The sequence below is a fragment of the Lissotriton helveticus genome, chromosome 7 (genome assembly GCF_964261635.1).
Source record: "Lissotriton helveticus chromosome 7, aLisHel1.1, whole genome shotgun sequence".
Classification (NCBI taxonomy): Eukaryota; Metazoa; Chordata; class Amphibia; order Caudata; family Salamandridae; genus Lissotriton; species Lissotriton helveticus.
Window position 1 is genome coordinate 1,933,402,009 of NC_136068.1, and position 71,348 is coordinate 1,933,473,356.

The following is a 71,348-nucleotide window of genomic DNA, read 5'->3' on the forward strand; positions in this document are numbered from 1 at the left end:
TTCATGTACAATGACCCATCTTACGGAAAGGGAACCAAGAGTACAATCTCACTCCAAGGGCCGCAGTTTGCAAAGAATTAAGATACCCATGCATCCTGTTGTGGACCCCAAGGCGCAGTGGGGCCCCCATGGGCAAAGTTTTCCAAAGGAGTTCTTGTAAGTGACCTCTGGTTCCTCTGCGGAGCATGCGCACTGAAAAGCATTTTGCTCACTTATCAATAGCCAAGTGGCTCTTGTTTAGAGCATGCGCAATAACTAGCTAGAGATGGACGTGTTCTGTTGTAGCTCGAGTCTATCTAGCGCACGCGCATTAGCGTGTTCGGATTGCACTGTCTAATACTACGCATGCTTCGGAGGGCAGTATGTCTAGTACAGCGCATGCGCATTAACCATCGAAGGGGCGTGTTACGGAGGGCAGTGTCTCCAGTTCTGAGCGTGTTCCGCGGAGCTATGTCTCCGGTACTGCGCATGGTTCGGAAGGCAGCGTTTCTAGTGCAGCGCATGCGCACGAGCTCTGCGAGACCCCACAAGGATCAACGCTGAGAGGGCGGAAGCTGCTGCAGCTCCTGGGGTCTCTGCCGGGCTTCTCTGCGCCTCTGGGGTCTGCACGGAGCTCACGAGGCCCCACAGGAGCTCCCAGGGAGGGGGCAGCACCGCCGAGAAATGTCCCAGCGGCCTTCAGACGAGGTGGGTCTGGAGCTGAGCCTGGCTCCTGGGGGCTGGCAGTGGAGACAGCTCTCCTGGTGTCTCTGCCCAGCTCTCCAGGTGTCTCTGCCCAGCTCTCCAGGTGTCTCTGCCCAGCCGTCCCCTGGTGTCTCTGCCCAGCTCTCCTGGTGTCTCTGCCCAGCTCTCCAGGTGTCTCTGCCCAGCCGTCCCCTGGTGTCTCTGCCCAGCTCTCCTGGTGTCTCTGCCCAGCCGTCCCCTGGTGTCACTGCCCAGCTCTCCTGGTGTCTCTGCCCAGCTCTCCTGGTGTCTCTGCCCAGCTCTCCTGGTGTCTCTGCCCAGCCGTCCCCTGGTGTCTCTGCCCAGCTCTCCTGGTGTCTCTGCCCAGCTCTCCTGGTGTCTCTGCCCAGCTCTCCTGGTGTCTCTGCCCAGCCGTCCCCTGGTGTCTCTGCCCAGCTGTCTCCTGGTGTCTCTGCCCAGCTCTCCTGGTGTCTCTGCCCAGCTCTCCTGGTGTCTCTGCCCAGCTCTCCAGGTGTCTCTGCCCAGCTCTCCAGGTGTCTCTGCCCAGCCGTCCCCTGGTGTCTCTGCCCAGCTCTCCTGGTGTCTCTGCCCAGCTCTCCAGGTGTCTCTGCCCAGCCGTCCCCTGGTGTCTCTGCCCAGCTCTCCTGGTGTCTCTGCCCAGCCGTCCCCTGGTGTCTCTGCCCAGCTCTCCTGGTGTCTCTGCCCAGCTCTCCTGGTGTCTCTGCCCAGCCGTCCCCTGGTGTCTCTGCCCAGCTCTCCTGGTGTCTCTGCCCAGCTCTCCTGGTGTCTCTGCCCAGCTCTCCTGGTGTCACTGCCCAGCTCTCCTGGTGTCTCTGCCCAGCTCTCCTGGTGTCTCTGCCCAGCTCTCCTGGTGTCTCTGCCCAGCTCTCCTGGTGTCTCTGCCCAGCCGTCCCCTGGTGTCTCTGCCCAGCTCTCCTGGTGTCTCTGCCCAGCTCTCCTGGTGTCTCTGCCCAGCTCTCCTGGTGTCTCTGCCCAGCTCTCCTGGTGTCTCTGCCCAGCTCTCCTGGTGTCTCTGCCCAGCTCTCCTGGTGTCTCTGCCCAGCCGTCCCCTGGTGTCTCTGCCCAGCTCTCCTGGTGTCTCTGCCCAGCCGTCCCCTGGTGTCTCTGCCCAGCTCTCCTGGTGTCTCTGCCCAGCTCTCCTGGTGTCTCTGCCCAGCCGTCCCCTGGTGTCTCTGCCCAGCTCTCCTGGTGTCTCTGCCCAGCTCTCCTGGTGTCTCTGCCCAGCTCTCCTGGTGTCTCTGCCCAGCTCTCCTGGTGTCACTGCCCAGCTCTCCTGGTGTCTCTGCCCAGCCGTCTCCTGGTGTCTCTGCCCAGCTCTCCTGGTGTCTCTGCCCAGCTCTCCTGGTGTCTCTGCCCAGCTCTCCAGGTGTCTCTGCCCAGCTCTCCTGGTGTCACTGCCCAGCTCTCCTGGTGTCACTGCCCAGCTCTCCTGGTGTCTCTGCCCAGCTCTCCTGGTGTCTCTGCCCAGCTCTCCAGGTGTCTCTGCCCAGCCGTCCCCTGGTGTCTCTGCCCAGCCGTCTCCTGGTGTCTCTGCCCAGCTCTCCTGGTGTCTCTGCCCAGCTCTCCTGGTGTCACTGCCCAGCTCTCCTGGTGTCACTGCCCAGCTCTCCTGGTGTCTCTGCCCAGCTCTCCTGGTGTCTCTGCCCAGCTCTCCAGGTGTCTCTGCCCAGCCGTCCCCTGGTGTCTCTGCCCAGCTCTCCTGGGGTCTCTGCCGGGCTTCTCTGCGCCTCTGGGGTCTGCACGGAGCTCACCAGGCCCCACAGGAGCTCCCAGGGAGGGGGCAGCACCGCCGAGAAATGTCCCAGCAGCCTTCAGACGAGGTGGGTCTGGAGCTGAGCCTGGCTCCTGGGGGCTGGCAGTGGAGACAGCTCTCCTGGTGTCTCTGCCCAGCTCTCCAGGTGTCTCTGCCCAGCTCTCCAGGTGTCTCTGCCAGCTCTCCTGGTGTCTCTGCCCAGCTCTCCAGGTGTCTCTGCCCAGCCGTCCCCTGGTGTCTCTGCCCAGCTCTCCTGGTGTCTCTGCCCAGCTCTCCTGGTGTCTCTGCCCAGCTCTCCAGGTGTCTCTGCCCAGCCGTCCCCTGGTGTCTCTGCCCAGCTCTCCTGGTGTCTCTGCCCAGCTCTCCTGGTGTCTCTGCCCAGCCGTCCCCTGGTGTCTCTGCCCAGCTCTCCTGGTGTCTCTGCCCAGCTCTCCTGGTGTCTCTGCCCAGCTCTCCTGGTGTCTCTGCCCAGCTCTCCTGGTGTCACTGCCCAGCTCTCCTGGTGTCTCTGCCCAGCCGTCTCCTGGTGTCTCTGCCCAGCTCTCCTGGTGTCTCTGCCCAGCTCTCCTGGTGTCTCTGCCCAGCTCTCCAGGTGTCTCTGCCCAGCCGTTCCCTGGTGTCTCTGCCCAGCTCTCCTGGTGTCTCTGCCCAGCTCTCCTGGTGTCTCTGCCCAGCCGTCCCCTGGTGTCTCTGCCCAGCTCTCCTGGTGTCTCTGCCCAGCTCTCCTGGTGTCTCTGCCCAGCTCTCCTGGTGTCTCTGCCCAGCTCTCCTGGTGTCACTGCCCAGCTCTCCTGGTGTCTCTGCCCAGCTGTCTCCTGGTGTCTCTGCCCAGCTCTCCTGGTGTCTCTGCCCAGCTCTCCTGGTGACTCTGCCCAGCGGCCCTGCTGTCACTGCCCAGCTCTCCTGGTGTCTCTGCCCAGCTGTCCCCTGGTGTCACTGCCCAGCTCTCCAGGTGTCTCTGCCCAGCTCTCCTGGTGTCTCTGCCCAGCTCTCCAGGTGTCTCTGCCCAGCCGTCCCCTGGTGTCTCTGCCCAGCTCTCCTGGTGTCTCTGCCCAGCTCTCCAGGTGTCTCTGCCCAGCCGTCCCCTGGTGTCTCTGCCCAGCTCTCCTGGTGTCTCTGCCCAGCCGTCCCCTGGTGTCTCTGCCCAGCTCTCCTGGTGTCTCTGCCCAGCTCTCCTGGTGTCTCTGCCCAGCCGTCCCCTGGTGTCTCTGCCCAGCTCTCCTGGTGTCTCTGCCCAGCTCTCCTGGTGTCTCTGCCCAGCTCTCCTGGTGTCTCTGCCCAGCTCTCCTGGTGTCACTGCCCAGCTCTCCTGGTGTCTCTGCCCAGCCGTCTCCTGGTGTCTCTGCCCAGCTCTCCTGGTGTCTCTGCCCAGCTCTCCTGGTGTCTCTGCCCAGCTCTCCAGGTGTCTCTGCCCAGCTCTCCTGGTGTCACTGCCCAGCTCTCCTGGTGTCTCTGCCCAGCTCTCCTGGTGTCTCTGCCCAGCTCTCCTGGTGTCTCTGCCCAGCTCTCCAGGTGTCTCTGCCCAGCCGTCCCCTGGTGTCTCTGCCCAGCCGTCTCCTGGTGTCTCTGCCCAGCTCTCCTGGTGTCTCTGCCCAGCTCTCCTGGTGTCACTGCCCAGCTCTCCTGGTGTCACTGCCCAGCTCTCCTGGTGTCTCTGCCCAGCTCTCCTGGTGTCTCTGCCCAGCTCTCCAGGTGTCTCTGCCCAGCCGTCCCCTGGTGTCTCTGCCCAGCTCTCCTGGGGTCTCTGCCGGGCTTCTCTGCGCCTCTGGGGTCTGCACGGAGCTCACCAGGCCCCACAGGAGCTCCCAGGGAGGGGGCAGCACCGCCGAGAAATGTCCCAGCAGCCTTCAGACGAGGTGGGTCTGGAGCTGAGCCTGGCTCCTGGGGGCTGGCAGTGGAGACAGCTCTCCTGGTGTCTCTGCCCAGCTCTCCAGGTGTCTCTGCCCAGCTCTCCAGGTGTCTCTGCCAGCTCTCCTGGTGTCTCTGCCCAGCTCTCCAGGTGTCTCTGCCCAGCCGTCCCCTGGTGTCTCTGCCCAGCTCTCCTGGTGTCTCTGCCCAGCTCTCCTGGTGTCTCTGCCCAGCTCTCCAGGTGTCTCTGCCCAGCCGTCCCCTGGTGTCTCTGCCCAGCTCTCCTGGTGTCTCTGCCCAGCTCTCCTGGTGTCTCTGCCCAGCCGTCCCCTGGTGTCTCTGCCCAGCTCTCCTGGTGTCTCTGCCCAGCTCTCCTGGTGTCTCTGCCCAGCTCTCCTGGTGTCTCTGCCCAGCTCTCCTGGTGTCACTGCCCAGCTCTCCTGGTGTCTCTGCCCAGCCGTCTCCTGGTGTCTCTGCCCAGCTCTCCTGGTGTCTCTGCCCAGCTCTCCTGGTGTCTCTGCCCAGCTCTCCAGGTGTCTCTGCCCAGCCGTTCCCTGGTGTCTCTGCCCAGCTCTCCTGGTGTCTCTGCCCAGCTCTCCTGGTGTCTCTGCCCAGCCGTCCCCTGGTGTCTCTGCCCAGCTCTCCTGGTGTCTCTGCCCAGCTCTCCTGGTGTCTCTGCCCAGCTCTCCTGGTGTCTCTGCCCAGCTCTCCTGGTGTCACTGCCCAGCTCTCCTGGTGTCTCTGCCCAGCTCTCCTGGTGTCTCTGCCCAGCTCTCCTGGTGTCACTGCCCAGCTCTCCTGGTGTCTCTGCCCAGCTCTCCAGGTGTCACTGCCCAGCTGTCTCCTGGTGTCTCTGCCCAGCTCTCCTGGTGTCACTGCCCAGCTCTCCAGGTGTCACTGCCCAGCTGTCTCCTGGTGTCTCTGCCCAGCTCTCCTGGTGTCTCTGCCCAGCTCTCCTGGTGTCTCTGCCCAGCTCTCCTGGTGTCTCTGCCCAGCTCTCCTGGTGTCTCTGCCCAGCTCTCCTGGTGTCACTGCCCAGCTCTCCTGGTGTCTCTGCCCAGCTCTCCTGGTGTCTCTGCCCAGCTCTCCAGGTGTCACTGCCCAGCTGTCTCCTGGTGTCACTGCCCAGCTCTCCTGGTGTCTCTGCCCAGCTCTCCTGGTGTCACTGCCCAGCTCTCCTGGTGTCTCTGCCCAGCTCTCCTGGTGTCTCTGCCCAGCTCTCCTGGTGTCTCTGCCCAGCTGTCTCCTGGTGTCACTGCCCAGCTCTCCTGGTGTCTCTGCCCAGCTCTCCTGGTGTCTCTGCCCAGCTGTCTCCTGGTGTCTCTGCCCAGCTGTCTCCTGGTGTCACTGCCCAGCTCTCCTGGTGTCACTGCCCAGCTCTCCTGGTGTCACTGCCCAGCTCTCCTGGTGTCTCTGCCCAGCTCTCCTGGTGTCACTGCCCAGCTCTCCTGGTGTCTCTGCCCAGCTGTCTCCTGGTGTCACTGCCCAGCTCTCCTGGTGTCTCTGCCCAGCTCTCCTGGTGTCACTGCCCAGCTCTCCTGGTGTCACTGCCCAGCTCTCCTGGTGTCTCTGCCCAGCTGTCTCCTGGTGTCTCTGCCCAGCTCTCCTGGGGTCACTGCCCAGCTGTCTCCTGGTGTCTCTGCCCAGCTCTCCTGGGGTCACTGCCCAGCTGTCTCCTGGTGTCTCTGCCCAGCTCTCCTGGGGTCACTGCCCAGCTGTCTCCTGGTGTCTCTGCCCAGCTCTCCTGGTGTCTCTGCCCAGCTCTCCAGGTGTCACTGCCCAGCTGTCTCCTGGTGTCACTGCCCAGCTCTCCTGGTGTCTCTGCCCAGCTCTCCTGGTGTCTCTGCCCAGCCGTCCCCTGGTGTCTCTGCCCAGCTCTCCTGGTGTCACTGCCCAGCTCTCCTGGTGTCTCTGCCCAGCTCTCCTGGTGTCTCTGCCCAGCTCTCCTGGTGTCTCTGCCCAGCGGCCCTGGTGTCACTGCCCAGCTCTCCTGGTGTCTCTGCCCAGCTGTCTCCTGGTGTCTCTGCCCAGCTCTCCTGGTGTCTCTGCCCAGCGGCCCTGCTGTCACTGCCCAGCTCTCCTGGTGTCTCTGCCCAGCTGTCTCCTGGTGTCTCTGCCCAGCTCTCCTGGTGTCTCTGCCCAGCTCTCCTGGTGTCTCTGCCCAGCGGCCCTGCTGTCACTGCCCAGCTCTCCTGGTGTCTCTGCCCAGCTGTCTCCTGGTGTCTCTGCCCAGCTCTCCTGGTGTCTCTGCCCAGCTCTCCTGGTGTCTCTGCCCAGCTCTCCTGGTGTCTCTGCCCAGCTCTCCTGGTGTCTCTGCCCAGCCGTCCCCTGGTGTCACTGCCCAGCTCTCCTGGTGTCACTGCCCAGCTCTCCTGGTGTCTCTGCCCAGCGGCCCTGGTGTCACTGCCCAGCTCTCCTGGTGTCTCTGCCCAGCTGTCTCCTGGTGTCACTGCCCAGCTCTCCTGGTGTCTCTGCCCAGCTCTCCTGGTGTCACTGCCCAGCTCTCCTGGTGTCTCTGCCCAGCTCTCCTGGGGTCACTGCCCAGCTGTCTCCTGGTGTCTCTGCCCAGCTCTCCTGGGGTCACTGCCCAGCTGTCTCCTGGTGTCTCTGCCCAGCTCTCCTGGGGTCACTGCCCAGCTGTCTCCTGGTGTCTCTGCCCAGCTCTCCTGGTGTCTCTGCCCAGCTCTCCAGGTGTCACTGCCCAGCTGTCTCCTGGTGTCACTGCCCAGCTCTCCTGGTGTCTCTGCCCAGCTCTCCTGGTGTCTCTGCCCAGCCGTCCCCTGGTGTCTCTGCCCAGCTCTCCTGGTGTCACTGCCCAGCTCTCCTGGTGTCTCTGCCCAGCTCTCCTGGTGTCTCTGCCAGCTCTCCTGGTGTCTCTGCCCAGCGGCCCTGGTGTCACTGCCCAGCTCTCCTGGTGTCTCTGCCCAGCTGTCTCCTGGTGTCTCTGCCCAGCTCTCCTGGTGTCTCTGCCCAGCTCTCCTGGTGTCTCTGCCCAGCGGCCCTGCTGTCACTGCCCAGCTCTCCTGGTGTCTCTGCCCAGCTGTCTCCTGGTGTCTCTGCCCAGCTCTCCTGGTGTCTCTGCCCAGCTCTCCTGGTGTCTCTGCCCAGCGGCCCTGCTGTCACTGCCCAGCTCTCCTGGTGTCTCTGCCCAGCTGTCTCCTGGTGTCTCTGCCCAGCTCTCCTGGTGTCTCTGCCCAGCTCTCCTGGTGTCTCTGCCCAGCTCTCCTGGTGTCTCTGCCCAGCTCTCCTGGTGTCTCTGCCCAGCTGTCTCCTGGTGTCACTGCCCAGCTCTCCTGGTGTCTCTGCCCAGCTCTCCAGGTGTCACTGCCCAGCTGTCTCCTGGTGTCACTGCCCAGCTCTCCTGGTGTCTCTGCCCAGCTCTCCTGGTGTCACTGCCCAGCTCTCCTGGTGTCTCTGCCCAGCTCTCCTGGTGTCTCTGCCCAGCTCTCCTGGTGTCTCTGCCCAGCTGTCTCCTGGTGTCACTGCCCAGCTCTCCTGGTGTCTCTGCCCAGCTCTCCTGGTGTCTCTGCCCAGCTGTCTCCTGGTGTCACTGCCCAGCTCTCCTGGTGTCACTGCCCAGCTCTCCTGGTGTCACTGCCCAGCTCTCCTGGTGTCTCTGCCCAGCTCTCCTGGTGTCACTGCCCAGCTCTCCTGGTGTCTCTGCCCAGCTGTCTCCTGGTGTCACTGCCCAGCTCTCCTGGTGTCTTTGCCCAGCTCTCCTGGTGTCACTGCCCAGCTCTCCTGGTGTCACTGCCCAGCTCTCCTGGTGTCTCTGCCCAGCTGTCTCCTGGTGTCTCTGCCCAGCTCTCCTGGGGTCACTGCCCAGCTGTCTCCTGGTGTCTCTGCCCAGCTCTCCTGGGGTCACTGCCCAGCTGTCTCCTGGTGTCTCTGCCCAGCTCTCCTGGGGTCACTGCCCAGCTGTCTCCTGGTGTCTCTGCCCAGCTCTCCTGGTGTCTCTGCCCAGCTCTCCAGGTGTCACTGCCCAGCTGTCTCCTGGTGTCACTGCCCAGCTCTCCTGGTGTCTCTGCCCAGCTCTCCTGGTGTCTCTGCCCAGCCGTCCCCTGGTGTCTCTGCCCAGCTCTCCTGGTTTCACTGCCCAGCTCTCCTGGTGTCTCTGCCCAGCTCTCCTGGTGTCTCTGCCCAGCTCTCCTGGTGTCTCTGCCCAGCGGCCCTGGTGTCACTGCCCAGCTCTCCTGGTGTCTCTGCCCAGCTGTCTCCTGGTGTCTCTGCCCAGCTCTCCTGGTGTCTCTGCCCAGCGGCCCTGCTGTCACTGCCCAGCTCTCCTGGTGTCTCTGCCCAGCTGTCTCCTGGTGTCTCTGCCCAGCTCTCCTGGTGTCTCTGCCCAGCTCTCCTGGTGTCTCTGCCCAGCGGCCCTGCTGTCACTGCCCAGCTCTCCTGGTGTCTCTGCCCAGCTGTCTCCTGGTGTCTCTGCCCAGCTCTCCTGGTGTCTCTGCCCAGCTCTCCTGGTGTCTCTGCCCAGCTCTCCTGGTGTCTCTGCCCAGCTCTCCTGGTGTCTCTGCCCAGCCGTCCCCTGGTGTCACTGCCCAGCTCTCCTGGTGTCACTGCCCAGCTCTCCTGGTGTCTCTGCCCAGCGGCCCTGGTGTCACTGCCCAGCTCTCCTGGTGTCTCTGCCCAGCTGTCTCCTGGTGTCACTGCCCAGCTCTCCTGGTGTCTCTGCCCAGCTCTCCTGGTGTCACTGCCCAGCTGTCTCCTGGTGTCTCTGCCCAGCTCTCCTGGGGTCACTGCCCAGCTGTCTCCTGGTGTCTCTGCCCAGCTCTCCTGGGGTCACTGCCCAGCTGTCTCCTGGTGTCTCTGCCCAGCTCTCCTGGTGTCTCTGCCCAGCTCTCCAGGTGTCACTGCCCAGCTGTCTCCTGGTGTCACTGCCCAGCTCTCCTGGTGTCTCTGCCCAGCTCTCCTGGTGTCTCTGCCCAGCCGTCCCCTGGTGTCTCTGCCCAGCTCTCCTGGTGTCACTGCCCAGCTCTCCTGGTGTCTCTGCCCAGCTCTCCTGGTGTCTCTGCCAGCTCTCCTGGTGTCTCTGCCCAGCGGCCCTGGTGTCACTGCCCAGCTCTCCTGGTGTCTCTGCCCAGCTGTCTCCTGGTGTCTCTGCCCAGCTCTCCTGGTGTCTCTGCCCAGCTCTCCTGGTGTCTCTGCCCAGCGGCCCTGCTGTCACTGCCCAGCTCTCCTGGTGTCTCTGCCCAGCTGTCTCCTGGTGTCTCTGCCCAGCTGTCTCCTGGTGTCTCTGCCCAGCTCTCCTGGTGTCTCTGCCCAGCGGCCCTGCTGTCACTGCCCAGCTCTCCTGGTGTCTCTGCCCAGCTGTCTCCTGGTGTCTCTGCCCAGCTCTCCTGGTGTCTCTGCCCAGCTCTCCTGGTGTCTCTGCCCAGCTCTCCTGGTGTCTCTGCCCAGCTCTCCTGGTGTCTCTGCCCAGCCGTCCCCTGGTGTCACTGCCCAGCTCTCCTGGTGTCACTGCCCAGCTCTCCTGGTGTCTCTGCCCAGCGGCCCTGGTGTCACTGCCCAGCTCTCCTGGTGTCTCTGCCCAGCTGTCTCCTGGTGTCTCTGCCCAGCTCTCCTGGTGTCTCTGCCCAGCTCTCCTGGTGTCTCTGCCCAGCGGCCCTGCTGTCACTGCCCAGCTCTCCTGGTGTCTCTGCCCAGCTGTCTCCTGGTGTCTCTGCCCAGCTCTCCTGGTGTCTCTGCCCAGCTCTCCTGGTGACTCTGCCCAGCGGCCCTGCTGTCACTGCCCAGCTCTCCTGGTGTCTCTGCCCAGCTGTCTCCGGGTGTCTCTGCCCAGCTCTCCTGGTGTCTCTGCCCAGCTCTCCTGGTGTCTCTGCCCAGCTCTCCTGGTGTCTCTGCCCAGCCGTCCCCTGGTGTCACTGCCCAGCTCTCCTGGTGTCACTGCCCAGCTCTCCTGGTGTCACTGCCCAGCTCTCCTGGTGTCTCTGCCCAGCGGCCCTGGTGTCACTGCCCAGCTCTCCTGGTGTCTCTGCCCAGCTGTCTCCTGGTGTCTCTGCCCAGCTCTCCTGGTGTCTCTGCCCAGCTCTCCTGGTGTCTCTGCCCAGCGGCCCTGCTGTCACTGCCCAGCTCTCCTGGTGTCTCTGCCCAGCTGTCTCCTGGTGTCTCTGCCCAGCTCTCCTGGTGTCTCTGCCCAGCTCTCCTGGTGACTCTGCCCAGCGGCCCTGCTGTCACTGCCCAGCTCTCCTGGTGTCTCTGCCCAGCTGTCTCCTGGTGTCTCTGCCCAGCTCTCCTGGTGTCTCTGCCCAGCTCTCCTGGTGTCTCTGCCCAGCTCTCCTGGTGTCTCTGCCCAGCCGTCCCCTGGTGTCACTGCCCAGCTCTCCTGGTGTCACTGCCCAGCTCTCCTGGTGTCTCTGCCCAGCCGTCCCCTGGTGTCACTGCCCAGCTCTCCTGGTGTCACTGCCTAGCTCTCCTGGTGTCACTGCCTAGCTCTCCTGGTGTCTCTGCCCAGCTCTCCTGGTGTCTCTGCCCAGCTCTCCTGGTGTCTCTGCCCAGCTCTCCTGGTGTCTCTGCCCAGCGGCCCTGGTGTCACTGCCCAGCTCTCCTGCTGTCACTGCCCAGCTCTCCTGGTGTCTCTGCCCAGCTCTCCTGGTGTCTCTGCCCAGCTCTCCTGGTGTCTCTGCCCAGCGGCCCTGGTGTCACTGCCCAGCTCTCCTGCTGTCACTGCCCAGCTCTCCTGGTGTCTCTGCCCAGCTCTCCTGGTGTCTCTGCCCAGCTCTCCTGGTGTCACTGCCCAGCTCTCCTGGTGTCACTGCCCAGCTCTCCTGGTGTCTCTGCCCAGCTCTCCTGGTGTCTCTGCCCAGCTCTCCTGGTGTCTCTGCCCAGCTCTCCTGCTGTCACTGCCCAGCCTGCCCTGTGTTTACATTCATCGAGGTCACAGCAGGGGAAGGGCAGTGCCCAGCTTAAACAGTGCGACCATCCCACTATTCATGTTTTTTATTCTCACCATGTGTGTCAGTTTAAAATGTATTTTAATACATTCATAGCTGCCAGGTTTTCAGTATGCTGTGTGTGACATTTCCATTACTTCATGAGTGACATTTGATTGGCAAGCGTGACACTTTGAGTGCCACTTTACGGTGAGAGACAAAAGCGTTTTTGATCATGTGATTGGTCAGAGGTGACCTATTCCTCCCTTCTTTGCAATAATCGTGAATGTAGCTCAACAACATATTTTTTTCGAACCATTTAAAGCATCCTAACAAATATAACCCCATGTCATGAGTGGACAAGATGTCACTAGGACCCTGATGCCCTGAACATCTCAATGTAATTGAGGAAGGAAACAGGGAGGTTACATGTGCATTCAATGTGATATAGTACTTTCTTCCTACTTTGTTTGAATACACACTGCTCTTTGCAATTATTGCAATAAACATGAATGCCTCCCTGTTTCCTTCCTTTTTCAATTGTTGTGCATATTTTCATATAACTGTCTTACCTGTTGAGACGCTGTTAGTTGTTGTATACACTTATTATCCCGGTCTCAACTGGGTCTACAGGTAACCTCCTGTAGTTGAATCCTGTTGAAATAGAAGATGGCGCTGATGTCCATTACCTCCAATCTCATCTGTAATGTGAAGCAATTTCAACCTGGGAGACCTAGGAAGTTCCCACCCCAGAACCTCAACGAGACACGTAATCACCCCCTTCCAGAGTCTATCTAAAGCTGTGCATGCCCGTACAGTTTGTATGAAAGTGCCTTTGACCTTTTGGTAGCGCAGACACACAGGGGATTCTATCATCTCATCCGTCCACAGCCTATATGGTGTGCTATAAACCCTGTGCAAATATTTGACTTGAGGCCAGCCCTCGGGGAGGATTCTAGGGCTTCTGCCCAATTGTCGTTATCAATGGGGCCTATGTTTGTCTGCATGTGGTCTTCAGGGTTTCAAGAGTGGTGTTGCTGTGTGTGATGAGAGATTGGTATATTTTCGATATTTGTTATTTTTCTTATAAAGCGCTAACAATCATCCTAAGTAGGATATCACGGCGCTGAAGTAACTATAATGCGTGATGGGTTAACATGGGTAGTATTAATTTAATCTGGTTTAGGGAAAAGAAAGGGTTTTCAGTTGTTTCCTAAATGCCAGGTGGCAGTCCGTGAGTCTGAGAGCTGCGGGCGGGATATCTTGGGGTCATCCAAGAAACCCATTAAAAGCTTGCCCGCCAATTGGTTGAAATCTGCTAGAGTCGTAATAGTGATTATGTGTGGCGTTAGGGCATGACGGAATTATTGGAACCTATAAAACAGGAAATGGGGCAGTGAATATTCCTCTCTTAGCTCTTGAAATTATTTGAGCCTGAGACCATGCCTTGAGTCTCCAACAGTGGAGATCCATATCTGGCACCAACCACAAAAGCCCTGAAGATTTGCCAAGTGGGTAGCAGTAGGTTTCCCCACAGCAGCGTCTCATGTGTGATACGACCCCACCAGCCCATCCAGTGGAGAGATTGCCGCCATGTAACTATAACTACTCTAGTGGTGGGTGGCGGGGCCTGGACGTCTGACCTACTGTATAGGTGTGAGTGCAGAGTGAGGTCTTCGAGTAGCCATCACTCTACGACGTAGGCTGGGTCGTCACTTGGCCCATACCACCAGTGGTTAATCACATGCAAATGCGAGGCTGCGTGATTAGACAGGCAATCCGCAGCTGCAATACCGCCACAGTATGTGGATTGAAAGCGCACGGGAGATGGCACCACCCATATGAACTGTCCCAGTATTGCATTGATCTGGCAGAACCAGGATAGCGGGATTGGATAGGGGTGGTTCTGTAGATTATAAAGTTTTCTCGGGAAGGAGATCATCTTGAAAATGGCAGACCTCCCGTATAAGGGTAGTGGCAATCCCGCCCACCATCTTATGTCTGTCTGTACCTTTTCAGTCACAATGCCCAGGTTGCGTTCCCACAATATCCTCTGATTGTCTGACAAGAAGACCCCCAGATATTGCAGCCCCTCTGAAACCTGAAGCAGGTCTAAAGCCCATCCTCTATTCCCGAGCATCCCCCGTAATCGCCAAATTGTCGATTTATGAATGTTCACATGAAGGCCAGACGTTTCACCGAAGACGCACGTTATCTGTAGGATTCTGGGGCCCAATTTATGTGGGTCTTTAAGAAAGAATAGACTATTGTCTGCATATAAAGCAATGCAATCTGAAATGTCTGTTGTCCATTCAAAGCCCCGAACCAAAGCATCTTTACGGACCCTAGCTGCCAGGGGTTCAATGGCCAGCGCGAATAATAGCGGGGATAGGGGACACTCCTGTCTAGTGCCGCGCCTAGCTGGGAAGGGGGGTGAGACACTGCTGGCCACCCTTACGGATGCATTCATATCCATATAGAGTAGCAGAATATATGTCAGGAAGCATGTGTCAAAGTTCAGCCGTTTCAGAAGTGCAAAAAGGTATGTCCAGCTGACCGATTCGAACGCCTTGTCTGTGTCTGCCAGTAACAAGGCAGCCGGTTCGCCTAATCGGTCAGCTGCTGCTATTGCATTGTGGGCCCTCCTGATATTATGGCGGGTGGCCCGATGGGGCATGAAGCCCCCCTGATCGTGATAGATAAGATCTGGCATATGTAATATTAACCTCTTTGCCAGAATTTTGGCCAGTAATTCCACTTCTGTATTCAGGAGGGATAGCGAGCGATAGGAGGCATTTTGTTCAGTGGATCGGCACGGTTTGAGGAAGACCACTATCTGTGCATGTCTCCAGTCTAGGTGCAGTCGAACCTTCCTAGCCGCCTCTTGGATGCCATTGAGGTAATGGGGGCCTAGCTGGGACATATAGGCTTTGTAAAATTCACAGGGGTACTCGTTAGGGCCAGGTGCCTTGCCAGACCACAACTCTGACACCGCAGTTGTCAGTTCTTCTAGTGTGAGGGGTGCATTGAAAGCATTCCATGCATCCATCAACACTGTCCTCAGGGGTATATCCTTGAGAAAGCTCTGAATTAAAGAAGCACTGATACCCTCTTTAGGTGCGTATAAGGCCACATAGAAATAAGCAAAGCTGTACGCTGCTTTCGCCAAGTCTGTAAGTACCACACCCTGTACATCACACACTGCGGGGAGGTGGATTAGCGTCGCGGCCTGCCTGCGTAGACAATATAGGAGCTTTCCCGATTTATCTCCCCATTGGTAAATTCTGCCCTGAGATGCCAACCATGCACATCACACCTCCTCCATCAGTTCCCCCTAGTACTGCTGTTGGGTAAAACAGAGCTGTCTACGTGCCTCGCGTGCTCCATCTCCCTGCCCCTGCCTTTCCAGCATTATGATGTGGGCCTCCAGTTGTAATAAGCTGTGTTTGCAGCTCTTACGCCCTGCTGCACAGTAGCTGATGTCTATTCCTCGAATGGTGGGTTTCATCGCCTCCCACAATAATATAATCAATCCTGGAGACAGACTCATGGACTGGGGAGTAGAACTGTATCATGCATGACGTGGATGATGAACCCTCACAGTATCCACCCTGCCCACCAGGTCAATCAGGGATTTCAGTTGCGATCCTCGTGTACTCTCTACAACCCTGGTTGTTCACCATCGGTTCCGGGACAAGCATAGTACTTCATTCCAATCACACCCATTACCGTAGTGCCCTTGAGTATTAACCCCCAAACCTCAACTAAGCAATCTGCGAAACTTTGACTGAGAGGAGGGGGGGCATAGACGCTGCCAATCACCACGTGTTCCCACAGCATTATCCCATGAACCAGGATAGATCTACCCTGCAGATCCATCCACGAACAAGTTAATGTAAATGAAAGTGTACGATGTATTACATTTGCAACCCCCTCCCCCAGAGCCCCTTGTAAATCAAGCATGGAATGTGTGCGTTGTCAGAACAGTCCAGACGGGGAGTTTTTTGTGCCCAGAAGGTGTGTCTCTTGCAGTAGCAGTATGTCTGCCTTTATACGCTTTGCTTGGCGGAGTATCGCGCTGTGCTTAATTGTATCGAGCATGCCTCTGACATTCCAGCTTACCACCTGTAGCTGACCCAGTCAGTTACAGGTGCACAGTAGCAGCGGGCTAAAGACAGATGTGGTCCATCTTTGCAAAGTAATAGCTAACTAAAGACCGATATGGTCCATCTTTGCACAGTATTATCTCACTAAAGGCAGATGTGGTCCATCTTTGCAAAGTAATAGCTAACTAAAGACCGATGCAGTCCAAATTCTCATCTGAAGCCATAGGAATAAGTCTCTGTCCTGATGGTCAATTGCCATGCTATATGGACTAATAGCATTGGTACTGCCTCATATGTTGTGTTGTATATATGACTTGCTTGTTTTCTTCGAGGCTTTAACTGGTATGAATTTTGTTTCTCTGGCTGCAAAACTGCAAACCCGAGCTTTTTAACTGTACCTGTATGTGAGTCATTTTTCTTTTTTCTGTATCATCCTGTAATGTATTTTATTATGTTATGACTGAAAGCTGAAACATTAGGTATTAAATATAAAGCTAACAAGTAGGTGAACGGGCTTCATAGCCAGGCAGCAAATTTCCCATGGCAGCCTTAGATTTTCTCACAGAGTCAACCTCCTTACAGTGAAGGTGCCCACAGTCTCGCTCTTTACATTCACAGTGTAATCTAGTATATTTCTTTACATTCAGTGGTATCCTAATCTGTCGATTTAAGTTCACTGTGTATCCTTGTTTGTCTCTTTGGTTTTCATTGGCACTGTAAATTATTTATGTATTCATTGGCACTGTAAATTATTTATGTATATCCACAGGGCATCCTAGCTTCTATCTTTCCATTCACCATACACCCTAGTCTGCTTCTTTATATTCTCTGTGCATTCTCTGTATACCCTAGTATGTCTTTACTTTCACTCTGTACCCTAATCTATTCCTTTGCATTCGTGGTGCTCGTGTGATTGTCTCTTTGCATTAACACTGCCCCATAGTCTCTTTACATTCACTGTATACCCAGGATTGTCTCTTTACTTTCTCCGAGTACCCTAATCTGTCTCTTTGCGTTCACAGCGCATGTTAATCTTGTCTCCCTGCTTTCACTGCACACCATAGACTGTCCCTTTACATTCAGTGTCCTTTGCCCTCTCCCTTGGTTCACACACACTCAGCTGGTCTCTGTTTCTGTTCCACAAGGAGGATGGAAGTGAACCAGATGAAAGAGAATATTCAGTGTTTAAGTGACTTTTATAAACCCTCCCCATAAAGAAGGCTGCTCAGTAAGTGATGTAACATCTCTTTTTCCAGGTTTCCTTCCAAGAGGCCTCTGCCTGCTTCTCCGAGGAGGAGTGGGGGCTTCTGCGCGAGTGGCAGAAGGAGTTGTACATGAACGTGATGAAGGAGATTCATCAGGCCTTGATCTCTCTGGGTAAGTCACTCTGTCATTTATGGGTTTTAAAGCTTATCGCATGCCTGCCTTGTTATATCTCTATCTAAATTTGTGACGTAGTTCATCCCTCTCATTGTCTTCGCTTTCCAGGTATGGCTATTGTGTTTGAACACTAACATAGAAGGCAGCTGGGGAGGCATCTGATGTTACAACGTGAGGGACAGCAGTGGGGGCTGACACATCTACTTTCTGACCACACATTGCTTAGTAGGCAGAGAACTTTTGAGGTGACATATTAGATTGTTAGCTCTTACTCCAAGAGACAAGCGTACCTCATGGCTTCATCCATTCAGTGTCTAGACAGTATTGAGGCACAGTTTCACACTCAAGGCAGGAGATTCTTTAGTGGTAAATTGTCCATTCTTTATAACGCAACCCCCAACACACAAGACAAATACTACTTCTTATTTCGAGCAGCTAAACATGAGCTGAGTGTTCATGTCGGCATAAGACAGGATGCCATTGTAATATGCAGTACCACTGTCTGTGCTCAGGCGGTGGAATATAAGCAAAATCTGGAACAGAGTTTAGTGCTAATATTTGAGGCTGAACTAAGGGATGGGGCAAAAGTTCAACCAAGTAAAGGCTGAGACAAGTAGAAGAGGCCACCAAGATGCTGCAAGCATTACATTAGATTGATCAGACTTGTAGTCAATGAAGTGATAATCTGGTGCCTGTTTTATCGCGTCACAATAGCCGCTTAATGTTCACATGTGAAATATGTCAGCAGATGTTGGGATTGTCCAAATTAAAGTATTGAAAGCATTTTGAATTGCTGTTTGCAAGTCGGAGACACTGTCCAGTACACTGAAAGCATCAATGATAGCAGATGGAAAAGACACAGCGAGTATATTATGTCCCCAATATGTCTCTAAAAAACAACTGAAGTACATGAAAAGTCAACAAGTTACATGATCACTGCTGTCTAGACTCACGACTTCGACTAGGCATTGCATGTCGCCTTGAAGCCGCCCCTTGCTGTACCGCCAAAGCCAACGAAACACAGGCCTTCTGAATCTCCCATTGTTCTGCCCAGCAGTACCCTGTGATACTGGACAAGAATTTGAAAGGAACAAAACATGAACTCAACAAACCCAAGGCCTTTCTACTTATCGAATTACTGTAGACGCACCGAGCAAAGCCAGGTAAACGTATTCCGGGACACCTTAATGATGTGATGTCAGGAAGGTGGTGACAATGTTGCAAAGATGTTCTGAGAAGAGAAGAGCGGAATGGACTAGAAGCACAAATCCACAAATGACTATATCAGTATTGCGGGAAAGCTACGAAAGACACTAAAAACAGATGTTGTTGATTATCACATAATCTGCGTTTGCTAAAAATTACATTAAGGATCGAAAGGGATATATTTTAATCTAATTAGACACAAACACCATTGTATCAGTAGGGCTGTGATGCTATTATCCTACTCAAGGTTTGTTGGTAATAGCCTCATTCCTGATGGAACGATTGGTGGCCCTTGTTTAGTTGGGCCTGCTTCCTTCGTATAAAGAAGCTTGGCTGCGCGCTTGCTTACAGAGCCCCAGCTCTTTGCTCACTACCCAGGGAACTTGCTGTCTTGGACAGCACTTGCTTTTTGAAGGCGGCCTTCCTTTTACTGTTGGTCTGTTAGGATTCCAATGATGGCATCGCCTTTCTGAACCCACTGGCCACCTCAACCCTGTAGATTGAAATTAGCAGCGTCAAGGAACATGGGGAATCTGTACCACATGCCACCGGTTACAATATCCAGTTTTAAGCCTTAGGCAAAGCTTTACACTGTGGACCAGGTGTAGTAACGAGCAGTCAATAGAATGCTGGGTCTTGCTCAAAGTTGTGAACAAGCAGCCTTGTACGGGAACGTCATCTAATATACTGCAGGGCATATTTACGAGCCCCATTGCACTGCCGGAGCGTCACGTTTTGTGACCCTCTGACGGCGCAAACGACAAAATCATATCTATGAGGCCACGCAAAGCCGCTATGCGTGGCGTTGAATGGCCTCATAGATATGGAGTAAGGCAAGGCAGCGTGAATCGCTGCGTTGCCTTATTTTGCTCCCGGGATGCGTTCCATGGGCGTTGCGGTGGGTGTTCCCACGCACCACCCATGGCTTTTGACGGTTTCCCAGATTTACAAGAGCATGTAAACCTGGGGAAGAGCGAAATCCATCCGCCTCTCTCGGTCAAGGTGAGGCGTAACCAGGAGAAATAACATTATTTCTCCTCGTTCTTTCCTCTTGCTGTGCGTGCTGCATTCTGCACACATACAGAGAGGACACAGAGCACCTTTTAGGACTGTTTCTGGGTAGGAAGGTACTGTTTCCTGCTTAAAAACAATCCTTCCGACAACATAGGCACCCTTTCGCCATCTTGCAAGTGTGCCTGCGATGGCGGTCGGCTGCTGAAATGGCGCCAGCGCAGAAGGAAAGACAGGAATCCACCGTATTGCATAAATATGGTACATTCCTGCCCTTACTCTTTGGCGTAGGGCAGACCTGCAAGCGGACTTGCTGCGCTGCCCTACGCCGAATCCCCATACATGAGGGGTCTCCATATAGAATCTTGCACTAGATTTTGTTCCAAGTAACCAAGTCTTGTATCTAAGATCTACATTTTCTCTGGTGTACGGCATGTGCAGTCTTATACCAGCCAGGAGTCTGAGGCCAGTTTTGATATTAGCCTGGGAAGCAAATCATTGTTGGTGGGACTGCGGGCTTCCAAGTTCTCAGCATTAGTTGCAGAGAACCAGCAAGAATTCTTGCAAAGGCAGTGAAACTGTTGGGAGATGATTTGAGGAAGACGTCTGGTCTGAGAATCATCATGATGCCCCCTGTTGCTCTGTCCACCAGGGATCTATTAGTAACCTAGGCTCCTTCATTGAAGCATGTCTGGACTTCTCCCTTCCTCATTTAAGGGTTGAGGCCTTGGCAGTCCTTCCTGTGGGACCTGTTCATGCTATACTGCAGGAAGCAAGCGTATTGGAAGAGACACCACACCTGTCGCATTGTTTGTTGTGAGATATTGTCTCCTAGTAGCTTCAGAGAATGACCCTTCCTGAACCACCACCAACCGGCGAGAAGACAACGCTCCGCCTCCCTTTCACTGGCCTATACTCCCTGCATCTACCGAGGCAGAAGTGGAGAACGCTCTAACTCCCACATCGCAGCAAAGACTTGGAACAGCGCCCCCCCCACACCTCCGGGCCATCATCTCCCTTCTGTAAGTCCAATGGCTCTCAAGACCTGGCTGCTCGAATGAGCCTCCAGAACCTGCAAGCGCCCGGATACCCTATCGGGTGATTAGTCGTACGTTGTAAATCCTGATTGATTGTTTGATTGACAACTCGTGATGCTCTTTTCTCATCTCTCCAGGAAGGTCTTCGGGGGATGGGGCTTTTGACCTGCTTGTTGTGCTTCCTTACTGCTCCCAAGTGGGAAGGGTGTAAGCTTAATGCAGCCTTGCAGTTTGTCAATGGTGTTCATTATTTATATAAGACTTTTACGAAGAATCCATCAGTGCACCTGTCTTTAAATGGTTCAGTCTTCCTCCTTCTTCTACTTTGCAAGAGGAAGAGTCCTGGTAAAGCTGCCACAAGGGTTCCCTCTGAACAGAGACAACACCAGACATGTTCTGGGCTAATTTGGTTGTATCAGCGAAACATCCGTGAGACACCGCTTTAGTTCACAGGTTCAGGACCCATGCGTGAGCATACCCACGCTAGAAGAGTCGCCTGAAGCTGTTTCTTTTATGAAATGCCATGATGGATATTCCAGGTGCATCCCACTGCCAATGCTGATGATCACAAAGGGGCTCTGAAGAAGCATCAAGAACTGGCATGGGTGCCCCTCGGTCCTCTGTGGACGCCGCCTGTTTCGCGTGGAATGGATCCTATTTCATGGTCTGCCCTGTGATAGGGGACATGTCACATGTGTACCTCAGTCTGCCTCAGTATCGTGTGCCCTGCTCTCTATTTTGTAGTTTCTGGTATGTTGTATGTTCTTTCCTAGAGGGCTGTGTACTTGGATTACTTTGGTTAACCTCTGTAATACTGTGTGTCGGTGCGTCTTCAACGCGTTCCTTCTTGACCTTTGCATTGATCTCCTCCTTGTTCCAAGCCTTGCTGCTGGTTTACACTCCTGGTGCTGCCTTAGAAAACCGGTGCCGTTTTCATTCATTGCGGTGTTTGATGGTTTTACTGCAGGGGCTCTGCTTTGGTGTTTGAAAGACGACCATCAGGCACTTTCTGATACCAAATGCATGGCCAGGGGAGTAGCGAGTGTGAGCGCGTGGTCTGAGAGGGGAACAACCTGCGTTGTATGGGCGTGACACGCTCCTAGGGGTACAGTGATGCTGGAACCTCTATCTCCTCTGTATGGTGACCCAGGTATCGAGGTGGTCCCCGTGCCTTCCTTTGCAAGAAACAGAGACCAGAAACAGTAAAGTAAAAACTCCTGCTGCAGCGAACTCAGATGTCAGGTTTTGAGGGTTTTGAGGCAGTCTTGGGGTCGTCAAAATACGTTGAGCCATGGTTTGCTCCCACCCTCTTGGTTACCCTCATGCCGCCTCAAGGGATGGGCAGCGTTCCAGATTACTCCACTGCTCTTGTTATCATGTGTGGAGTTCTCTGCAACATACAATTCAATCCCAAGCTAGAGTTTTTTGTCAATTTACTTGTCTCTAGAACTCTTATTCCGTCCTCAGATAAACTTGACAGATGCAAAAACCAACACTTCTTCCTATGAAGACAGAGCACATGTGACTATAATTCTTCTGTACTTCTGTTCCATAACAGGTCCTCTTATTGTCTCCACTGTCTCATCTTTGAGAGCTAAAGAAAAAGAAGAGCGGTTCTCCCTGGCAGGGCAGGACTGGGAGCAGAAACTCAGGATTAGTCAGCCCCGAGGTGAGTAAGAGCTGCATTAACATGGGTATACCTTCTCCACATCTGCTGGGCGCTCAAAACACACACACACTCCAAACACTACACACACACGAGCATCGCAAAATTTTCTTTAGATCGCCTCCCTTGTCTTGGGTTACGCTGGGAACTGACACCCTTTTGCTATCTGTGTGTACTGGTGGCGCATATGGAAGTTCAGCTATTGCACCTTAATGGGGATAGGGTTGTCGCCACATTGTAAACATCGGTGACCTTTTGGAACATGTTCCCGCTCTTGCTGATGGGCAGACTGACGGTGTCCAAGATGGTGGTCTCACCAAGCTGTCTTTATGTTTTACAGAATTCGTTATGCCCTGCCCCCAAGGCAGTTTTTAAATAAACTAAACTCAGTACTCGTATCACTGCTCAGGGCAGGTCGCCGCAGCAGAGTAGACTTGAGCCCTGTCCTGACTGTACGAGAAGGGCAGCTGGAGGCACAGAGATCGGACTTGTATTACTATGTGGCACACCGACAACAATCAACCCGGTGGTTCGATGAGGGCGATGATTACGAGAAGAGATTATTGACGGGACTTGTTCCTGCTGACAGACGCCAGTGGCCCTGATGGAGGGCGCTGGTTCCACGGACAACGTGCCTTACATAGTGCACCACACTGCACGCATTTGGCAATTATACGTGGAACTAGTCGAAACACGCCCCGTATCGGAGGGAACTTCTCGTATACATATTGTCGCCAGTGTGGCAAATGATGGCCCATATGTCTTTTCAGGGATGTAGTAGCGGTGGCTGTGAAGTGATGGCCGATATATACCCTGGTGAAACTTTCATCACTTATGAGCAGGCATGTGGGGATTTCACTCTTGACAGAAGTATTTAAAGTGACTTTGCCCACTTATCCCGTTATCCCGCAGAGGACAGATACCCTGGATATATTACTAACCTGCGGCTCTGAACGTCGGTTGATTTCTTTACTATATAATGTAATGAGGGTGGACGCGACTGGTCCTCCACCCAAGGCATTAGCGGCATGGGGCGCGGACCTAGGCACACCATTGACAAGACATGGACTGCTATTAGCGGGCTTTTCAATACAGTATCTTGTAATGCACGATTCAAGCTTTTTACACCGTACATACCTGTGAGACTTCATCGTATTACCCCTTCCCGACTGGATGAATGCCCACAATGTGGTGAGAGATGAGCTGATTTTTTTACCACTTAGCTTGGAGGTGCCCCAGGGTGTATACATCTTGGACTTGGGTGATGGTTGATGTTAGAAGCGGCTGTCTCTAGTTGGCAGAGGTATACACTTCTGACAAATAGGGACACACCTTTTCTAGTCAGGGCAAGGGGATCACACACTTAGATAACCCCTGCTCACCCCCTTGGTAGCTTGGCAAAGCAGACAGGCTTATCTCAGAGGCAGTGCGTTAAGCATTTATGACCACATACAGTAATAAAGTGAATACACTACAAATGGACACGACACAGTAGTATTATAAAAATAAGGATGTTTATATAAGGCTTAGCACAAGACCAAATAACGACAAAAATATACCACAATCTTAATAAATACTCTTGGAAGGAAAAATAATAGTTCAAGCACGGTTTCTTCTTAGCACAAAAGTCTTTAGTAACAAAAGCAACTCTTCTTCTTTAAATCACAGTTCTTGGCGACAATGTAACCCCCACAGGAGTCACACGACGTCGAGGCAAAGTTAATCCAAAGGTTCGGCGTCGACCGCGAGGAGCGCTACGTCGAGCCCGGAGTCGAACAGACCCACACAACACAGTACCTTGGAAAAGTGAAGCACACGATGATCAGCGGCGTCGAGATGTCCGGCGTCGCGTCTTCGGCGTCGATCACTTACTGGCTTTGATTGTGAGGCCTGCTCTGCGCAGGGCCAACAACACTTCCTGGAGGTGGCGCAAGTGTTCCTCCCAGCTGGCGCTGAACACTGCTATGTCGTCCAGGTAGGCGGCACTGAAATCCTCCAGTCCAGCCAATACCTGGTTGACCAACCTCTGGAAGGTGGCAGGGGCATTCTTCATCCCAAAAGGCATAACCCGGAACTGGTAGTGCCCATCTGGTGTGGAGAATGCTGACCTCTCTTTTGCCCCATTAGTCAAGGCGATCTGCCAGTACCCAGACATTAGATCAAACGTACTAAGGTACCGGGCAGCCCCTAACCGATCTATGAGCTCATCAGCTCCGGGGATGGGGTGAGCGTCAGTCTTGGGGACTGAATTGAGTCCTCGGTAATCCACGCAGAACCGAAGTTCTGGTGAAGCACGAGGCGCTGCAGCCTTCGGGACCAAGACCACTGGGCTGGCCCAAGGACTGCTAGAGGACTCAACCACCCCTAAGGCAAACATTTTGGAGACCTCCTCCTTGATGTATGCTCTGACCTTGTCAGTCACTCTGTAGGCCTTATGCTTCACAGGAGTGCTGTCCCCGGTGTCCACATCATGGACACACCACTGAGTGACTCAGTGGTGTCAGATCAGGGAATTGTCCCAACAGTTGGCGACAATCTTTCTGCTGCTCAGGGGTCAGGGTGTCAGAGAGGACAACACCATCCACTGACCCATCTTGCTCTTTTGCATACAGGAGGTCAGGAAGAGGCTCACTCTCCTCCTCCATTCCAGCATCTGTAGCTAGGAGCATGCCCACTTCGGGCCTTTCTAAGTGGGGCTTTAAACGGTTGACATGCAGGACCCGCAAGGGGTTCCTGGGAGACTTCAAGTCCACCATGTAGGTGACATCGTTCTTTTTCTCCACAACCTCAAACGGTCCAGTCCACCTGTCCTTGAGCGCACAAGGTTCCACAGGGGACATGACCCAAACTTTCTGACCAGGCTGAAGCTCTACCAGAGTGGCCTTCTGGTCGTACCACCGCTTCATCTCTTCCTGGCTGGCCTCCAGATTTGCCTGAGCAAGATCTCTGAAGCGCCGAGTCTGGTTCCTAAAGGCCAGCATGTAACTGTATACATCCTGGGGAGGTTTCCTGGGAGATTGCTCCCAGCCTTCTTTGACCAGATCAATTTGAGAGAGCGCCAGAGAGCTAACAAACGCCGGCCAGTAACGGCTGATCGCCATTCAGGTTCAGACGCCAGAAGGCTGCTGCGAGCCGCTGTACGGGGGTACCACAGCCGCTGCCCAGCCGCTGCACGCTGCACGGGATTGCACAGGACTAACACAGGACTAACACAGGTGCAGCAGGGTCGCGGAGGCTGCGGAGGCATACCAGCGCAGCGGTGGTCGCGCACCTTCCCTGTTCCCGGACCCTCACCAGAGGCGGCGAGGTCCCGTGCCTGCACCCGCACTAGCAGTCACGCCATGGAGGCACTGCAGAGGTAACCTGGACCCGCACCCGCACCCGCATGCACCTGTACTTGCCCGTTTTTTGCGTCTGCACCCACCCCCATATACCTCTATACCCTCGGCCAGGGAAAGGTCCCACACACAGGATCTGATCCGCCTGCCTGCCGCCTGCCGCCTGCTGCCTGCTGCCTGCCAGTACCGCGCCTGTACCTTGCTTGTACCTTGCTTGTACTCTCACTCACTCACTCGCTCCAACGCCCCGACCCGGATTAAACCTGCACCGGAGCCGTGGGAGACATGAGTGTTGAGTACCAAAGCTGAGGCTGCTGAAGCTGCGGTGGGGTTGCGGCAGGGCCGTGGGGCTGCGTGGTCGGCCCACCCTCTTCCAAATCTGCCTCGGTCTCTCAGCTGCTAAGAAATTCAACCATTGCCTGGCAGAAAAGAGCAGAAAAGAGGCAAGGCAAGGCAAGGTCGGGACTAAGGCAAGGAAAGGCAGCTGATTGAGCAACCGACTGAGCAACTGACTGTGCGCTACTCTGATACAGTACCGAAGGATTCTGTAGAGGGGGGGAGCTGTGAGCGCGGCAGCCGATAGAGGCGGTCGCGAAGTAAGAGCCCCAGGGGTCGGCTGACGGGCAGTCTGACTAGGTCCGACTGTCCAGGGGTCCCCCCGGCGCGCTCCGCTCGCAGGCGATCCAGGCCCCCCCTCCAGCGACATTTTCGCAACCTTCCACTGACCCACCAGACTCCTCCTACTCTTGAACTGCTCCAGCTACTATCACCAATCATCACCCATTACTCCATCGCCCAAAAAAGCGCGGGTGGGTCGCGGTGATAGACTTAGAGTGCAGACTTAGAGAGTGAAATGAGGTCTGGAAAGGTCAGGGGCTCACCGGAGCTAACCTCAAGTACCAAAGCAAGCAACAAAGCTAAGACAAAAAAGGGGAATAAGAAAACAGCCACCGATGGTCCAACACCCCCCGGAATGGAGCAGAATCTTCTCTCTCTAACTGAGTCACCATTGGGCCTGGACAGCACCGTAGCGAAACCGGGGCACTCAAAGGATCTGCTCCAAGTGTCACCGGCTACCGAGTCCCTCAATAGGAAAAAGCTTCACCAGCCTAAAATTTACACCAAGTTTGAGTTCCTAAAGGACGCAGGATCAGCCATTTTTTTCAAGCAACAAGCACCTCCAGGGACTGCAATCCCCGTTGTCACCCTTACCGCTGCTGGGCAAATGTGCACCACTGCGCGACACTATCACAAGCGCCAAAAGCACCCTGCCCCAGGGAACTTTCACGGTCACGGCTGATTTTCATCAAAATGGTACTCCAAACCACAGGTCAACAAGTGCAAGCGCACCATTTGAGCTTCTAGAGTCCTCACCTGTGTTTGGAAAGTCCCCTGACTTTACCTCTAAACAGCAGCTAACACCTGCCCACCTGCCCACTTGGCTAGCTGTACTCCAAAACACCCATCAGAGGAGACCATTGCAAACCTAAAATCCACCTTAGAGACGCAAGAAGCGGAAAACCCCAAAAACCCGGACCCCCTAGACAGACGCTTGAGTCCGGGCGAAGTAGGGGCTGGACCACAGCCTCCAACAACGGCAAAGACACAAACTCTGGCCACTCCCAAGGATACTCAATTAGACCAGGGCGGACATTTCAGAGCCCCAACCACAGTATTTTCACCAAAGCCCACCTGGCTGGTATAAGCGCCTCACCGCTCCCAGAACCGGGCAATTACGCCTCAGCATCAAGCCTCTCGTGCAGCGCAGCACTCAGCGCGGAATCCAGCCAACACAAGTCCAATCAACACAACTCCAGCTGGGATGCTGAACGCAGGGCCAGACCGTCTTACCCAAACGCACAGTGGCGAGAGGACATGTCAACAACCAACAACCTAGACCATAAAAACCTGCTTTCCCTCAACTCCTCTTTGGTTGACAACAACACCACCAACACTGCCCCAATTGCGAATCTTCAATTGGCAAATGAGAAAGAGCAGGAAAAAGACCACAACATCGGAGCAACTGACAGAGAGCAGGGAAAAGACCACAATACCGGAGCCTGGACCTCCCTTCTAAATACAATTCAGCTAGCTGTAGAAGCTATGCAATATCAATCAGACAAAATGGATCTTCAACTTAATCTCCTCAACACACTGGCAGTCTTTACTGCTGGGATTGACGAAAAGTTAGGTAACCTGAACACCCTGATACAAAGAGCACAAACAAAAACATACTTAAGCTGTAACTGCAATCAGGCAGTAGACAAACTAGCCACACTGCCTTCAATGCTAACAGATCTAATAGTGGACATAAAATCGCTGCACAAAGGCAAAGCCCTCAAGGAAACGGGCTCCACTAACCTCGCAGAAAGTAACATCAGCAGCAACCCACAGGACACAAACCCAATCGGCCACGAATCACTCGTAAACGAGGAACTTGCACAGAAGAGATCTGAGTCCCCAAAAAAACTTAACGCAAAACAACGACGACAACTAAAAAGAAAAGGTCGTAAGCAAAATCTGTCGCCAACCTCAACTAAACTCTTTCCTATATTCTCTGGCTTTACCAGGAAACGAATGGAGACTTCAAACACGGGCAACCCCGTTGAAGGGGAAATCCCAGCAGCTATCAGCCTAACCCAGCCGCAAAACACAACTAGCAGCCCTTTGCATCAGGAAGGACAGGGGCCCCAAGCCCAACCGGCTTCTAACTTACCTGGACACCTAGACACACACACAACAACTGCGACAAGTACTAGCCAGCACATACAGTCCGTTGCTTCTTTCGGAAAGCAGGAGCTAGTTACTGACGGCCAATTGACAGCCTTGACATCGCCTATCAGGGAAGCCTCCTATCGAACGGTCAATCCCTCCAAGTGCTCCGACCAGGTCCATCAAACTTCAACGGCAACAAAAACACCCACCCCACTGATCATCAAGGAGGGGGTAAATGTAAATGTAAATGTATGTAAATGTATAGGCATTTATATAGCGCACTACTTACCCGTAGGGTCCCAAGGCGCTTCGACCGCTGCGAAACCCTTCCTGGCTTCCCTGAGAGATGGTCCCTTAATGGGTATCTCCAGGGTGAGACCAGGCATCCCCGGCGGTCTGGTGGGGCCGTTAGTGAAGATGAGACAAGCTAATGCCCAGAGTTGCCGAGTGTGATCGCTGATCAGAGTGGGCACCGAGGCGAGAGAATTATCGAGTCCGCTGACCCTGGTCCAGAAACCTGCCGCGCCGGGAATCGAACCCTGGTCCCGGGCCGTCCTCTGCTCTCGGGTCTGCCGCCTCTAACCAGTGAGCCACACTACTTCACAATTAAGGGTAAGGGAAAGACCCACAGGCCATACGTCATGCCAATCGCAAGACGGTCAAACTAGGGCTACACTTATGACAACTGTAACTATCCACTCTGCCCACAGCCAATCTGAACAGTCAAAGACAATCTGGCCACAAGAGATGCAAACAACATTGAAGCAACCAACGCCAACCAAAGCACCAATCCACAGCTCCAACCCGCCAGGTGACGGCAGAAATCCAGCAGCGTATACTACTCCATCTGATCTTGGCGTAGCAGCACTCGCCCATGCTGCAAACGCAAAATGGAAGGCAGACGGTAGCAAAATGCATCTAACTGAGATCCTTGTCTTCCACCCGGAAAACATATCGAAAGGGCAGCAGGACGTGCTGAACAGAGGCAACATTCTCAAACTGATGAAATGCGTCCCCTCCTTGGGGGGCATAAACTCCAAAGATTTACTTTTGGTTGAATTCTTGCCCGCTCCGAATACAAGCAGCCAGGAGGCGACTAGGACGACCTGGTCCTCCAGCGACTTTGTTGACCTAATTGCATCAGAAGCAGCCCAATTTAAGAATTGGGATATTAAGCTTGTTCCTTTACAAAGACCAGCATACCCTTCGCCACTCCGCAGAAGTAACAGTGCTGCACCAGCGACGCAACAGACTAACCCCTGTAGCGTACTAAGGGGTGCGCTGGGAAGATCACCGACAAAAAGGGAGAACAGCACCTGGCAGCAACCACTGGACAGGCTGACAATGAAAACTGGCTTGGAGTCAGTGCTCACAACAGGGTGGCGCAAATCAGTCCCAAGGAATCATCAGCCTCGTACATCCATCACCGCCAACTCCAAGGGAAACAGTCCGGGGGAATGGGCAGAAGTAAGCACAAAGAAAGCATCTGACTCAAACCACGCACCAGTAAGAGGAACACTGTCCCGAACGATTTTCACATGCCCCGAAGAGGTATGACGCCCTCACCAACTGGGAGAAGACACCAGAGGAAGGGCGCCAGTCTTTGGCATCTGTTCTTGGAACATACATGGCCTAACCTCCAAAATGGATGACCTGGACTTCATAAAGTATATCTCACAATTTGACATTGTAATGCTGCAGGAAACCTGGCTTTCGAGCACAAAACACATCCCGGGTTTCACTTGTTTCTCAACAGCTGCGGCCAAAACCAACACATTTGGACATCGGTCAGGAGGGTTGGCAACATACGTATCAACCACATCAATACCCTCGGCAGCCCACCTGGCCTCATCAACATCCTCAACCTTATCCGTAAAGATCAAGTTACAGTTGGGCACCAAAGAAGAAGAAGTCTGCTTTGTTAATATATATGTACAACCCATAAACAGAGCCAAAGACTCAAGGATCATCTTGAACCAACTGGCGGAGCACGCCACCCAACTGGAGAAACCACTCCTCTTCGTGTCGGGGGACTTCAATCAAAATTTACTTGGCTCGCCACAAGACGACGATGCTCTGTCTCTCAATAAAATTTACAGCATACCAGCTCAAAGCTCCCCTCCAAACCGGAGAAAGCGCCAAAATAACACTCTTCTACAGGACTTAGAACATCAAAATCTCCGGGCACTAAACGGCAGATTTCTGACAGACTCCCCCCAGTAGCTTCCTTCTACTCTCACAGTGCCAGTTCCATCTTGGACTACACCTTTGCCATCCTGGCACTATTTCCATACATCCGGGAATTCAGAATGGGGGATCAGGGGGAAAGTGACCACCACCCCCAGAAAAGCCAGCTGACAGCAAGGACGCAAATAGCAATTAAACCAGACAACGCACTGGGGGAGATTTACACAATCAATCTAAGGAAAATCAAATGTTCGCCAACTAATACAACTGCCTTGGCTGCAACTGCCCTCCAATTGCACAAAACACATACATCAGATGTAGCCGGGCATATTTCCCACTGGGAGCAATACACAGACTTACTGGTAAACAAACTGGCAAGAAAGACAGCTCCTAAAGGCGACCACAAAACAGAGCATAGCGGAATAAGCATAAAGAAGGGACAAAGAACACAACTACGCTCACAAAAAAGAGCTGTAAATCTATCCTTACGGAGGCTAAGAGCAGCGCCCCAAAATGAACAACTCCGAGTCACACTGAAAAAACAAAGGGCTGAGCTCAAACATACAAAATGGGAAATAAAGAAAGACGCAGAAAACGAAGGCTGGGCAAAACTCTTATATGACTCCAAAAGCAACAATAGTGCCCGTTTTTGGCAATCAGTAAATAAGATCTTACGCCCGGATCATAATGACCTTGGTTCACACATTGGGGAAGAACAGTGGATCAACTACCTTGGCAGTCACTTCAACGACCCCTTGGGACAGACAGGGGTACAAAGTAGTACCAACGGAGAGCAATCACTTGCAACGACCATGTCAACGCCGACAAACCTGGGAGATCAACCCCAACCCAGTGATACTCTGGCACCATCAGTAGCCCAGCAAATAGTCCTAGTAAAAAAACAGATTAGTAAGGGCAGGAAAGAATGCGCCCAAAGGTCCCAATGGCATCCCGCCAGCCCTGTTCAAGGCGAAAGACACAGAATGGGCAACAATACTACAACCTTTATTCACAGAAGTCAGACTCCTAAACAGAATTCCAGGCTCCTGGAGAGGGTCGGCGATTGTCCCCATACACAAAAAGGGAGACAAAACGGCCCCCGATAATTATCGATTAATAGCCCGCATCGACAACGAGGCGAAATACTTTGCTGGAATAATCTTAGAAGAGATAGTGACATGGGCGGACTCAAAGCAGATTATACCATGGAACCAGACGGGTTTCCGGAAAAAAACCGGAACAACAACTAACATCTTGGCAATCTCGCTGACTATTGACGGAGCCAAAACAATAAAACTGCCGCTGCATCTGTGCTACATCGATTTCTCCGCAGCCTTTGATAATATCGAGAGAGGCATGCTGTGGCAGAAACTTGCACAATGGGGAATACCTCAACCACTTCTTAACATGCTGAAGTTACTCCACTATGATACCTGGGTGCAGGTGAAGTTGGGAAGCGGAACCCATCTGTCTTCCAAAGTTTGTACGACCAAAGGGCTAAAACAAGGGTGCGTGTTGGCCCCGACCTTGTTCAATCTGTTTATGGCAGATTTATCAGGCCGACTCGACACATGCAACTCCCACTCTCCGAGGCTGGGAGGAAAAACCCTAAGCAATCTATTATACCCGGATGACGTGGTGCTTCTTAGCCACACACATATCGGCCTCCAGAATTTGCTGATCGAAATGCATAGTTAAGCAACGGAAAACAACCTAAAAATCAACTTAAGTAAAACGCGTACGATGTCGATCAATACCAGGAACAAACATCAGAAGCCCTGGACTCTGGGGGCCCAAAAAATAGAGTCTTCACGCAAATATAAATACTTGGGACTTATCTTTGACACTGAAGGCTCATTTGTCCGGCAGATGGAGGAAACCAAAAGAAGAGGGGCCTCGATCGCGATTACACTGAAAAACTTAGCAAACCAACTATCGGGGCCGACTTTAACACCATACTTAAAAGTCATCCAGGCTAAACTGCTCCCTTCAATTTCCTACGGCAGTGAGGCATTACGAGGAAGAGACTCCAAGAACCTAGACAACATCCAGGTAAAAGCATACAGAACTCTGTTTTCACTTCCGTCCTACACCTCGCCTGCCCAAATAAGGCTTGAGTTTGGCTTAAAAAAACGAGCCCTTGCAAGACAAGGAGCTTTCATTATCTGCTGCCACAAACTCCGCTCAGCCCTCAAAGACACCTTAAACGCGACGCTGTGGCAAGACATACAAAGCAGGGATGAATCTCAGGCACGCTCCTATTTGAAGGCAGCCTTGGGGGCTGTCAAGGCATCCGCACTCTGGGTAAGGGACCAGTTCAAGCAGATAGGGACCAGCACGTGAAGGCAGGCTGTGCTTGCATGCTTGAACCCTGTAAACACAAAACTGAACTGCAGATACGTCAAATTTCTGACCACGATAGGGCAAAGTCTGCAAAATCTACAACTGGCAGCAACTTTTGGCTCTGGGACCTAATGGACGAACTTTGGGCCACAAAAAGTCTAGCCTGCCCTGGCTCAGGGAACACTGTCCGACAACTCCCCTCGGTTTCTCACCGCATGCCTTTTGACAAAGACGATTACACAGACTATATTCTCATCATATTTTAAGAAATTGTTTTAAATGTAACTAATGTACTGGTTTCAATTAACTATACATAATAAATGTACTTACTTACTTACTTCTTTGACCAGACTCAAAGGTCCTCTTACCGGGTGTCCATACAAAAGCTCAAAGGAGCTGAACCCTAGAGACTTCTGTGGCACCTCACGGTAAGCAAACAGCAGGCATGGCAAGAGGACTTCCCATTTACGCCTCATTGGTTCTTCAAGACCCATAATCATGCCTTTAAGGGTACGGTTAAATCTCTCAACCAACCCATTACCTTGAGGGTGGTAAGGAGTGGTGAACTTGTAGGTTACCCCACACTCCTTCCACAGAGACTTCATATAATTGGAAATGAAGTTGGTGCCCCGGTCTGACACCACCTCTCTGGGGAACCCTATTCGGGAGAAAACACCCATCAGTGCCCGTCCCACCACGGGGGCCGTCACTGTCCTGAGAGGGATGGCTTCCGGGTACCGTGTGGCATGGTCCACCAAGACCAGGTTGAACCTGTTGCCCAGGGCTGTCTTGGGGTCCAGGGGCCCAACAATGTCAATACCCACCCGGTCAAAGGGGGTACTGACCACTGGAAAAGGTTGGAGGGGAGCCTTCTGCTTCCGCCCGCTTTTCCCACTTGCCTGGCAAGTTTGACATGTTTTGCAATGGATATCTGTATCCCTTCGCATCTGAGGCCAATAAAAATGGGTGACAAGCCTGTCATAGGTCTTGTCCTGCCCCAGATGTCCAGCTAACGGAACGTCATGAGCCAAACCCAGTAGGAAGGCTCTGAAGCGCTGGGGTACCACCAGCACACGGGCTGACCCAGGCTCAGCAGCCTTAGGCTCGCTATACAGGAGATCGTTCTCCCAGTAGACCAAATGTGACCCTGACTGATCACCTGTTGTCTGGGCTGAGGCCTGCCGCCTCATACCCACAAGAGAAGGGCACACTTTTTGTTCAGCACAAAATTCTTCCCTGGAGGAACCACCATCCTGCTGCCAGTGGGTCAGCTCGGGCAGGTCTCCCAGTTCAGCAACTTGTTCCCCTGTGGGCTCCAGGGCATCCCCCTCAAGGTCTGCCTCCTCCTGGACCACGGGAACTATGGGGGACGGTTCCCCGCGCCCCCTGCCTCTTCTCTTCACAGCTGGGTCCTGGGCCATACTTTCAGGCTCCGGGACCCCATCAACACCCTTACTGGCTGTCATCGATCGAGTGGTTGCACACACCCACTCTGGCACACCCAACATTTTCAAATGTGTCTCTCGCTCCACCTTAGCCCAAGGGGAGTCTTCCAAATTATTGCCCAGGAGACAATCAACAGGCATGGCGGGCCTGACAGCAACTTGAAGAGTACCTGAAACTCCCCCCCATTCAAAGGGAACCTGAGCTACCTCACACTCTCTCTGGGAGTTGTCAGCAGCTATAACAGGGTAGAATGCATGAGGGACCACCTGCTCTCTGGACACCAAGTGACACTTGACAGCTGTCACACTCGCTCCGGTGTCTCTGAGATCTTCCACTCTATGGCCATTAATGGTCACCCACTGCCTATATTTATTAGTGTTACTAGGCAGAGGGGGTGGAGGGACCATTTCTATGTCTCCTAAAGAGACCAGGGACATCTCTGCGGGGCCCTTCCCACCAGGGGCAACCATCTCCTCCCCTCCCAGGGCTACACTTGCCAACTGACGGGGGGTGCACGTGGTGGTGCATTAGAGTTCTTCATGGGACACTGGGGATCATAAAAACGGTGTCCCACCTGCTTACAAGCGTAGCAGGTCATTGGGCCCCTATGAACAGGTTTACCTGTCGGGGCCTCTGACTTCTTCACTGGGGGAGGCTGGGAACCCTTCCCTTGGTTCCCTTGGGGATTACTTTGGGGCCCTTTCTGGAACTCCCTCTGTTTACCCTTGTCCCCCCCACTCTTCTGCTGGGGACCCTGCCCACCTTTGGCTGAGTCTCCCACTGGACCCTTGTGGACCCTGGTACTGACCCAGCGGTCCGCCTCCTCAGCAAGTTTTCTAGGGTTAGATATCTTGCTATCAATAAGGTGCTGGCGCAGCTCTGATAAACAGTTATTAGACAAGTGCTCCCAAGCAAACAAATCATAAAGCGCATCATAACTTTCCACTTTGCTGCCCTTTACCCAACCATCCATGGCTCTGCAAAAAAATGACACATATTCAACCCACGTAGTACCAGGCAATTTCCTACATTCTCTAAAGGCTTGTCTGTACTTTTCTGGGGTTAGGCCATACCTTAACATTAAAGCATCTTTCATATGAGTATAAGACATCCTATCCTCAACAGGCATCTCTAACAGGGTATCTCTCCCCTCATTCACAAAGCGACCCCACAACCCCGCTCCCCAATCCTTCTCAGGGACCCGGTGGGCCAACAATGCTAACTCATATGCTTTAAATCACTGGCCAATATCTTCATTCTTATGAAAATCTTTGATCACATCTTTCGGAAAATAAAACCTACTTTCTGCAGGCACAGATGGGATGCTGCCACCAGAGGGATTCAATTCTAAATTCTTAGCGTTGAGCTCCATTTCCCTCACCATTTTCTCACGCTCAAAAGCTATTTTTTCTCTTTTATAATCTAACCTTTTGATCTCCATATCAGATTCTCTCCTGCTTCTTGCATTTTCTAACTCCAACTGCCCTTCTATCTTAAGTTTTGCCATTTCTAACTGGTATGCTCGCTCCTTCGCCCTGTCTTCCAATTCTTCAGGAGAAAGACCTTTGGAGGAAAGACTGCTGCCGGGAGAGGACCCAGGCCCATTCACGGGCACCTCCTCTTCCCCTTCCCCTGATGGTACCACCACCGGAACAGAGGGATCTCTGGCCTCTAACCAGGCCTCCAATGCTTTGAGAACTTCCTCTTTGTTTTTGCAGCCTATGGTAGGAACTTTCAGTTGCTTGCAAAAATGGTCTAATTGCTTCCTCTTGTAATCTTTGATCTTGCTTCTATCAAATTCCTCCACAACAACAGGGGTAGTGACTCCGGCATCACTCATGGTCAAAACTGGCAGTTTTCAAAAACAAGCTCCAGGAAAGCGGAGAACAAAAATAGAATATCCAACCAAAATAGATTGTGGCTGCGCTATGGTCTGCTTTCACTATGTAGCGCACACTAATCCCTGCACATGGGTCATAAATGCAAAGTTCAAATCCTCACCACTGACCCACCAATGTTAGAAGCGGCTGTCTCTAGTTGGCAGAGGTATACACTTCTGACAAATAGGGACACACCTTTTCTAGTCAGGGCAAGGGGATCACACACTTAGATAACCCCTGCTCACCCCCTTGGTAGCTTGGCAAAGCAGACAGGCTTATCTCAGAGGCAGTGCGTTAAGCATTTATGACCACATACAGTAATAAAGTGAATACACTACAAATGGACACGACACAGTGGTATTATAAAAATAAGGATGTTTATATAAGGCTTAGCACAAGACCAAATAACGACAAAAATATACCACAATCTTAATAAATACTCTTGGAAGGAAAAATAATAGTTCAAGTACGGTTTCTTCTTAGCACAAAAGTCTTTAGTAACAAAAGCAACTCTTCTTCTTTAAATCTTTAAATCACAGTTCTTGGCAACAATGTAACCCCCACAGGAGTCACACGACGTCGAGGCAAAGTTAATCCAAAGGTTCGGCGTCGACCGCAAGGAGCGCTACGTCGAGCCCGGAGTCGAACAGACCCACACAACACAGTACCTTGGAAAAGTGAAGCACACGATGATCAGCGGCGTCGAGATGTCCGGCGTCGCGTCTTCGGCGTCGATCGGGCCTCGGAGTCGGGGCGATCTGCAGCGCGTCGACGGATGTCAGGCAGGAGCAGCGCTCACGGGTCGAAGCAGGATACGGCATCGTCGTCGATGTCGATGATGATGTTGCAAGAGTGAGCAGCGCTCACGGCGTCGAGAGGGCTCGGTGTCGAGGCGTCGGCAGCGGCGTCGCTACTGGCGTCGATCGGGCCCGGCGGCCGGCGTCGAAGGTGCGGGACACGGGAGCTGCACTCACGATGTCGAGCTGGATTCGGCGGCGTCCGTCGGCGTTGAGATTGCTGGATTCTTCAGAGGTGCTGGATTTTCAGGTTCCAGCAACAAGCACTTTTAGCAAATGATGAAGTCCTTTTAACCCTGTGACTTCAACAGGAGGCTGGCACTCTTCCAGCCCTTGGAGATTTCCTAGGCAAAGCTTGAGAGTACACACTCAGTTCCTCTCTCCTGGTTCCTTGGCAAAAATAAAGAAGTAACTGCAGGATTCCCCCAACAAACAGCACATTGGCAGAAGGGGTAGGCAAGTCCTTGGATCAGCAGGCTTCTTGTCCTTGGTTCAGGTTTCCTTGTCAGAAGTGATCTAAATTCTTTGGTTCAGGGGTCCTTCTCTTATACCCCTTTTTGGCTTTGATCCCTTTGTCCATGCAGGGGAATTTCCCCCCATCCTGGGTTTGTTGTGGGTGTTGCCAGGCCGAGGCACCTGGCCTATTCACTGTGCAGGGCAGAGTCTTCAGCCGCCCAGCAGGAAGTGGAGCCAGCATTGTCACTGGCAGGGCAGGCTATCAGGAGCTACTCTTCCCCTACTCTCAATGCAAATGCCCCACTCACCCCACACTGACTCATTCAGACCTCTGGAGCCACCCAGCTCCTGTCACACGCACACCAAACCAGCAGAGACCGGTAGACAGTTAGACAAGAAAATAGCCACTTTCTAAAAGTGCTATTTTCAAACACAGAGTCCAAAAACCATCCACCCAAACGGATGCGTTATTAAACCCTGAGTTCAGGGACACCAAACTCGACATTGCACCATGCTCCCCGAGCCCGCGAGGATTATACCATTAATAATCCTGGCAGCCCATTCTAACTGATGGAGAGCAGGTAACCTTACAATAGTGAAAAACGAATATGGCTGTAATTCACTATTAGGACATGCCAACCTCATCAGGCTTGTCCTACCTTATGCTTACAATGCACCCTGCCCTTGGGCCTACCATAGGGGTGACTAACATGAAGTTAAGGGAAGGTTTAGGGACTGGCAAGTAGGTGTACTTGCGCAGCCCGTGTGACAGTACCAGACTGCACGTAGGTCTAGCAATGGCAGACCTTTAGACATACTTCTACTAGGCCGCTCTTGTGGGTGGCACAACACGTGCTGCAAGCCCACTAGCAGCATTTGTATTTACAAGCCCTGGCACTCCTGGTGCACTCTACTAGGGACTGACAGTAAACTAAATAAGCCAAACATGGAATCCAATCAATACATTTCACATAGGGAGCACTTGCACTGTGGCACTGATCAGCAGTGGCACAGTGCCCAAAGCAACATTCCAGCAAAAACATCATAAACAGAGGAGGCAAACAGAAAAAATGGAGGAGAGACTCATGCCAATGATGCCAGGTCTAAGAGTTGATGTACAGAGGAGCACAAGCTTTCAAGTCGAGCCTTCACCACTACACTGTTTACTGGTATATGTTAAAAAACCGAAGGGGCGCAAGATGGCTTACAAACTATTGCGGCTGCTTCTGGTGTTCGTAAAACACAGAACTGCCATAACATGGATGGGTCAAAGCGCACCCATAGTTGAAGCAGGGCACCGGGATGTGAGCGAGTGGACACCAGCTTGAAGTGGCCTGTATGAAATTAAGAAGAAGGGACGAGAAGCTGGAAGATGACCTTAGGGAGTGGAGAGAGTTGTGTGCTGCATTTGTGAACTCCAACTTGGATGACAGTGACCCGCATGAGTGTGATACTAGTGCAAGCACGTCTGCAGGGGAAAATGAAGAATAACCCTGGACGGTGCAGCACAAGGTTCCACAATTTATTCATAGGTGTTTAGCAGAGGAGGAGATGCGAATGGGACAGCAGTCTGTTGAAGCCAAAAGGCCACGAGTCAGAGTGGCTGATGCTTGAACCTATAATTCTGTGGACCGTCCTCCGACCTCAGTTACTCTTACTGCCATTATTGGCAAAGAGATCTACCATCAATCAATGCTGGAAATAAAGGGATACTTTTCCTGCATACCCTGGGAACCTGTGCTATCAAAACCTGTGCCTTCAACCAGAGAATGTTTACTAGTTTATGAGCAAATATGATTAAGCTCTTGTGAAAGGGCTTTTTGTAATAGAATTTTGTACTTATTGGAATATGAGATTTTGCAGTACATCAGGCTGCCTGGTGAGTCTGAAGCCACAGGAAAGGGAACGGAGAATAGGATTAAGCTAAACCTGATATAGGCACACAGACTTTAGTAACAGCATCTGTGTAGATGCTTCGGTGGTTACACATATAATCGAATGCTAGACACATAGCTTGGAGGCTGGAGCACAAATGTATGTGCAGGGCACCATTGCCATTGAAAGACCTGGTTCAGATGTACTTCCTTAGCCCTGGCATCCACCTGTTCTCTCCTGTTATGGCCGGTGTGTGGGCATGGGCGTCCGCAGAAATTTTTCCAGGGGGGGGGCAACATTTTACTTCATCACCATCCTCCGACATGATTAAGCACGAGTATTAAATAAATAAAGTTGCATCACAAACACACACTGCGCCTCCTCTCAAGTTTTGCCTAACCAACTGAAACCGTGACCCCTAATACATAGCATAGCATTCCTCTATGTACCTATATTTCACAGAGCCAGAGATGTACTTTAACAAAAATAGGCATCTTCCCCAATTAAATAAACAATTTATCATACCGACACTTTGAGGATACCAAACATAAGCAAAACATGCCGAAATCTGACTGCTATTTTAAGCAACATTTTGTATTTAAAAGGTGTAAACCAACTCCAAAAAGCAAGAACGTCAATGTCCATTGCTTAAATCCTTACAAAACATAAGGACAGCAAAGCAGAGCATACCTGCGGTTCTTGTGTTGCAGGATTCGTGGAGATTGAGCGAATGACCACCCGCTCAGGGAAGAGCTTGAGGGGAGGAGGCGGAGGGTGTCCAAGCTGTGTCACAGGTACCATGGACAAATTCATCACACGGGTAGCAGCCGTCATAGAGAAGGAGATAGCTATGACGGAGCGGCGGCTTTCGCAGGAGCTAAATCCTTCTAAGAGATCATCCTTGGGCTCTATAGCTCTGGTAGAGTCACCCACAAGTAACTCTGTTCCCCTTTTAACTTCTCCTCATACACCCGACGAACCAAGGCTTGTTTAATTGAGGGCTAGTATTGACAGACTGGAAAGCCTGGCCGCATCATCTATTCACGCTTCCGAGGTTGTTGGCATTGAGGCACCCCCTCCTATTGTTTCCCCTGCTACTATATCTTGCCCTGTGTTCACCCTCCCTTTAGCTGGGAATCCTAAGCCTCTAGGCAAATTGCCGTCGGCCCCTAAGATCTCGGCATTTACCAAAAGGAAAAGGAAAAGGATTGCTAGCCCATTGAAAAGGAGTTCCCTGAAACTGTACAAGAAAGCACGGAAACAGGGATCTAAGGTCCTAGGCTCCAATTGTCCAACAAATCCCTCTTCTTTATTTAAGGGGACGGGTTCCAGCGTAGGAAATGTAAGTGTTCTTCCCTTTCCAACCCATCAGTCTTTGACCTCCTGTGCCCCGGCTACCATTGCACAAATAGAGGGGTTGCTGAAATCACTGCTGTCTCCGATTGCCGACAGAGTAGCAGGGTTGGGAGATAGGCTAGACAGGCTTGAACAATCAACCCGGGATAGCTTCTTCTCGCTGAAAGCACTAATCAAACTCCATTCCAAGATAAGGGAGGAGGGGCAGGGAGGGTCCTCCCCAATTAGTGCTACCACGGTGTCTCAGCATGCCTTGCCTGATGTGGCCCCTGTGGCTAGTGTAGCAACCCCTCAGCCGACTGACATTGCACCTGCAGTGCCGTTGGGGGCTACTTCAGGGAGTGCTGGTCAGAGAGCGCAAGCTCTTCCTAGTATCCCTAAGCACTCCAAAGCGCCGGGTCGGGATGAGCTGCCAGGGGGGAGGGGCTCGGTAAAAGTAAAAGCAAAGGGAATATCAAAGGGGTCGGGCAATGGTAAAACCACTCATCAGGCTTGCCCTGCTGATTCTTCGATTTCCATTCATCCCCCTATACACCCACAAACACAACCACTAAAAGTTGCCCATAAAGCTGTATCTTCCAAAACGGCCCCTAAACCTCCCCAGTGAACTTGCCCCCTGACTGCCACCCGTATGTTGCTGTCCTTATAAATGTACCTACACTAAAGGCTGGTCACAATGAATCCCCCCTAGCTTTAGTAAACAAAACTATGCACTGGCTTGAGTCCAACAGACCACTTGCGAGGGGCCTTGACGGACACATTATCGGAGCCAGAAGGGTAAATTGGGTGGGCTATGGACACAAGCAAGCCGAAGGCGATTGCGTGGTGGTCAACTTTAGGGACAGAAGAGTAGCACAAACTATTTGTGACCACAAACTTAATCCTGGGGGGCAGGGAATCGGTATAGTGGACTTAACGTTTTTCTATCCAAGATTGGTCCCAACCCCGACTGGTCGAGATTTTGGCATGGGAGGTAGTAATAGCAACAACTCTTTTGATTTCCTTGCTAATCCACTATTTCACCCTCAGGCAGTCTGGTCATCGCCTGGGTGGAGACCCCCGGGATATTGAAACGAACCTAAACCTGGGGAGGCCCCCGGAGTTGGCAATTTTGTTGGTGACTCTGACTTGAGTGGGCTATCTGTGGATTCTGCCACATCCTCCTCGAGCAGAGTAATCCCCACTCCCATGCATGAGAGAAGTCAGGTTCCAGATGGGCAGGGAGGGGTCAGCAGCTTAGCGTTCCAGGACTCCTTGGCGGGGGGGAATGAGCCCGGCTCCGGCGGTGTTGCAGCTGTGACGGATCCAGTTCTCAGGGTTTTCAGCTGGAACATCGCGGGAATCAAGAGGAAGCTGGAGTTGTCTGACTGGAATGCTCTTGTGGAGGGATACTCCATCTGCATATTCCAGGAGACATGGGCCATGGAGCCCTGCCACAAGGTGGGCTATTCGTCCCACTTTGTTCCTGCTGTCATGTCCCAGGCAGGGAGGGGGCGCCCCTCGGGGGGCCTCCTCATTTGGGTTGCGATTTCCCTGGATTGCAGGGTGGAGGAACATCCCACTAATTCTCCTGATATCCTCAACGTTACGTTGAAGGATTCCCGGGGTCGCCTGCTCCTAGACATTTTTTAATGTCTATGCCAGAGGTACTAGGGGAGGAGTACAATCGGCCACCATTGCACTTCTGGAAGATCTCCTAAGGCAACGGCCAAGGAACTCGTGCATCATGGTGGCGGGTGATCTAAATTGTACGAATGAACCACCGGCCCTCGATGATATGTAGGGTATAGAAGAGGAGGATGCGAAAAAGGGGATTCCGGCACTGGCTCTGCCCCCAATTAAGAAGTGGACGCAAGTGGCGCTGCAGATCAACGCACTTAATTTGGAATTTGATCTGAGGGCAGTAAATGGGAGGTCCAAATCTGACCTGATGGGCGCTCACACATACAATAGGCCCGATCATACATCGAGAATAGATTACATTCTTCTCGATGTATGTTTATGGAACACTTTGAGTGACTTGGAGATTATTGAGAGTGTTGAAAGCGATCATATTCTTCTTTCTCTTGTTCTGTTTCCGGAGTGGCTAAGGGGTAAGGTCGGGTCTCAACAACTCTTGTTGGAACCCAACACCCAGACGATCAGTGTATCAAACTGTGGGAGGCGGCTAAAATGGCCTAAGATCGCCCTGTCCAGTGAGAAACTATCTGCCATAGGGGCCTTGCTGGCCGAAGCCCAGAGCAATTTGGGCCCATTGCTGAGTGCACCTAAGGAGGCCACGCAGGTTTTTTGCGACCTAAATGGCGCACTGAGCAAATTCTGCATCTCTCGCAGTAGTGCCCCGGGTATATCTAAGAGAAATGAATCCCGGACAAGAAAGGGTTGGTACACGACCAAATGCAGGTCCCAGAAAAAGGCCCTGATAGGGGCTGTTAAATCCAAGTCCCCACTAGCAGTTAGAACAGCAAGGAAGGACTATTCTCTTACCATAAAGACAGCGAAAAGGGAATGGGAGGAGATGTTTTGGGAAGATCTTTTGGTCGCAAGCAAGGGAAAGGACGCAAGGGGCTTCTTGAGTTTGATTAGGAATAAGAATAGGCCAGATGCTTCGCTGATTACATGCAACATCCCTGCCCAGCTCTGGTACATTCACTTCAAGGCCCTGTACTCTCAGCCTGAAGGGGTTTTTAGTGAGTCCTTTTCCCTTGAGGAGGATCCAACGGTTAGTGACATGGATGTTTTTACTGAGAGGGAGGTGGAGGCTGTAATCAAGTCCCTGGTCCCATTAAAGGCTGCGGGGCCGGATGGGATTCCCGGTGACTTGCTTCGTGCCAATCCTAAGGAATGGGGTCAATTGGTTGCTGCGTTATTGAATGCAATCATGAAGGGCGCACTAGTACCTGATTCCTGGAAGGGGGCGGAGGTTGTCCCGATATTCAAAAAGGGGTGTCGGGACAGCCCCGCTAACTACAGGCCCATCAGCCTAATTGACTCTTCCCAAAAGGTGGTAGGGAAGGTGATCTTGGGTTTCCGTTCAGGTACGGGGACAATAGAACAAGCATTCAGGTTGATGCTCCTGTACTGGAAGGTGGTGGTGCTGGGCAGGGGCAGTCTTTATCTGGCCTTTATTGACCTGAAGACTGCCTTTGACCTAGTACTGAGGGAGGAGTTATGGAGGGTTTTGCAGGGGCTGGGACTGCCCGCTTACATCCTGTCGCTTCTGATTAAACTCCATTCAGATAACTATGCACAGGTGCGGTGGGGCAAGAACGGGGAGAAAACCAACAGAATCCCAGTGCGTAGGGGTGTCCGCCAGGGCTGTGTGCTGGCTCCCACACTATTCTCATTGTACGTGAATGGTATGGTCGAGCACCTGCTAAAGGAACCTGCAGATGCTCCATCCCTGGCGGGCACCCGGATTCCCACCCTGCTCATTGCAAAGACACCTCGGGGTCTCCAAAAGCTCCTCACCCGCTTCCAGGAGTTCTGCTCCCTTAGGGGCCTGATAATTAACGTAGACAAGACCAAATTCCTGATTATGAATCCCCCCAAAAAGTTAGGGCGCCCTCCGGTTCTAAATACCGCTCCCTTGGAGAGGGTCCGTGAGTTCGATTATCTAGGGATTCGCCTCAGTGATTCCATGAGCTGGACCCCACACATCCAGAAGATGTCTCTCAATCACAAAAGGGTGACTGGCGCCATACTCAGGGAACATCGTTTATCCCCCAAGCATTGTATCTCCCCAGCTATAGATATCTATAATGCAAGAGGGGTTGCTGCGGCTTTGTATGGGGCGGAGCTGTGGGGTTCCACTAACTTGGAGGTACTAGCCAAGGCAGAAAGTAAATTCCTGAAAGAACTCTTGGTACTTCCTTTGAGCACACCGACAGTCCCAGTTCTTCTTGACTTGGGGTGTAAATCAATCGCGGACCAGGCGCGATTACGGCCTCTGCTTTTGTGGGCCCGTCTCTGGAGGGTCCCGGAACTAGCCTCCTATGCAGCAGGACTGTCCGAGGTAATTGCTATGGAGGGATGGCATTGAATCAAATGGCCAAGGGACACCAAGAGTCTATTGGTGGAGCTGGGTTTGGAAGATTCCTGGGTTACTCGCTCCGCCCCTCCGAAAGCCATTCTGAAGAAGCTATATTGGGACTGGATAGCCACCAAACTCATTCGCAATCCACGCCACTGCAATTCGACCGCAGCATTCCTGAGAATCAAAGACGTGGTTGCTTATGAGTCCTATCTGGACCTAGTCTCCATTCCCCTGGACAGGGCTCTTTATTTCAAACTCAGAGTGGGCACCTTACCTTTGGCCAGCTTGGTGTCCAGGTGGAGATCTTCAGCTTCCCAGTCCTCACCTTATTGTGCCATGTGCTTGACACGGGTGGAGACGGTGGCGCATTTTTTCTTCGAATGTCCTGACTATCGTGCCCCAAGGAGGCGTTGGCTACTACCATTGTGCAGGCTCTTAGGTACAAGGCAGCATCTGGTGGCTCTTCGAATTGTACTGACTGATGCTTCCCCCTCTATTGTTTGTGGTGTTTCTAAGTTTTTTAAATGGGCATGGGTGATCCGAGCTAAAAGGCTTTCTATTTCAATGTAATTCTCTTTTTAACTATTTATTGCTTTTTACTTGATTATTTTAGCTAAGCCTTGAAAATGTATTTCTGTATGTATCGCTTTTAAGATATTCACGTATCGAATTAAAGCTTTTACAACAACAACAACAACAACACAACATGAGGAGTATGGTTTTAAAAGACCACATTCATGAACATAAAGCTGCAGTACACATTTTTATAAACTAATATAAGGAAAAGAGTTGATAAGGATCACACTTTTTCTCTCTCTGGTTCTGCCACTCTTACTTCTTGGCCCTAATACCTCCATGCTCTACTCTTTACCTCTCATCTTCCCACCTTTCCTCTCATGTTTGCTTGCTGATTCTGCCCCTCTCACATTCACATCTCTCTTCCCTGCCCTACTCTTCACCTCTCAACTCTCCACCCAGTCTTTATCTTCTCTGTTGGTTATGCCATCCTAAATACAGCTATGCCTTTTCCTTCTCCCCTTTCCTTGTATCTTCTCTTGCTGTTCATGCCCCATTACATACACCTCTCCCCTTCCGCCTTCCCTCTCCTCTTGCTGATTTTGCCCTTCTCACATCAAACTCTACCTCCCTGATCTAATCTTCATCTCTAATCTCTCACCAAGCCTTTAACGTTCTCATGCTGGTTCTGCACATCTTACATCCACCTTCTCCTCGTCTTTCCCTCTTCATCCAACCTCTTAATATCTCTTGGTGGTTCTTCTCTCCTTCATCCACTTCTCTCTCTTGCCACTCTGCCTTTGTGCTCTCGCTGGTTATGTCTCTCTTAAAGCCATGGCTCCTATCCATGCACTACCTTCACTGCTCATCTCTCCCCCAGCCTTATAACTTTTTTCACTGGCTCTGCCCCATTTACATCTTCTCTACATTTGTATCCTCCTGAACACTTTATTAGTTTCTCACTGATTTTGCCACTTACACCACCTATTTCCATTCATCCTCTACTCTTATTCTCGTCTCTTCCTCAAACCTTATTTTGTGGATTGTGCCCTTTAACATCAAACTCTCTGCTTATCCCAACTTTGTTGCTTCTCTTTCTCATTATGTCCCTCTTATATCCACCTTTCTCCTCCATGATGTATGCCTCGTCTCTCCCCCTGCCTCTTACCTTTCTCACTGATTCTGGCCTTCTGTATCCACCTCTCACCATTTCCTCTCTCTTCTCTGTGTAAGGTTTCTTGATTGTTACGCCTCTCTTACATTTACATGTCCCATGCATGTACTGCCATTCACTTCTCATTTCTTCCTCCAGCCTCCTAGTGTTTTTTGCTGGTCTACCCCCTTTACACCCACCTCTTCTCTTATACCTCCCTGCCTCTTACCATGTCTCACTGTTTCTGCCTCTCTTATATCCGTGTCTCCCTTCCACGCTCGACACTTCACTTTATCTCTACTACTGTCTCTTTCCTTTCTCACTAATTCTGCCTCTATTACACTCACCTCTTACCTACCTACTGAACCTTTCACCTCTCATCTCGTCACAGCCTCTAATGTTCTCTCACTGGTTCTACCTCTCTATATTCTACCTCTCCCCTGCCTCTCTCCCCCTGCCTCTTACCTGCTCTTGGTTATCCTGCCCTCTTACATCCAACACTCACCATGACACTTAAGTTCGCTGATGGCTCCGCTTCTCTTATATTTACCTCTCCTATCCAAGCACATCCTTTCACCTTTCATCTTTCTCTCCAGCCTCAACTTTGTTCACTGGTTCTGCCTCCTTTATGTCCACCTCTCCCTTCCATGCTCAACTCTTCATGTTTTATTTCCTCTCACCTCTACCTTAAATTCACTGTTTATGTCCCTCAAGCTTCCACCTCTGCCCTACTTGCACTGCTATTTACCACTCTTCTCCTCGGCCTCTTACCTTGCTTCACCTCTTGTGCCACGACGCAATACAGGCCCCTGCAGCACAGATGGTCCCACAACACTTCAGGAGGCCCCCAACCCATCACAGGGCTCCCATTCAGCCCAGGGCCAATGAATATCTGTGAGATGTGGTAGACTCAGGGGCCCACTATCACATTCTGCGGAGAGGGACCCCATAATTTTGGGTTACGCCACTGCTCTTGTTTTATTTACAACATTCTCTCCCCTTCCATCCTGCCACTCTCCCCGAGCCTTTTACATTTCTCTTTTGCATGCTATTCCTTTTACCTAACCCAGACTCTTCCCTTCTATCTTTGATTATGCCGTTACATACACATCACTCCTTCCCCATCTCCCTTTCCGTAAGCCTCTTGTTCTATGTAGTAGTTTTGCCCCTTATGCTCAGATCTCACCTCTGCTGCTCTGTCATCTCCCCCACCTATTACCTTCTTTTGTTTCTCTAGCCCCTTTTAGATGTGCCTCTCCCTTGATACTTCTATTAAAAGCAAAAGTGGACACCAGACCTCCTTAGATGTAACCAGGAACACGGGAATTCAGTGTTTCAGATTTGAACAAACATGACACCGGGGAGTAGAGCAACCTTTTCAGATGTGTAAAACAAGTAATGGAGAGTGGCTCGAGGGGTTATAACTTGGAAGTATCTTGGAGGGTTCGTTGCACTCCTCTCAGGGTGGTAAGAATGGATGTGGGGTCACCCCTCCTTACCTCCTACCAACTCAATGTTGTCATCTTCACTATTATTTTACCGACCCAATTTTTCATTATTCCTTTTTTATGTAAATTACATGAAAATAAAAAAACACAAATGGGCAGATCTACAAGAAAGTGCCGCAGCGTGGCACCGCAAGCCCTTTGGCTGCGCCTCGCTGCGGAACTTTCAAAGCACAGGAAGGTGACATATCTACATATCTGATATGTCGCATTCCTGTGCTCTCCCCAGCGCTGGCGCAGGCACCCTTGCACCATGGTGCAAGGATGCCTGCACCATGGGGAGATTGCTTTTCTGCAGGAAGGGGCCCCTTCCTTCACAAAAGCAATCACTGCAGGCATTTTTCTCTTTCAATGTGTGCTGTAGAATGCAGCACGCATTGAAAGAGGAAAAAACGAGGAGAAATGAAAAAATGTCTCCTCGTTTCTCTTGGCTACGCCGCCCCTACGGTGGCGCAGCAAACTGACGCATTTCCAGGTTTACGATTTCTCGTAAATCCGTAAATGCATCAGTGGACATGGGTGTTGCGTGGGAACACCCATGTCCCGCCCCTAACACGCAAAGTGTTGGGTGAACAGGGGCGATATTTACAAGCACAGGTTAAGTCACGCAGGGTGACTTTACCTGTGCTTGCAAATATCCCTTAGCAGGCTGCGCCACCGGTGCGTCACGCATCGTGATGCACCGGCGGCGCATGGGGCTTGTAGATGGATGTATGATGCTGCATCGCAAACGTTTTCATCGCAAACATTCACATCGCCGTCTTTACATCGCACACACATTCACAACGCACGCTGTCACAACGCAACCCATTACTTCGCTCCATCATTTAAATGCAGACAAAGCACAATCACTATACACCCAAACACCCCGCATGCTTTAACATCGCATTTTTTCCCGAAATAACACACACCACCCCAGCACGAGCACACTCCTCTGGAGTGGCGGTGGCCCTGGTGCTGGTCGCGACCAGTGGAGAGCCTCTAAGGAACCCGTGCGCTGAACTACCAGGTCCCGGAGAAGGCCCTGTGACCCTGCTGGCAAGAAGAGTGTGCAGCGAGGTGTTTTGTGCCTGGGTCCGCCATGGCGCAGGACCCGGATCACACTCACGCCGGGCCAGTTCCAGAAGCTTCTACAGTTCATTTGTCAGTGCAGTACTCCCGGAGTGCCCTGGTTAATCTACACAACACACAGTGTCCCCCTCATCGGCTTGATTATGCATGCATGGTGGCACTTCAGTGGTAGGGAGCCTTTTTATTCTGCTGTGTGGTGGGCTTCAACTGTGACCTTGAGATCAGTGTAGTTTACATCGGCGTCACTCAGCTGCCTCACTATCACCCAGTTGGCGTCTGCGACACGTGCACTTGCACCCAGGTGCGCTGGCTACTGACAACGAGTAGAGAAGTTGAACAATTGTCCTCTGGCTCACTTTAATGACACAAAGGGTCATCCTCCCACATTCACAAGTATCACGTTGTGCTTTCTCTTTTAAGACTAGTACAATACCAGCTACATGCCAGCAGACTCAACAACATCAAGTAATACTTGATGGTTGCAACCAGCCTGAAGTTGCCATCCATTGCAGAAGCACAAAAGAGCAACGAGGCAGGATTTTCAACTCTTCAGGTAAAATAACATTTTGCCTTTGGAGCGCTCCCCCAACACTAATTTTACAATGCCAATTCCTATCCTTTTCATTTGATTTGGAGCCACGGTCTGGTTGTGGCCTGAAGCATCAGCTGTACCCTGCCTTATGGAAATACTGGGGCCAGTCAAGGCAAAACTACAGACATCTGGTTTATGTAGATGTCCAGAAACAATGGTACAGTATAGGAACTATTCTGGGCATTTCAGTAGCCAGAGAACATCTACTGCGCCCCTGAATCAAAAATTATTTTAGATTCCATCATAGCTTTGTTTCAGTGTAAATGTTCACCCACTTGCCATGTGATGGCGATGGTTCACTCACTTGCGTTGTGTAAATGGTTTCTGCCCAATGCATTTTGGGCCCTTCTGGCCCTTCTTCGGGGGCTATTTCTCAATCCTGTTGGTGCTCGTTCAATTGGAATCGCTGCAAAGTGCATTACTTTGAACCTGATGCGAAACGAGAACCTCTCAACAGTTTCACAACACTTCTTTACGACTACACCAGCTGCTCCACTACCGAAAGTGTTTTCTGTGATAATAACAGATTAAATGGTGTTGTCTAGAATGACAATGTCCATGAGATTTTTTGTTGATCAAATGCACAGATAAGAGTTTTACAAGGAAAAAGTTTGTATTGTAATTAAGTTGTGTGATGTGTAAAACCGCGATGTTTAAATGGTAACATTGTTGTGCGATGCGATGGCGATGGTTCACACACTTGCGTAGTGTAAATGGTAAATTATCATGCGCGGTCGAAACCGATGCGATGGCGATGTAACAGCATGGCGATGCAATGTAACAGCATGCGCGATGTAAAAGCATGCATTGTTAAGGTTGTCGCGATGTAAAATGTGCGTTGTAATGCACCTGCGATGTTGTCTCATCGTTGTAATGGGTTTTCGCCCTTGTAGATCTGCCCCCAAGTGCTTATATTCAACTGATGTCACTATTTATTTTTAACTCTATTTCTCTATTTATGTTTCTTTTGGATGCACATGCTTGTTTGAAAAAAAACAAGAAAAGAGTTGCGAAAAATAGAAAAGAATAGCCTCTCTCTCCATTTTCTGCTCTTCTCCTTTTCCCTTCATTGAAACTGTGCAGCGCTGATTGTGACACTAGGGTCACTCGTTTTATTTTTTGTTGTGAGCCCTGCAGGATGCTCTGCCTTTCATTCATGCAGGGGCAGGGCTCACTTCACACCTAAGGCCAGTTCAAGCATCTGCAATCATCATGCAGATGCAGCGCTTAGGATAAGAGAGAGTTGCTGATCACGGCTACAAAACCAGCCCTGCCCAGTCTGCCACAGCTGAAAGGAATCTGGGGGTCATATTACACTTTCAGCCCATGGCAGCATGGCCCAGGAGAGGGGGCCCCCACATCGGGCCTTGCAGCTGCACCTCGACTGAAGACATCAAGGGAGGGCGCGGCCCACCGGACAGACTTGTGATCCAGGGGGGGGCAAGCGTCCCTCCTTGCCCCCCCCCCTGCGGACGCCTATGTGTGTGGGTGAGTCCCGTATCTGGTGGTTCACTGAACGTCACTGTCAAGTCAAGTCAAGTCAAAAAGATTTGTATAGCGCGCTACATACCCAGAGGGTCTCAAGGCGCTTGAAGAAGGGTGGGGAGTTACTTGTCGAATATCCACGTTTTGAGTTGCTTTCTGAATGCTAGGTGGTTCTGAGTAAGGCGAAGGTGAGTGGGAAGTGAGTTCCAAGTTTTAGCTGCTAGGTAGGAGAAGGATCTACCTCCCATGGTGGTTTTGTTGATGCGAGGTACAGTGGCAAGGGCTTGGTTGGAGGATCGAAGCTGGCGGGAGGGGGTGTAGAAGGATAGTCGTGTGTTGAGGCATTCGGGTCCGATTTCGTAGAGTGCTTTGTGTGCGTGGGTTAGGAGCCGGAAAGTGATCCTCTTATTGACGGGGAGCCAGTGGAGGTTTTTCAGGTGAACAGAGATGTGTTCTTTACGCGGGATGTCTAATATGAGCCTGGCTGAGGCGTTCTGGATGCGTTGTAGTTTTTTCTGGAGTTTTGCGGTGGTGCCGGCGTAGAGGGTGTTTCCGTAGTCCAGTCGGCTCGTGACCAGAGCGTGGGTGACTGTTTTTCTAGTTTCGGTAGGGATCCAGCGAAATGTTTTTTTGAGCATGCGAAGAATGTTGAAGCAAGATGAAGAAACAGCGTTGACTTGTCTGTTCATCGAGAGTGAGGAATCCAGGATGACGCCCAGGTTCCGTGCGTGGTCCGTCGGGATGGGTGCTTTTCCAAGGGCCTCTGGCCACCAAGAGTCGTCCCAGGCGGAGGGGGAGGTACCTAAGATGAGGACTTCTGTTTTGTCTGAGTTCAGTTTCAGACGGCTGTGCTTCATCCATTCGGCTACTTCTTTCATTCCTTCGTGTAGGTTGGTTTTGGCCGTGTTAGGGTCTCTGGTGAGTGATAGGATCAGTTGAGTGTCGTCGGCGTAGGAGATGATGTTGAGGTTATGTTGGCGTGCGATGGCCGCGAGGGGGCTCATGTAAACGTTGAAGAGGGTGGGACTGAGTGAGGACCCTTGAGGTACGCCGCAGATGACTTCAGTAGCCTCTGACTTGAATGGTGGAAGGCGGACTCTCTGGGTTCTTCCGGAGAGGAACGAGGTGATCCATTCCAGTGCTTTTCCTTGTATTCCGATGTTTTTGAGGCGCTGTAGAAGGGTGCTATGGCAGACTGTGTCGAAGGCTGCGGAGAGGTCGAGGAGGATGAGGGCGACTATGTCTCCATTGTCCAGTAGAGTTCGAATGTCGTCTGTTGCTGCGATGAGGGCGGTTTCGGTGCTGTGCTTGGCTCGGAAGCCGGACTGTGAGGAGTCGAGGGATTTGTTGGTTTCGAGGAATGCGGCGAGCTGGTTGTTGACAGCTTTCTCGATGACTTTGGCCGGGAATGGAAGGAGTGAGATAGGGCGATAGTTTTTGAGTTCGGTGGGGTCAGCTGTGGGTTTGGCTGCAGTTCTGCAGCAGGATCTGTGAACCTCTCTAGTGTACGGGTGAAAAAACTCCCTAGCACACGCTTTGAATTAAATGTCGACACAATGTACAAGTGTTTCCACCATTCGTTACACATGCAATCATAAATAATTCTCGTCCTTGAGGTCCAGTAAATTCTTTTGCAGTTTATTTCTGGAGTTTCACAGCCGACACGTGTATTCGTCGTGTTGGGAATGTAACCCACGACTTTCTCAAGGCTATTTCCAGTTCAGATCAGTTGTGCAGCACAACTACATGGAGAGTACGGGGGACTCCAGTGAATACCGAACCTAGTGGCGAAATCCACCTTTACTGAATTGGAAGCTATATACAGGCTGCCTCACCTAATAGGAATTACAAACAACAGACGCCCCCTGAGAACCCCATTGCGGGTTGGAATTATAACCGCATATTAAATACGACTGATCTGAACTGGAAATAGCCTTGAGAAAGTCGTGGGTTACATTCCCAACATGACGAAACACGTGTCGGCTGTGAAACTCCAGAAATAAAATGCAAAAGAATTTACTGGACCTCAAGGACGAGAATTATTTATGATTGCATGTGTAACGAATGGTGGAAACACTTGTACATTGTGAAGACATTTAATTCAAAACGTGTGCTAGGGAGTTTTTTCATGTGTAGGCTTTTGCCAAACTTAAAGAGGGATTGTGATTCTCTTTACCTTGTAGCACCGTCCACAACAGTGAGCTTTCTAAATAGAGTGTGAATTTCTAAGTGGCGCCATTTGACCTAAAAAATAATACCACTAACCGAGCAGTTCTATCAGTGTACGGGTGACTGACTATGGGCCTCATTTAGATCTTGGTGGATAGGTTACTCCGTCACAACAATAATGGATATCCCGTCAGTCGAAATATAAATCCCGTAGGACACAATCGGATTTGTATTGCGCGGGACGGGATATTCAACACCGCTGTGATGGAGTAACCCGTCCACCGAGCTCTAAATCAGGCCCTTTGTGTCCTTCTGCTCTTGAAAAGGTTCTTATTATAGGAATAAAATAGACCTCTCCTCAAGGGTGTCCTTCGACATTCAGGGAGCAAATCGCATATCAGCTTAGTGAAGAATATAATCAGCTTAAAACGGGATATATGCAGTATTGAGAAGGTACTAAAATGTAGTGACTGTAAACACATCCTTTTCTTGTTCCACAGAATATCCGTTTGTCAATACAGAAGTCTCTTTGCGGAAAGAGGAACCCGTTTCAATTTCCATTGATCATCGCGGAGCACCAGTAGAAGAACGCAGCACCAGCCCAAACTCCGGTACGTCACAGGTACTCAGATATTAATGACGCTGAGAATCATAAGTGAGTGAGTGACCCTCTCAAGGAATCCACAGAGCCCAAGAGCTTTCTTGGATTTTGATAGAGCGTGATCCCTTCCACAATTCAAATAAACAACAAATATGTACAGCTTATGGGCCATTTTGATCTAATTCATTATTGACTCGAGTCCCCACACGTGTCCTTCATTTCTTGGTTCCTTTGCAAAGACAATGGACCCTTACAAGATCCTCATAATTTATTACGGTCATTTGCTATCAAAATGGTTCTTCAGAGATTCATGCCTTTAAATGTTATCAGTTTTGGTAACACATGTGTATTGCATAAGACAAAATGTTGTTACAATTATATTTGTAATGTATGAATACCCTTACAACAAACAGTAGACCCCTCTGCATTGGGCAGTGTATCTAAAGATCTCAGATGTACCTTGTTCATTTTTTTCACATGTGAAGAAGAGCGGTGCTGTACAGAGCCTTTTAAAAGCCATTGAGAGGAAAACCACTCTTCTGAACACCTGCCAACAGACTGGCAACAGAGGAGTGCATTCTTTGAGGCCTCATCTCATCGAAATCAATCACTGATAGACTCAAGCAGGGTCACATCATTCTTCCCCTTCACCTCCATGCGCCCATGCCTGTCCTGCAGAAGGGCTTTTATTCGCTCACTCATCCATAATACAACCAGTGATATACCTGTGCAGGGTGACTGTAACCACCCCGGGTGTATACACCTGTATTCACTCATTCATTTATAATGTAACCTTTGATAGAGTTGGCAGAGTGGCATGCTCCTTCCCCCTTTCCTCCCACGTGCCCCTATGTGTCCTGTGTAGGCCCTTTATTCACTCACTCATCCACAATGGAATAATGTATGAACTTGTACAAGGTAACTGTAAACACGCTATGTCCGCCATATTATAACAGAGGATTTATTCATGCACTCATCCATAATGCAACCATTTATAGACCTGGCACGGTGGCATGATCCTCCCTCCTTTCCGCCTCCGTGTCCATATCTGTACTGCTCAAGCTCTTTAATCACTCAGTCATCCTTCTCCTTCAACATCTCTAAAACCTAGAAGAAATTCACCACCTGCATCTCCGAAGTTGCCATCTGAATGATGCCCAACTGCCTGAAACTCCACTCAGACAAGACAAGGGTGGCTCTCTCTCAAAAAGGCACCACACTCTGGTCTGTGGCCTGATGGCCCCCAACACTTGGATGGACATGGAGCCAGTGGGACCAAGTCAGGAGCCTAGTTGGTCGCTCCTGCTGCTTCGACACCCTCAAGTTCTTTAACAAAATCTTCCGATGGCTCCCACTCAACATCCACCGTCACACAGGTCCTGATCGTCAACGAGCTACATTACGAACATTTATTCTATGTCAGCATCACCTTGGAGCTCACCTAGAGACTCCAGGTCATCCAACAGAGCAGCCATACCCGCACTCAAACTCTCACCTGCCCTCACATTTCAATGCATCGCAAAGTCCTCCACTGTCCCTCAGTTCACAAGCGCACTGTCTCCCGGTTCACAAGCGCACACTCTTCACGCTCATCACACACTCTTACAAAGCCCTGCACAATCGAGGCCCTTCATATCTGCACATACTCATCAGCGTCCAAACTTCAAACCGAAACCTCCACTCAGCCAACCTCTGGTTCATCAGCATCCGAAGAGCTAGTGCTGGCAAGGGTTCATTCTCATGTCTGGCTCCTAAAGTCTGCAATGACCTCTCCGTGCACATCAGCGCCACATGCTCAGTCCTAGAATTGTGAAATAAACTTAAAACCTGTCTTTTCCAATAACCCAAGCGAGGGCAGCTCATTCCTTCCGGAGGCACCAGGATACTGCCCTGGATGATATACCTGCCATACTCGTAATATAACCTAGCATAACATAATATATTCATTGATAGACTTGTGGAGGGTGACTCCAAGCCCCCTGACCCCCCTGTGTATACCTGTCTCACTCCAACCCTTCGTTCACGCACCTTTCCATAATGTAACCGTTGAGACTTGTTCAAGGTGACTGTAAACGCCCTCTGCCCATGCCTTATTGTAGCAGGGGCTTTGTTTGCTCACTCATTCCGGGTACCACCCCTTAAATGCTTGCCAGAGGATTTTAAAATAGGTATGTCCTCTTCCTTCACACTCTGAGACAGTATGCCCTGTTGAACAGTATTCTGTTGGGTAACGTACAGACTGTACCCCTGTTTGGCTATTGCCAGCCAACGCAATGGCCAGTGGCAAAAGTTGCACTTTGAGAATAATACAACCTTATTTGCAGCCTGTAATCGTTTTGCAAGGAAATATAAAGATGTTTTTCCTTCAGGTCACTGTAAAGGACGTTTTGCCATACGTTGTATCATGCTGATAGATGTTTGCTCATCGTATGTCCTGATTTCCAATAATGCATTAAATAAACAGGATCACACAACTTTCCTGGATTGGACTGAAAACTAGAGCACCTATTTCATTATATGGCGATTGTTAGAGGAAGCTGTTGTTTTGCTGATGCAGTAGTTGGCCTTTACGAATGAGGCTGCAACTGTGAGATCTTGTTTCATTAGTATTGTAATTTTCCAATTTGATGGAAACGGTGATGTACCAACTAAACTATGAAAGGAAATACAGCAAATTTTTACATAGATATTGCAGACTTTACTAGTGTCATGTATTGATATAAATGTCATCTTTTTTAAGTAACAGAATTTGAGGTTGTTACGTTCCACATCAAAGACGAAGAGGAGACCTTTGTGATGGATCATCGGGACACTATGAGGCTCGGGAGTCCCTCGGGTGAGTAAAATGAGAACAAGAAGAATTTGTTACAGTGTCTGACCCCTTTTGGGAATTGATGCTTTTGTCTGGATCTCTCCCCCTTCTTCAGTCCGTACCAATTTGGATGATCTGTTTTCCATTACAATGAGGCTTTTCTCTTTAGACCAGCACAGCCTTTTAAATCCTGTGTTTTAAATACAACCTTGATTTGCATTTACATGGAGGCGTGGTACAAGCCAGCTCCTCTAAACCATAAGATAACATTGGCTTTCATTCAATCATTTTACTTTAGGAGTGTAACAGACTGGACTTGAATAAGTCAATAATACATTATTTTCTAATACTAAAGCAAAACTGTTAAAAACACACACACAAATATATATCTCTGTTTTCTCTAAGAAAGAGTAAATATTCTGGGTACTGCCTCGTATAAGAAGCAGCCTCCTCTAATATATCTCACACACTGAGCACACTTGCCATTTTCAACATGTGCTGTTAAAATTTTTTATTCTGCTGGAATGAGTCTCTCTCAGCCTTCCTCTCCCCAAGTCGATATCAGTATTACACCAGCACCATTTGGATTATGTGTGTTAACTGGAGGGCTGTCATTTTATACCAATTCTAATAAGACTGATCATGTTTAAGAAAATATTCTCTCTGCCACGTAATGACTGATTCATTTCAATCATCCAGGTGGTGAAAGCATGAGCAGACAAAAACAAGTTGGAGACTCAATCAAAAGCTCTGAAAGAAGAAGAATCAAGACAATGGTTCCCCAGAGCATGAACAAGGAAGCAAACCCGAGACACCAGGCGTGGTCAGGAAGCTATCAGGAACCAAGAGGGGAGCAAACATCTCAACGTGAAAGTACTTTTAGCAACCCAGCACATTATAGTTCACCTGGCATAAGCCCCAGCCTCGGAAGATCAAACACATATGATGAATGCAACAACAATATTCCTAACACAGCTGAACATCCGAGCAGATACACAGGTGCCGAGCTGGATACTAGTTACAGTCTCAGTCGAGACAGTCCAAGACTTATGAGACCGAATCAAAGAAGGAGGCCGTATCCATGCACCGAATGTGAGAAGATCTTTTATTACAAGAGTCATCTTATCAAGCACCATAGAACACATTCGGGTGAAAAACCATTCATGTGCCATTTCTGTCACAAACGATTCAATCGGAAAGATTACCTGGATGGGCACATACGAATACACACAGGAGAGAGGCCGTATAAATGTACTGTCTGTGACAAAAGCTTCACTTGGAAAAGCCACCTTAATGAACATCAACGGAAACACGCTGGCAGTAAAAAATCCAAAATAGCAAATTAACAACGTAGACTGATAAGAGACAAAGAAAACGATACAGTTCAGTAATGCCTTGGGGCTATGAATAGCTATTCTCACGTAGATTGGTAATTTTATAATGAGTTATTGGCAAACAGAGACTTGGTAATTAGACCTAATTATGGGTTTTTTCAGTGTTTTATATAGCACCAGTGATCTCCCTTGGAACATTTTATATTTCATATATTTGTGTGATGGGTTAATGATCCCACATGGATGAGGCAAACTCCGGGCAAGCACTCTGTGTGATGCAGGGAAACGTAGAGCCCACAGAGGGAGGAAGGGACTCTCCAGATCAAGAAGGCAGACTTTAGACTCCTGAGTAGCGAGATATTGGGGAGTGGAGGGCATTTATTGCAGGAAGGGAAGTTGGATTAATATGAGATGGGCTGTGGAAAGGCGTGTCTAGCCAGGGTTGAAGGTACATTCCCTGTCTGGTTTGATTTGATTTGATTTGATTATGGATTTGTAAAGCGCAGCAAATGCCCATGGGCGTCTTGGCGCTAAGTCTGGTGTTCCTGGGACATCTAATCCTTGATTGCTTTTAGACTAAAATTTAACATAAGAGTTTCTTTTTTTCACAATTAAGAATAAGATTTGTCATCAAGCCTACGACCCACCAAACTGTTTACTGTTTGTACAGAAAAAAAGTAAACATTACAATACAGAGTCTGCCGTTCGTCTTTGGAAACTGTTTCAAGCCTTATTCATGTGAGGAGCATTAACTCATTGTAAAGAGTAAGGCAGCAAATAAAGTAGAGCAGTCAATTGTAACCTGTAAACACTGATATATTTCATTACTTCAGCGCACTACGGACATGACACAAACAACTGGAAAACAAAATTTCTTTGATGTATAATTAACAAATAACAGTTACCCAATAAATCCACATTTGCCACAGAGCTGAACATTTGTCAGTCTGCAGGCTTCATCAAAACTATGTGTGTGCTGGACGGACGTATAGCATAACTCTTCCCTTTAAATGATCTTATTTGAAAATAAATACATTTTCAGCTAACTTTACTGCTCTCTGTGAAATATAGCAAGCTCCGCACTCTCTCCCGATGGTGATAGGCTCTAAGCACATATTAGTGTGCAGAACTATACGCTTCGGCCACTCTGCAAATGCAGGAGTACGTAGCAGCTGTGTGCAATAAGCTTTGGTGCTGAAAACAAGATGAAATTAATTAATATTAATTACTTAGCTGGGTACCGAGCTCCTTTAAAGAGGCTGTGGTCATTCCACCGCAGAAGAAAGTGGTCGAAGATCCCTTTGTACTGAAAAACTATCAACCGATATACCTATTGCCTTACCTGGCAAAATTGTTGTAGGCTTGTGTGGCACCATGTCTCTCTCCTTTCTCGAAGAATCTTAGGGGTAGATTAAAGAACTTGTCACGCAGCGCAGCAAGTTACCTCGTTGCGCTGCCTACGTGACAGAGAAAGGACAAGAATGCACCGTGTTTAAGTCAATACAGTGGATTCCTGCCTTTTCCCTTGCACCGGCGCCCTTTTGACAGCCCAGCACCAACGCAGGTACCCTGGCACCATAGTGCAGAGGGGCCTCTATTGCATGCATGATTGTTTTTGCAGGATGGGGCACCTTCCTGCACAAAAACAATTGTGAGAGGCACATTCCACTTTTGATGTGTGCTGCAGAATGCAGCACATAGAAAGAGAAGGTAACGGGGAGGAATAAAGATAGAGGCGTAACTTTTTGGTACATTCCCAGGTTGACCAGTTCTGGTAACTCTAGGAATGCATCGATAACCGCGGGAGTTGCGTGTAAACACCCACGCAACGCCCAAGGAACGCCATCCTAGGGCATACTAAGGGAACGCAGCGATTTACGCTGCGTTGCTTTACTCTAGCTTTATGGTGCCGCGCTGGGCCCTGCAAAGTGGTCTTGCATGTTTTCATAAATCTCACTTAAGGTTTGCGTGGCAGATGTACCACGTTGCCTGATGCAAGCGAGATGCAATCCGGGTCATAATAAGCCCCCTACGTTCTTAGAGCTGTACTAAGCTGGTTTTTACGCAGCACACTCCACTGATTCAGTAATCCTTTCAGTGACTGATGTGCGTCTGTTGTGCGCCAATAATTCTTCGTTGGCATTAGTCCTATTGGACCTATCAGTGGCCTTTGACACAGTCGACCATTATATATTGGTGGACCACGTTGAGGCAATGGGGCTACGCGGCTTGACATTAGACTGAATTACATTGTTCCTATAGGAACACTCCCAGCCAGTAAGGCTTAGTCCCTTTGGGGCGACAGAAACTCATATGGACTGTGGAGTACCTCAAGGTTCTTCCCACTCACCACATCTTTTAACATATACATCCTCCCCTCATCCGCGCGCTCAAAAACATGCATTGTATTATCTACAATTATGCAGACGATCTTTAGTTACTTTTAGGTTAGCCACCTCCTCACTGTCTACGAACAATTTCCAAAACACACAGTATGCACTTTATGTGCGTTTGGATGAATAGCAGTCATCTTAAATTTAATATGGATAAAACTGACATTGTCATCACCAAAAGTAAAATGGTCTGCTGGAATGCCTCTTTTTGGCCCACTGATATGGGGGATCCCCAACCCCCAAAGTAATCAGTCAAAAGCCTCGGATTCATTATAGATAATGAGTTATCCCTCAATCACCATTTAGGGGCAGGCATTTCATCCTGCTTCTTATCACTTTGCAGGATCAAAACAATCTCTAAATCTCTGACTTCAGAAGCCTTGGTCCAGATTGTCATAGCCATGGTCATATCCCATATTGACTATGCCAGCTCTCGTTATATCGGATTCCCTAAGACTCTTCTCTCTACACTCCAAGTTGTGCAGAATCAAGCAGCGCGCCTGATATATAAACAGGCACAAATTGTCATATTACCCCCCTTCTAAGAGATCTCCCCATGCAGCAAAGGATTGTTTTTAAAATAGGGTGTATTATTTTTAATGCCCTTGCTGCGATCAGCCCAGCCTTTTAAATTGCAGACTTACGGAATACATCCCAAACAGGACACTACGATCAGCCTCACAAAATGTTCTTTAAATGTGCATGTTTGAAAAGAAAAGATTGGGCGGTTCCAGCTTCTTTGTCCTGGCTACCCAAATCTGGAACTCCTGTCCTCTTAACATACGGATGTCTCCTAACTATATAAAGTTCAGACAGGCACTTAAGACTTGGCTTTCCAACACGCATACACTTAGGGCACCTCTCTGTTTTTACAGCAGATGGATGTTGTTATGTTCTCTCTACTATTTAGCGCCATGAAACCTTATGGAGTACGTGCACTATATAAATACTTTCAGCATAAAATAACTTAGGAACTAATTTAGGGTTTGGAGGACAGAGTTAACTCCATGAGCATGGCAGAGAATAATACCTCTATCATCCCATGGGGCCGCCACTCACCGAATTTAGACTTATCAGCCGGCCCAACGGACAACTCTAAATGGCCAGGACCCGCCGTCATGGTGGTTCCTATCACTGTATGAAAGGTTTGACGGACACTACCACCAACGATGATGGCCAGCTTTCAAACTTTCCAAAGTTTTTTGTTTTCAAAACACAAACCTCCAAAGAAGAATTTTCTTTTTGAAAAATAATACATTAATGGTCCACACACCCTGGGAGGTTTCTACCAGGATGTGGGGGTCATTATAATTTTTTTGCTGTCCCTTACTGCCAGGTATTTTGTGGTAGTTACGAACAGGTAAAACAAGCCTTCACACTGGTTGCCCTATACAGACCAGAAGTGTGTTCTTTAGCCGTTTCCCAGAGCTCTTCTCATCTTCTGTTATGCACTTAGGTGTATGTCACATGTAGGCACAGCTGCTTCTCTCCTATACTTATGCATCCTCACAACTTGGATTTCTTCCTAATGTTAATCGGAACCCGCTTGCCTCATGCACATTGACAATCCTTGCTAACCCATTTTCTCTAAATGTTGGCTGTTTTCAAACTACGCATGCTGCTGTTGCTTTAGTTCTGCTACTCTATGGGGCAATGCTCCTGTTTGAAGCTATGTGGGCCGGGTTACCAGATGTTCAGAGCAGCAGACACAAATAGCTTCTACATTGCCTGTGTCGCTACCAGTCATTCTATGCACGCCTATGCTATGTGTGCTCCCATCCGTATAAAGTCCCTCCTTAATCGTCTGCACAATACTAGCAAGTGTATTCTGCAGTCAGCATTAGATCCCATCATGAAGAAAAGGAATCAAAAGGTGAGTATGGGGGCTGGAAACGGTGTGCAGTACCAATGACCCATTCTGCTCCTGAGTCACCCACTCCAGGCACTCACCCACTCCTGTGTGGCACTCATTCTCACTGGAAAGATATGTATTGGGTCCTAGTAACGCCACAGGGGGTGAAAGCATCCGTCCACACATCAGTATCCTCTCTATAGGTGTCAGCCTGTGTCAGCCGATACTTTAAGACAAGGCTAGGGAAAGACATCAACTGCTAATAAGCTGAGCGCCTGGCAGGGGCCTATCACCGTCCACATTCAGAGATTCATTTTTACTGTGGGTCCACGCTGCACTCCCCGTCCAGGAATGAGGTCTTTAGATGGCATTGCTCTGTGGCCTTGAAACAGTCTTTCCTCAGCTCGGTGCTTTTGACTTGCACTGTGAAGCCGCGCCTGACTCCCACTTTGAGCACAAGAGAGGAACAGGACGAAGTATGATTTGATATGGCTGGCACTGGTCATGAGTGGCATAGTTAGAAAAATCCATGGACTGTAATGTGACCCAAACAATTACAGGTACCTGAGATTAATTCAAGCATTCCACCCATCACTTTTATTTTTTTTAAGTGAGCTGTCCTAGATGTGACGTGTATGGCCAAACATGGGTCATGTGATCACCTTGCTGTAGCGGTCCAAACGGGCCCACACCAGTCTTGAAGTTGCTTGTGTTCCTGTGTGGACAGAACTCGCCCTGTCCATTTGGCATAGGACCAGGTCTAATTGCACCTTGGTGGTGCCTGTCTACAGTGGCATAAACCTAGACTGAAATGTGGCCCAAGTGATCAGCCGCAGCGGAGATTAATTTAGGCATTGCACCAATCACTTTTTGATTTTCACTGCAGGTCAGAGAATCATTTCAGAGTCTGCTCCATGAACTCATAAGGGTTGCACACAGGGGAAGGGCTCTCACCCCTTATGGGTACCAACTTTTTAAGCAAAGCTTGCTTGACAAGGCCATCCAACACCTGATGAGAGTTAGTCAAGCTTCCACCTGGCACAAGAGGCTGCTTACAGCTAGAAAGGTGCCAAGCTGCTGAGAGTTGGACAGAGCTACACCTCTAGCACTCAAGCACAATCCGATCCCCAGCCCACACTCCCTACCACCTCCTGGTGCAAACATCTGCAAGACGTAAAGAAATCGCACCCGACCTGCATATTTAATTTTCTCATAAGTCCCTAGTATAGTGTTATACCATATACTCAGGCTCTGTAAATGAACTGCTATTAGTGGACCTGTAGCACTGATTCTGCTACCCACTTACTTAGCCCATGAAAGCATGTCCCAGGCCTGCCATTTCAACCTGAATGCAGTTTTAAACTGTTTATTCGACTTGGCAATACAACCCCTTTGCCAAGCCTTAAAGCCCTCTTTTATTGCTTATAATTCCCCCTAAGGTAGGCCCTTAGTAGTCTAAAGGGCAGGGTGCGTTGTAAAACTTAAAAGTACATGTTCAACCTTTTAATTACATGTCCTGGTAGTAAAAAAAGCCTAAATCGGGTTTTCACTATTGTGAGTCCTACCTCTCCCAGAGGATAATATTGGGTTGCCTTTTACATTTAATAAGCTGCCAATGGTCCACGCACCCTGGGAGGTTTCTACCAGGATGTGGGGGTCGTTTTACTTTTTTGCTGTCCCAGACTGCCAGGTTTTAAAAAGTGCTAACGTTTGATTGAGAACAGGTAAGCATTTCTTGTTTATTGTCTGAGAAATTGTAATGTCAAATTCTCTTTAATGATAAAGTCAGGTTTAAGTTATAATTTCCAAAATGACACTTTTAGAAAGTTGACATTTCCCTGCCCTAAACTATTTGGCGCCTGCAGCCTCTCCTGGGTGACATGCCTGGGTGTAGTTGGCAGTTGGACTTTGTTTATTTCTCCCAGACAGCTACACAATAGAGGGAGTAGGAGGGCCCGGATGGGCCATCACCTGGCAGGATGGGGGGCACACCCTAAGTCCAACTCTTTAATAAATTTGCTGGACCTGTGGAAGTACTCTCATAGGAATGTCTGCTTCTGTGGCCTACTGTGTATTCCACAAGACTGATTTGCTGCACCTGAAAGTACTGCTTTGCTGCACCTGAAAGTACTGCTTTGCGGCCTGGATGCTGCCGTGGACCCTCAGAGGCCTACCCTGCTGCTTAACCCCTGCTTCTTCAGTTGAACCAAGGACTTCCATAGTGACTCCAAGGACTAGTTTGCTGATCAGATCCTCGTGGACATAAACCAGCTGCCAATGTCGTGAACCCGCACCTGGGTCCAGCCTGAGTGAGTCCTAACCTCCCAAGTGGTGCCTCTCCACTCCTGGACACTTGGTGGTGGTGGTTAAGGTGCCCAGATAGCCAAAATCCAAAACTTTAGACTAAGAATATTTTTGGCTAAAACTACTCTGAGAACCGAGGGAAGATCGAGACCAACCTGCTTATCTATCCACCCAAGGTGCACCGCCAATCAGACTTTTTGTGGTAGCTCCAGCTGCCTTCTTCTCTGCACCAGCAAATCCTGTTCAGCAGTCCCTCTGCAAAGAGGTATCCAGCCTCCTGGAACTCTGTGCAGCTACACCCTCCAGCTTCATCCCACTGAAGATTTGTTATCTTCCAAAAAAGAGACTAAGTCCAAACGTAGAAATCTTCACTGTGACTCCGTCCAGCGGCTCCCCGACAACAATGCCCCCTCTTCGAACACCACCTGCAGCCTTGCCCCGGTGAACTTTTACTTCTCAGACTTTTTCTGCAAAATGTCTTCCAAGTCAGAAGGTAAGTTCTGACCTGGCCAAATCCACTCCCTGTATCTGACTGACGCTCCATCGCGGTCCCTATTTTACAACTTCGAGCCGGTTTGCGGGACTAGATGTCTGCGGTTGGCACTTTGATCTTTTAGGTGCCAGATTTTACTAAAAACGTTCAACGTTGATTAACTCTGGTTCTACTGATTGGATTTTTGTAGTTTTGGTGTCAAATAATTTATTAAATTTTACTCTATTTCTCTAAATTAGTGTTTTTTTTCATGTGTTGTGTTTTTACTTTATCACTGTTTGTGTGCTTCCTAAATGCTTTACACATTGCCTCTAAGCTAAGCCTGACTGCTTTTGTGCCAAGCTGCCAGAGGGTTAAACACAGGTTAATTTAATGAATTTTGTGGTTCACCTTGACTGGGATTGTAGCTGTTGTTTGAACAGGGGGCATTCTCCCCTCCCCCTTCAACCAACAACCTGGTTTCTCACATGAAAGGACATCAGCTTGCTTTAAAGATAGTCTTGACTACAATCTCTGACTTTTGATCCTACACAGTTACCCCCCTAGAAGTCCCATGTCATCAGAGTTTTGGTCTTGCTATTCCTCGCTCTCAGAAGGACCAGAAAGATTTAAACAACTTCCGACCAGTGTCCAGTCTGTCTTTCCTGGCTAAATTGGTAGAAAAGTGCACCCCTGATCAGCTATGCAAACACATTAAGAATTTTGACCTACTAGACAAACTTCAGGCCTGGACACAACACCGAGGTCGCCATTCTAAACATCCTAGATGATATACAAGCATCACTAGACCAAAACAAATCCTGTCGACTAATACTTCTATATTTATCAGCGGCGTTTGATACAGTCAACCGCAAATGACTCAGAGAAACTCTTGAACTCAGAATGGGACAATCAGGAGCTGTCCTTAACTGGTTCACCTCCTTCTTGCAGAACCAACAACAAAGAGTCAAAATATGTTTCCCCCTATCTGAGGTAGTAGATATTGACAGGGGTGTTCTGCAGGGATCCACAATTTCACCAGTGCGCTACAATCTAGACATGGAACCACTCACTGTAATCCTTAATTAGAAATCCCATACCACATCTATGCTGGTGATACTCCGCTCTACATCAAACTCTCAACTCAAGAAGCGTGGCTCAGTGGTTAGAGGCGGCAGACCCGGAAGCTGAGATTGGCCGTGGACCAGGGTTCGATTCCCCGCCTCGGCGGGTCTTGGGCTCAAAAATTCCACGGACTCGACAATTCTCGCTCCGGTGCATACTCGACTCATGGGGTCACACTCTGCGACTCTGGGCAATAGCTTGCTTAATCTCCACTACGGCCCCTCGCGGCGGGATGCCTGGCTTTCACCTTGTGGATACCCTGCCGGTGTGTCTCACAGGGGAATACCAGGACGGGTTCCCTAAGCAAGCGCCTTGATGCCTTCGGGTGATACGTGCGCTATATAAGTCGCAATACATACATACATACATACAAGAAGACACCAGGAGACTGGATGACACCCTGAGGAAAACACAGGCCTGGCTGGCACACAACCAGCTAAAACTCAATCCAATGAAATCTGAATTCACTCTTTTTTCCCCATCAGATAGACCTCCACAACCGCAATCTTGATCTCTTCACCTCAAATCGCTAAAGTGCACCCCAAACATCTCTGACTCCGGAAAATCACTAGGCATCACGCTTGACTCAAATCTAAACACGCAAGCTCACATTCAAGCAGCAACGAGAAACGCCAACCTACATCTTCACCTTCTAAAAAAACGAAAACCATTCTTACCGCTTAATGACCTCAAAATGGCGGTTCAATCTCTAGTGCTCTCAAGACTGGACTATGGGAATTCTATCCTCGTAGGTTTACTGAAAGCCAGCCTTGCTCCAATGAATGCAACACTAAATGCAGCAGCAAGAGTTTTAACAGGCACATGTCGTTATGACCGCATTGCCCCATCACTCAGGACTCTCAGCTGGCTTCCAGTTGAAGCTAGGATCCAACTGAAGGTGGCTTGCATAACACATAAAGCTCTATACAATTCTGGCCCTAAATACATGGTGAATAGGATCAGGTGATCAGGAGATGAAAGGGATTCCGGAAGTGCTAAATCACTCATACTAGAACCAGCCAGATTCAAATAAAGGAAAATTCATGTCTGCACTTATGCTGTATCTGTTCCATAAGTATGGAACGCCCTACCACCCTCAAAAAGAGCTATTACTTCGCTCAGGCTTTTCAAGAAGGAAGTGAAAGATGTACTACTTGAAAGATTTTTGTCATAATAGAACTGTTATGAAACTGTCATCCACCGTATCGTATACTGTATCCTATTGTTTTCATACCGAGCTGCTCAAATGCCATGTACAGTAGATATTAAGTAAGAGTTGTTTTGATTATTTAGCAACCCTCTGCTGTTCGCTCTTTGTCCAGCGCTCTGATACCTTAAAGGTTATGGTATCAGAGGTTATGTTTGCGCTTTAAACATAATAAATAAAATAAAATAAGTCTAACGCTTCCAACCTGTCGGATTAGCAAGAGCTGCATCTTAATTGGCCTTGTTCTGTTGTTTCTCAAAGCTCTCCATTTGTCCATATGCAGACACCTCTCCTCAGGCCTTTTTTTGGATGCAGTGCCATGCTAAAATGTGAGGAGACTGTTCTGGCCCTGTCTGGATCAGCGCGACCTCCACAGCTCTCGGAAACCCTGATGCGGCTCCTATTGACCCCAGTCCAGCTCCTTGCACCAGAATGTCAACCCCTCCCAGGACCAGCTCAGTTACTTCCTGCTCTGTTGATGTCCCCGCTTTAGATGCACTCCAGGGTGCCCAGTGGCACCATACGTATTGGGAGAGACAACTTGATTGTCCCCATGTCAATGTGGCAGGTCAAACATTCCAAAGTTTACCAAGCCAAAAATGTCTAAAAAATACCAGGCCTGTGGGTTTCATGTTTTGGTGTCATAAGCACCAGAGGGGGGATGTTACACCTTATTTAGCCGGGGCGACTTTGGAATGGGTTTTAATTACCATGACTGTTAAAAACAAATTTTGTTGCAATCAAATTGTACCAGCTGTGATAAGTGGCGCATCCGAGGGTGGCCCACTCGAAACTAGACTAAGTGACCACCCATCGGTAGCCAGGACCACAGAGGCCTCGGTCCCCACCAAAAGTGTAGTGCTGCAGTGGTGCCAGTTTCAGATTCCCCCACCAAAGCCAGTGCCTGTCATTGAGCCCCAGGTCTTGAAGCAGGCTCAAGCGGACAGGAAGAAGCTGTGTACTAAGCAGCTTATTTGAGGTCTCTGTTAATATAAAATCAGATACCAAAGATAACCTCACCTTTGTGTCCAGGTACACTCCAGCTTAGCTTTCTGGGCTGAAAACAGCTTCCATGAATGGCTTACGTTGACATCTATGTAACATTTCTGGAATCGTAAGGTAGGAAGGCGTGCATGGACAGCGGTGTCCCAGCCACACTTTCTAATGCGGACCCCATCATCGTGAGCTGAGGGTCCATCAGGGGCTCTAGCCTGACTGTTAAACCTCTTTGCTGCAAGAGTGTTTCCAGGGGATGTTAACTTGAGCAAAGTAGCATCTGATCAGAAACTGCTTCTCCCACAACCCCTCTGACCCCACCATCAGGCTCATGATCAACAGCCTCTCGAGGTCAAAGCCACAGTCATATATGTTCAGGGTGGGTACATGTGGAGTTAAGAATGGTTAATCTGTACTTGCCTTCTCAACATGCTGGGACTCGACATCTTGCCACAATGGTATGGCAGAATGATATTTTGGAGATGTTAGTTTGACCTACTACGCAGGAAGAAGGTCTGTGATTTACTAGGGAGAACCTATTTGGCCGTTCCACCGAAAACATCCTTAAGAACTACTAGACTAGCCAAATAAGAGCAACTTTGTTGAGTGCAATCAGACTGCTACCAGCCAGGCTAACTCCAACTTTCCAGCACTAAAAGTCATCTTATTCTTTCTAGCCCAGAGCCTTCAGTGAGTGGAAGTCTTGTGACACTGCGTATTCTTAATGTAGTTTTCTATTTATTGGGAAGATCACAGCATACGTTGTGCTCTCAGCGCTGGCCCAGGAGTAAATGGTTTAGATAAAACTCTCCAGCCCAGCACTCTGAGGCAGCTAGATGTGATAATGGGGTCAACATGTTTCAGCCATTCCACTCGCTGCAGACGGACCAGCTGAGTAGGCAGCGGACTCGTAAGGAGTCCTGGCCATGTCTGTCGAAGGGTTGGCAAGTGGAGACCGAAATACACAGATGTTGCGGCTGTTGACAACAACGGTCAAACCACATTTTGTGTGAATCTGTGTCTTTATTGTTGATTACTTTGATTACATCACTGTCTGTGCAAAGCAGTTAGGTCTTAGAATATAGGTCCTAACTAAGGCCACACACCTCCTTGTAAAGACATTGGAAATGACAGAAACATGTTGAACCCCATTATCACATATAGGGTGAAGTTCTATCCCTTGTCTCTGCTCTTTTAAGGTGCCCATCCGCGACATTGATTGAAGGTTTGATATCATCTCGGGAGGCATTTTTAAATGACCTTTTCACTGTTTTTCACTACACTGGTTACCCTCACCTACACCACAAGGCTCACATAGAGATATCCCCTTAGATATCGTCCGAGAGCTCCTCTCCAGTTCTGAGAGAGTCGTGGCCCCCACCACTAACGCGCATGTTAGTGGTGAGAGAAGGCACCCGATGGTGAAGCCTGCCACCTCTGGGTGGGTGCAGGTTCTTTATCCTTTAAACAGAGATCTTTTTTCTTTGCTTCTTTCCCTTGCTCCTTTTCCTCAGAGGCTTGCAGAGGAGTAGGGTGTCCCTGTAGTTGACTGCCTTGACCAGACCCCCTGCGTCTTTTGTGTGTTTTGATTATGTTGGGAGCCATAAACCTGGGGGGGTATTAGGGATTGCCTAAAAATGAAAGGAAGTGGGAAATTACTTTGTTTAAAGTTACATTAAAAAAGGCTGCTTTTAGAATCAGTTGCTATTACAGTGGTAGCAGTGACACAATGCAGTTGCATATCCTAAATAAAGTATGTGGCAGTAAAAAAACAGAACTTATGTATGATAGAAGTTAAGGAACATTCAAGGCAACAACATGGTGCTCTGAGCCATCCCAAAACACTCTGCTATCCAATGTCTTCGACATGGGCTCCACCGAAATTAGGGGCCCGCTATTGCCCGACAGAAAAGGGTTGGAGCACACTCTGAGGTCAAAGTAGACAACTGATAAGAAATAGGGCTGAGTTATGTTTTGGCAGTCGGGCTGACCTCCACCAGGACGACACAGTATATTACTTTGTCGTGTTGGCGGAGGTCCAGACTGCCACATTTTGAAACGTTCATCAGGCCTACAGACATTCCTAACATTCACAGCAACCGATGCCAAGGTGGTGAATGCATTTTAACTTTGGTGTATGACTTCATCAAACATGGCAGAGCTGTGTGGCAGTTACAAAGTTTTTTTCATTTTTGAAAACAAAACTCCAAAGTGTGATTTTGTTCTTGAAAATAAAAAAGCAATCCACTCTCTCCATCAGAGTCCTCTCCCACGTGACGGGGTAATTTTTATGTTTTTACTGCCCTCCTTACCGTCCGGGTTTTCCTGGCGGTGAAGGGCAGTAAAACACTATTATATGTCGGCCTGCTAAATTGGGCGGGCTGACATAGACCAAATTCTCCAGCGACCCCAACTCCGTTGGAGAAGATTGGCCACGGCAGAAGTGGACAGGCGCGGTTCATCCTTTGGGGCGTGGGGGCGTAGCCCCCCCCTGCCCGACGCCGCCCGCAGCTCCCTCATGACAATCATGTCAATGAATCAACATGACGTCAGACCGCCGGGCGGGCGTCATGTTGATTCATTGAGATCGTACAGGCGGCAACACAAGTACGCATGCGTGGGGACGGAGGGTGAATTTTTACCCGTGCCCACGCATGCGCACTTGTGTTTTTGCGGCGTTGCGCATGCGCATCAGGAGCCCTAATGGGCGTGCTGTGGGCAAGAGGGTACCTGTGCCCCTGGCGCCAGGATTGGCCAGGGGCGCTGTGAGCCTGTGACGTGTGGGGAGCAGAGCCCAGAGGTGGCGCGGACCGGGACCGGCAGCAAGGTAAGAGTGTGTGTTTTTCTTTTCTTTTAATGTGTTTGGTGCGAGCGTGCGTGTATGCATGAATGTTTGGTGGAGAGTGTTGTGAATGGATGTGTTTGTGTGTATGCGTGTGTGAATACATTTCTTTGAGTGTTGTGTATGTGGGGGGGAGGTACCCCATCGCCGTTGCGAGTGCCCTGAGAGTGTTTAAAATAACCTAAATTGTCTCCCCAGGTCATGCATCTAATGAACTAGGGCACAAAGTCAGATTTATTTATACACACTTTAGAGTGACTGCTGCTCCCTTGTAGCCCCTCGCAATATTTGAACATGTTGTTTGAGGTGCCCAGGTCCTTCCATGGGGCACCACAAGCGAGCAGGAATGTTGAAAAGCCCTCAGGGCACTATGGGGTGCTTCTTGCCTGGAGCAGGTAAAAAGTTTCAACGAGCGGGTCCGCTCGCTCTCGTCTTTTTCCTTTGCGGCCTCGCTGTGTGTTGTTTTCCATTTTTTTTATATTCCAGTTTGGGTGTTCATTATTTCTTACTGTTAGAGCTCAGAGGAAAGTAGCAAGTACGAGGAGGAGATGGAGGGCTTTGATTAATTCAGGAATTGCGCGTTTGAGGAAAATATTTAAAATACATAACGTTACACTCTTCCTCCCACCAATGCACAGACGCTAAGAGTACTCGGTTATACAAAAAAATGTAACAACCCCATCATATCTTTTCAGCTGCTATCTTCCTTCTTTTCAGTCAGGGTTCAGGGGTGTCATGCTGGGTGTTCCCGAGAGGTCTTCCCTCAGTCGCACATAATTTAACATCTATGGTTCTCCTCCTGAAACCTACCTGTACCTTTGACTTTTCAACTTATGCATATGATTCCTGAATTATCATCTACCTAGTCGATCATCTCTCTAACAACGGATCAATTACAAAATA

The 71,348-nt window shown here is 50.2% G+C and overlaps 1 protein-coding gene across 3 annotated transcripts; it reads left to right on the top strand.

Moving 5' to 3' along the window:
* Positions 1 to 533: 533 nt before the first annotated feature.
* Positions 534 to 57,948, top strand: LOC144770942 (uncharacterized). 3 transcript variants are annotated; one of them, XM_078655779.1, is made up of 6 exons: positions 534 to 687; positions 16,544 to 16,664; positions 21,480 to 21,590; positions 53,008 to 53,118; positions 55,849 to 55,944; positions 56,620 to 57,948. In XM_078655779.1, the coding sequence occupies exons 1-6, from the start codon at positions 664 to 666 to the stop codon at positions 57,264 to 57,266; spliced, it is 1,110 nt and encodes a 369-aa protein (XP_078511905.1). In that variant the 5' UTR covers positions 534 to 663; the 3' UTR covers positions 57,267 to 57,948. The 3 variants fall into 3 exon arrangements, with proteins under 3 accessions (XP_078511905.1, XP_078511907.1, XP_078511906.1); XM_078655781.1 differs by having other exon boundaries at positions 55,855 to 55,944; XM_078655780.1 differs by lacking the exon at positions 534 to 687 and adding an exon at positions 4,197 to 4,314.
* Positions 57,949 to 71,348: the final 13,400 nt, after the last annotated feature.

Coding starts and splice junctions, on each gene's coding strand:
- LOC144770942 (XM_078655779.1), top strand. CDS start 664: ATGTCCCAGCGGCCTTCAGACGAG. Junction 16,665..21,479: donor TCAGGCCTTGATCTCTCTGG/GTAAGTCACTCT, acceptor GTTCCATAACAG/GTCCTCTTATTGTCTCCACT. Junction 21,591..53,007: donor CAGGATTAGTCAGCCCCGAG/GTGAGTAAGAGC, acceptor CTTGTTCCACAG/AATATCCGTTTGTCAATACA.